At 40.8% G+C, this 72,089-nt stretch overlaps 1 protein-coding gene across 6 annotated transcripts; it reads right to left on the reverse strand.

Moving 5' to 3' along the window:
• Nucleotides 1-2,174: 2,174 nt before the first annotated feature.
• Znf800 (zinc finger protein 800) lies at nucleotides 2,175-51,267 on the reverse strand. Of its 6 annotated transcripts, none has more exons than XM_075953872.1 (6): nucleotides 51,139-51,267; nucleotides 50,121-50,241; nucleotides 44,562-44,657; nucleotides 34,418-34,561; nucleotides 29,421-31,113; nucleotides 2,175-2,482 (listed from the first exon to the last, which is right to left on the reverse strand). In XM_075953872.1, exons 2-6 carry the CDS (start codon nucleotides 50,179-50,181, stop codon nucleotides 2,323-2,325), a joined length of 2,154 nt encoding a protein of 717 aa, XP_075809987.1. In that variant the 5' UTR covers nucleotides 50,182-50,241; nucleotides 51,139-51,267; the 3' UTR covers nucleotides 2,175-2,322. The 6 variants fall into 6 exon arrangements, with proteins under 6 accessions (XP_075809987.1, XP_075809990.1, XP_075809988.1 ...); XM_075953875.1 differs by lacking the exon at nucleotides 51,139-51,267 and adding an exon at nucleotides 50,874-51,005; XM_075953873.1 differs by lacking the exon at nucleotides 51,139-51,267 and adding an exon at nucleotides 50,696-50,826.
• Nucleotides 51,268-72,089: the final 20,822 nt, after the last annotated feature.

Below are 72,089 nucleotides of genomic sequence, written 5' to 3' on the forward strand. Positions count from 1 at the left end.
AACTCTTGCACCCATCCTGAGGCTACACTGTGACGGCCGAGAGGGAGGCCATGAAGGGCAGCTTAGAGAGTGGTATTTACCAACCCCCTGAGGTACGGAAAAAATCTCGCTTGGCCAGTTGGCCGAACTAGCATGGCCACACATGGTAAACAGTAGGAGAACAGAAGATGTTGAAGAAATAAGAGAGGGTCGGATGGTGCAGGCTTTGTAAGCTATGGTACGGAGTTTCCATTTTATCCTATAACCAACAGTTTATTCAATTGATGAAAAGCTCACTACCACCAGGCTCAAAAAGGTAGTGAGGTAGGGCAAGAATGCTAGCTGAGAAGCCATGCAGGACTAGCCGACATAGAGGTCATGAGAAGAAAGTGCTGGCCAGGACGAAGTGATGATGGTACTGAATCCGGGAGGGGGCAGATTAAAGATGACTTTAAGTCAGGCAGGATTGTGCCACCTATAATTCCGGGCCTTCGAAGAAAGAAGCAGGGAGATCATTACAAATTCAAAGCTGACCTGCTCTACACAGTGAGTTCCGGGCAAACTATGTAGAGGGATCCTTTCTCAGAAAAAAACGAAAAGGCATATTTGGGTGATAAAACTGGTGGATGAGATAGATGGTCTGCTTTGTAAGGAGCAGGTCAAAGAGAAGCAAAGGGGCCCTCCGGGGTTCTGACTAGAGAAACTGGATGAGATGTGCCATTTGTTGCAACTAAACAACTGACTGAGGAGGGGAGATGATGGTAACAAGAGAGAGGAAGAGGAGAACCTCAAGTTCCTCAGAAGGCAAGAGAGCCAGATCCACAGTGCTGAGACTTCGAAGGGACTGGCCTGCGAGCTTTTTCAGTCACAAAACGGAAGGCCATTTCCGGGCACTGTAGCAGGAAGATGCGGGTGCCTATGTGCAACTCTTACTTCTCAGGGAAGTATGAACCAAAAGGGGCACTCTGAGGAGACGCATGCGCAGAAACGGTCGGTCTAGATGTGGGGGACTGAGATGATCATAGGAAAAACACCAATTTCAGATCTGCAATAAAGTATTGAAAGGAGAACAGGTCAGTTGGGTCGTGAGTTTTTCTTGCAGGAAATGATCAGTTGCACCAGTCAGGCCCGTCCGTGCAAGACAGAGGTTATCTTATGTAGGTTGCATTTTGTTTTTCTAGGAAATAACTCGGAAGAAACTGAGGTTTGAGAGTGCTGAGAGAATCGCATTTCAAGGCATGATTATAATGGACTATGGAGTCTGGGCTAGTCAAGGAAATATATCCAAGGCATGGCCTGCCCAACAGTAGAAAAAATGAGGTCAATGGACAAAGAGCTCCGGATAGGAAGAAGGTGATCAGAGAGTGGAATGTCTGGTGTGTCAGTTCAGGTCCTAGCAGCAGACACCAAGACAAAGGTCACTGTGCAGCAGTTGTGTTAAGGGGACACCTGAGAAAGACAAAGGAAAAGGAGAGGAAAGAGCCTTCGTGCCTTAAGGCAGAGGTCTGACTCACCTATGAAAGGCAAGAGGGCTACAGACTGAAGCCAGCGCTCCTAAGAAAGTTCAGCCAAGAGTTGGGGGGCCCCCACCCCAAAATAGTTCACTGAGGGACCATGTATGTCCCATGAATGTCACAGCTACCTTGGCTGTGACCACTGGGAATAGCCCAGGAGAAGCATGACCTCCATGAGGGGCTCAGCCAACAAGCTTTCCCAGAGCACCTTTGGGAGGCGCATTCCTGTGATCACCACGGGACAATATTCTAGAGAGGATCCAGTTTCTAAAGACGACAAGTAGATCCTTGGAAACACGGACAGATTCCAAAGAGAGGAAGGGTAATTGGAGCTGGAGTTACAGGGAGGGGAAAGCCTAATGTTCGAGTTCAACTAGAGTTTGTGCCTGATACAACTCTGGTTTGTTAGCCACCCCAGAGCCACGAGAATTTGGACAAACAGGAATCCTCTTGGAGATGGGAGTGGGAGGTGGAGCTTAATGAGGCCTGAAGGTGAAGAAAACGAGGCTGGCTTCGAAGGGCTAATAATGAGAAGAATCTGTGTGGGAACAGGGAGTCCGTACAAGAAATACGGAAAAGGAATTGTGTGCGGTGAGAGGTTCAAAGAAGCCGGGATTTCGCAGGCGGCCTGGAGGAACGCGTGTCACGCAGCAGTCAGCGGCCCAGCGTCCCGAGGGGCAGGCAGGGGAGGCGGGCGCAGGAGCTCGGGCTGGCAACGACGACGCCGCCGCCGGGGCTGCCGTGGACGCGGCGTCTGCAGAGGAGACCCGGGCCCTGGCCGGAGGTTCGGCGGGGCGCGCGGCCGCGGGAGCGGGAGCGCGCGGCGGCGTCACGGGGCGGCCGACTTGCCGAGGGCGCGCGCCGGGTGCTGGCGCTCCCTGGCGGCGCCGCGGAGCTTGGCGCGGCAGCTGGAGGCGGCCTGGCGCGTGGTGACGGCGCCCGCGGGCGGACGCAGGATGGCGGCGCTGCGGGGCGACGGCTTCGCCAGGCTTCGGCCCCCACGGGCGCAGCGGACCCCAGGGAGGAAAGACAAAGACACGCCGGTTAGCAACGAGCGGGAACCGCGCGGCCCGGGACCGAGGCGCCGCGTCCCCCGCACCCACCAGGTAAAGCTGCGTGCAGGAGCCCGGCACCCACCGCACCCCGCGACGGGCAAGGGATGCAGTCACCAAACCCTGGTGTGAGCTTGACCCAGAAATTCTTTTTTAAATGGACCCCTCAAAGAATAGCAATGAATGCAAATACAATTTCAAAGAGTGTTCAGTGCAACATCCGTAATAGAAAATGGAGAAAAGGGAGGAAGGAAAATCGGAAATTTTTCATATCCAACAATAAAGTATTATAATCTTATACTGCGAACTAACTTGCTAATAAAATAATGCTGTGAGACAATACCTAACAATGCGAGAAAGTGATCAATGAAGAAATCTATTTCATTGGCATTTGTAGAGCTGGGCATATGTACCTGTGTATTCAGACAACACAAATTCATAAAATGATGAAGAAAAGCCACAATCGTGTGTTGTTCTCTTCAAGTAGTAGACTGCAGGTAGTTTTTATTTTCATTTTATTTGTGACTTCCAAAATTATACAATAAGTATATTTCACTTTTAAAATAAAAGTTAATGATTTTTAAATTTTATCCCACTTACGATTATAGAGGATAGCAAAGTGGTAGGCATAAAGAGATTTTTAAACACTGGATTCACGGAGATGGTTTCTCTTCTCCCTAAGCTCTGTCTTAATCACAATACTACAGGGTAGTTTATCCTTTAAACTTTCCGCAGTTAATCAAAACCACGGTCTCTTATAGACTTACTAGACTTTTATTCTAGTCATTTCTACTTGGGAAAAAAAAAAAGTTTCCTGGGCTTTTCACGGGCTAATTTCAACTTGTAATTTCCTCAGACTTCAGAACATGGTATGCCAAAAACAGAAAAACGTGTCATACTTTTGAAACAAGCATTTTAGATAATACCAGTGTTTCAGTTTCAGTAATGTTCCCGGTATCTGAAAGCATTCAATCGGAGAAAGAGTAAAATATTACATGAACTACGGGCTATCGTCCCGCGGGGAACTGTCTTGCTACGACAGGAATAACAGACGCATGCCAGGGCTTTGCTATTAGACAATCCATTGTAACATGAGCGTCAGAACGACTTCAGACTAAAGCGGCCTCAGCGTTGTCAGATGGGTTTTATGTGGTTTTCAGCAAATCAAAGGTTGGGTGTTTATGGGAATGCGCTTTGTTGCTTAAGTTGATGACATAATTAATCATACTCCCCTGCAAGTTTCCTGCCTCGGAAGGCTTTGGATAGAATTATCATGTCCAGAGGCACAACTTTAATAAAAAAAAAAAAAATCACATACCAGAAATAAAATTTACAAAGAGAACAAATCCTAAGAAGCCAAACATGGGTGTTAACTAACTTCCTGAGCAAAAGGAAGGCTGTAAGAACTTTTGAAGAAAGCATTAGCTCTTAAAAATTTAATTAATTTCCCATCACCAAATGATTCAAAGTGAGTTATTTTTTAATTTTTAAAAACTATTCACTTTGTGTATGTATTCCAGGGCATGTGACGGTCTAATAACAACTCCTGGGGGTTGGTTCTGCACTGCCACCAGCGGGTTCCAAAGATGGAAGTCAGGTTGTCAGGCTTGGTAGCAAGCAACTATATCCACTGAGCTATCTCGCCAGCCCTGATTTCAATGGAATTTAACATTTTGGAATGTGTGGTATGTCTCAGGAGCTTTTCTAAGACAGTAACAACAAATAAATGTCATTAGGTTCCCATTTTTCTGAGGATTACCTGGAAAACTAGTTTCTCGTTATTAGGATGCGTCAGACGCCAAGGCTAACCTGAACCTCTGCAGACCTGCCAAGGCTTTTCTTCTCACACTCTCCAGATGGCCTTCTCGTTTCCTGCCATTCATTCCTTTGCTCAGATTCATAACAGCATCCCACTGTCTCCACACTAGGTGAATCAATAGCTGTTAACCTTTGAGAGAGCCAGAGATCAGTCTCAGGCTCTGCCTAAAAATGTCATCCTGCAGCAGCTTCAACAGAAACGCCTAGAGACTGACTTCCCGAATGCAAACATTTGACAACAGCTGCTTCCCTCACAAGGCTACTTTTCAGAATGCTTCCTGCGGCGGGAGTGGGGGACTCCTGTAATGTGAAAGGTTTTAGCTGATCAGTACTAAGTCCTGATGAGATTTGGTTTACTAGTTAAATCTGAGGTCTGGCCTGTATTACAGCAAAATGTCCTTCATCTTGACAGTCAATTGACCCATTCCCCCCGAGGCGACAAGTACTAAAAACCTTGACTCACCAAGGTTTGTAAAGCCCAAACAGGATTTCAGTGTTCTTGCCAAAATAAGTTAGTCTGTATAAAGGGGACAACCAAATTCCCCCAAGACTCTTGTTAGAATGAACACACATTAAATCCTCTCCCATCAAATTCAAACAAGTGCTCTGCTAAGTCAGAAAATGTTTCTGTGGTACAGAGAAAATATATTCTGCTCCTATTTGTTGGCTGCTGCTGAACAATAATGTGTGTCAGTCCTTGGCTCGGCAACCCGGAAAGCCATCGCAGGTGCCCCGTCTGACCTGTGCCCCTTTTCCTTCCATTGTAGTATTGACTTCAGCGGGAGTGAAAGCTGGAGCAATGGTGTTTGAGGGTGCTGGCAGACTTCCGACTTACACAGTTCTGAAACGAATGTATTTGCTGACCCTAAAACAGACACGGAACCAACATGGATGCACCGAGTGGCATCAAGTTCCACTCCAGTCTGTGCTAAAGAAGAACAGCACCGCTGCCTGCCTTTTCCACGGTATGTGAAAAACATGCATCGGTTTTCTGTTATGGACCGTTATTTTAGAAAATTTGAGTCCAAATATTTTATTCGTATTCCCTTAAAAATGTTTCCCATTTGCGTGCTCATCTTGTCATTAAGAGGGGCCTCTCCTACTATCCAAGTTCTCATTTTCTCTCTCCCTCCTACTCTCTCTCTCTCTCTCTCTCTCTCTCTCTCTCTCTCTCTCTCTCTCTCACACACACACACACACACACACACACACACACACATCAAGTTTTCTGAGGGCTGTAGTCTGAAATGATCAGCTCCTCTTCCATCTCTGACTGTTCCTAATTCTTGCTGTGAGACCATTATTAGCACAGTGGTCTGTATTTTCACAACACTAGGGCAGTCTATAATGATTACCATTTCCCACTGTTATTTTGCTTCTCAAAAAAAAAAAGTCCATCCTCCCGATGGGTGGAGCAGGAAACTAGCACCATTTACATGGATAGGGTGACTGGCTGGTCCTCTGAACCATCTTTCCTGTATCCACATCCATACAGAAGGTTTTGATTGGCCTACTGTGTGCGTGCCAGATCAGCGATGTCGTTGTGGTCTGCTAAATTAACCAACCTTCTGTCTCTACTCCTAGATTGTCAATCATTATCTCCCAACACTATGGCCAGCGCCCTACATTAAGACACTGCCTCCATCTTAAAAATAATTCTCGACTATGTAAGAGAGAATTAAATCACAGCTTGAAATGAAAATGAGCGTGATTAGATGGAAGAAGTCATAACCAACATCTACTCAAATAAAACACAAAGTCAAATATATTATGAAGCCAAGCAGTAACATTAAGACCACACATCCCAACAAATTAATATTGTAGATGGAAGAAACATGGATAATATAGTATTTGGGTGCAAGAAATTAAAATTTTAAAGTAATAAACATCTTAAGTACAAAATAGTTGTAAAAAATGCAGAGTGAAATGATATTGCCCTAATTGGTTCAGAGGGCCGACAGTAAGGAAGCAAATGAAAAGAAAGAATTGGAAAAATGAAAATAATTAGAATTCTTTGGTTGAAACTCCTGCTCCCCCTTGCACAAGCTAGGAAACCCTGTCTGCCCTACTTTCCCCAACCCTGCCCATGCAGAGAAAACCCTGACCAAAAGAATGGCCCCCAAGTGCCAGGACTCTTGACCACACCTGGACACGTCCCAGTTCCTAAGTTCTATAAACCTCCCTGCCTTAGCATGGGCATGCGACTTCTCTGGGACTGGTGAACCTGCCCAGGAGCCACACCCAATAAACCTGCATATATCAGTTTTTAATCTAGTCTGATCTAGCCTTTTGCATTGGCAGAAACATATCAAAGATATATAAGATAAAACAGAATAGCTATCTAACAAGGCGAGGTAGACCCCAAAGCACTTGTGCTTACTAATAGTTACCGTTCACCTGCTGCGTGCCAGACGCTAAACTAAGCTAATAGACATTTTCTCAAACTGTTTTTATTGAAGTCAGTTTTATGAAGCTATAGTCTGAGAAATGTGCTCAGGGAGATAATCTATACCTCCTTAAGTAAAGAAATCAGGAAAGCAAAAATTGTCCGTGTGCCTGGCCCAATATGAGAGGACACTACAAAATTAAACTGTCTGGTCTGAGTAGCAACTGTGTTCCTAAGAGAAAGATGTCACACTAAGCTGACTCAGAGCTTATCAAGAAACTAAGCTTACACTAGCAAAGGAGAAACATAAACACCAACCCAGCCTCAAATGTTTTGATCTACAACAGTGTCCTGCCTGCAGGATGTGCTAAGTGCAATGGTGGCACAAAGGTTATGGGAAGGAACCAATACCTGATTTGACATAAAGACCACTCCATGAGATGGAACCCATACCCCCAACTTGCTTCTGTGATTAAGAACCTGAGACTAGATAGCCGAGGGACGTAGGGTAAAAGAAAATACTTCTGTACTAAAACAACAAAAATGTGTAGTACTAAAATGACTCCTAATGACATTCTGCTGTACTCATAGATCAGTGTCTTGCTCATCCGTCATCAGAGAAGCTTCCTCCTGAAGCAGGCGGGAGCAAATACAGAGATACACAGCCAGGCATTGTGCAGAGAATAAAACTCTGCAGCACTCAGCCCTAACTGACACGTCCCCTTCAAATCCTTCCCCTCGGGCTCAGGGAACCCTGTGCAAGAAGAGCTGGAAAGAGCCAGAAGAGATGGAGGATACCAAGGAACCAGGTCCTCTAATCAACAGGATGGACGCACATGTGAGTTCACAGAGACAGAGGTTTTGCACAGCACAGAGCCTGCATGGGTCAGGATGGACGCACATGTGAGTTCACAGAGGCAGCGTGCACAGGGTCTGCAGGGGTCAGGATGGATGGACATGTGAGTTCACAGAGACAGAGGCAGCGTGCACAGCACAGGGTCTGCATGGGTCAGGATGGACGCACATGTGAGTTCACAGAGACAGAGGATTTGCACAGCACAGGGCCTGCATGGGTCAGGATGGACGCACATGTGAGTTCACAGAGGCAGCGTGCACAGGGTTTGCAGGGGTCAGGATGGACGCACATGTGAGTTCACAGAGACAGACACAGCGTGCACAGGCTTTGCAGGGGTCAGGATGGACGCACATGTGAGTTCACAGAGGCAGCGTGCACAGGGTTTGCAGGGGTCAGGATGGACGCACATGTGAGTTCACAGAGACAGACACAGCGTGCACAGGCTTTGCAGGGGTCAGGATGGACGCACATGTGAGTTCACAGAGGCAGCGTGCACAGGGTTTGCAGGGGTTAGGATGGACGCACATGTGAGTTCACAGAGACAGACACAGCGTGCACAGGCTTTGCAGGGGTCAGGATGGACGCACATGTGAGTTCACAGAGGCAGCGTGCACAGGGTCTGCAGGGGTCAGGATAGATGCACATGTGAGTTCACAGAGACAGACACAGCGTGCACAGGGTTTGCATGGGTCAGGATGGACGCACATGTGAGTTCACAGAGGCAGCGTGCACAGGGCCTGCAGGGATCAGGATGGATGCACATGTGAGTTCACAGAGACAGAGGCAGCGTGCACAGGGCCTGCAGGGGTCTACACCAGATGGGGTCCTAGAACTGAAAGAAGTGGGCACATACACCATCCATAACCCAGAAGCAATCTTCAACTGATAACCAGTTGCATATGAAAACTTAGTTTTCTCCAAGAAGTCTCACTGGGGAAACAAATCCCAAGGGTAGGCTGCATGCCCAGCAGTAGATGGCCAACAAATTCAGTATCTTTGGAGGTTCCCTCCATGTCATGGCAGAGCTTTCTCTTTTCAGTTTTAGCTTTTTGTTTTGTTTTTTGTTTTTTTGATGAATAGGTCTTATATATATATTGGCTTCCAGATTTGTGTATTCTTGGGACTGAGTACATAAATAAGAGGGTCTCTGTGTCTGAGTCTGTTTCTTGTGCCTTTTCTTGAGCTCTTTTCCTTCTGTCTCTTTCTTCTGACCTATCCCACTTTGTTTTGTTTTTTATTTTTTATTTATTCATTTGTTTTGGTTTTTCAAGACAGGGTTCCTCTGAAGCTTTGGAGTCTGTCCTGGAACTAGCAATTGTAGACCAGGCTGGCCTCAAACTCACAGAGATCTGCCTGCCTCTGCCTCCTGAGTGCTGGGATTAAAGGCGTGCGCCACCACTGCCTGGCTCGTGTTTGTTTTATCTTATTTTATTATATCTTGGTTTGTTATTATCCCTTATAAGCCTATTTGTTTTTCAGTAAGAAACAGAGAGGGGGTGGATCTGGATGGGGGAGGAGTTGGGCGGCGGGGGCGGGGAGGACTGGGAGGAATAGAGAAACCATAATCACAATACATTATATGAAAAATCTGTTTCCAGTAAAATAAAAATATAAAAAGAAAAAAAGAAACCGATTGTAATTTGCTTTCCCGATACTTCCTAGTGTAAACTGAAGAACTGGCACGGTGGCATCCGCACACCAGGACCGGTGAGGCTGGGTGCAGTAATCTGGTACTATGTCCTCTAGCATCAGTCACTCTGTAGATGAGCCAGAAAACAGTGACTTGTGGAGACTGAGTATGGATGCCCAGAACCCATGCAAAAGTCAGGGCATCTAGAATGCCAGCCATGGGTAGTTGGAAACAGAACAGTCCCGGGAGCTCACCAGCCAGCCAGCCCAGTCAATGATGAACTCAGGGCGTTCATTCACGGAGGAAGCAATGGAAAAACAGGCAGTGCCAACCTGCAGCCTGCACATGCGCACCCACATGAACGTGTCCACACAAGTGCATACATGTGCCATCCACACACAGACAGCTTGGTGGTGACAGCAGTGTTGCTTCTCACTGGCCCTAAGATTAACTATTTGCACATTACCATACATATTTTTATATAAATCTAAAGGCAAATTAATTTTCTAAAACTTCCCACCATTTCCTTCTTAGATTTTGGCTTTGTTGTTACTTTGTTTTATACTGGGGACTGAACCAAGAGCTTCACTTACGTTAAGCAAGTGCTCTATCACTAAGCTACATCCTCAGTCTTCTGCCATTTTTTTTCCTTTTTTAAACAGAAAAGTAAATATTCAAATTTCTATTTTTGGTAACTAGCAGTAATAACTGCTGTATAAATTTCTCTAAATATTTTAACAAAAGCATGATTCATTATAAAATAAATCAACAACCATGATTTCTTTCTCTCTAAAAGAAATGTGAATAGTACATTATATTAAAACAAAGATGATTCAATAGAATAGAAATAACTCATTAAAGTCTATTCACTTGGGTTAGCAAACACCAGTTGCCTAAGTGATACGTAAGTGGAAAGTTCATGAACCAAAAAATAAAAATACCTGGATTCTACAATTTCCAGATATACTTTTGAACATGCCTTTAAAAAAGATACCACAACTGTGAATGATATGTACCATTTGCATTACGATGATATATACATGTGTATGGTAGCACATGCATGAGACAGCTCGTAAAAGCCCAGGACCCTGGTAACTGCCTGCCTCTGGGGAAGGAAAAATAAGAGAATGGATGTGGTAGAGAGAAAACTTATCTTCTCGGCACCCTTTCTGCGGTGTGCTCTTTCAGATATACACAGGACCTAACACACCAAGCCTTACAAGATGGCTCCTTTCTGTTCTTCAGTAACTACACGCGGCCTGGGCAATCAATTTTCTCCATTTTAAAATGAAGTTACACTAAGTCTTTACATCTCCATCTACATTTAACAGAATTATGGTTAAACAAGTGCATATAAAATGCCAGCTGGCAAAAGCAAACCGTAAGCCTTACTTTGTGGCAGCTTACATCATGTGATTATTTACACTCTGCCCGCAGTCTCCATGAAGGCTGTACAAACAGCAGAGTACTCAAGAGTCTGGAAGAAAATTCAAATTTGCAAACTTGACAGTGTTTCCCTTCTTTCTACCCTGTACCAAGTGCACATCTAAACTATAGCCTCCAATATACACATCTGAATAATGAAGAAATAATAGATGCACATACTTGGTAGACTTTCATGATACTTTAAAAATAAACCTTAAAATAAGAAGATGCTGAAGCTCACCCTTTTATTTTCATACCCCAAGAATCTCCCAAAACCATTTATAATCTTCTTAAACCAAGATATGGCAGAAGAGATAGCAAGCGTAGACGGGTGGAAAGACAGAAGCAGGAAGAGCAGTGCATAGGAAGGCACTATGAGGAGACCAACACGCAGCTGCTTCCTTGCAAGGCAAGGAGAATGAGAACAGGCCTGGTGGTTGTTCATTTATAACCATGTATACCACGACCTTAACTGATGGATAGTCTCGGCCTCCAAGGGCTGCATTAATATGAATGCAATAGCACAAAGAGGAGAAGTGAAGCTAGGAAGGCAGATGTGGGAAGCTCAGTGGAGGAAGACAGGCTTTGGAGTGTGTGTGACCAGCAAAGGGCTGGTGGTACCACAGACAGTGTGAGGCAGTCACCAGCAGGAAGCTCTTCTATGGTGATGCTGGTGACTGAAGCAGTAGGAAGGTGACGATTCAGCTTCTCATGGCCTGCTTCTTAGAAGTAAGTTCATTAAAAATGTCCAAAATTATTTCTTCACATTTTCTTTAGAGAATGAATAGCCCCAACTAGGGGCTGAAGAAACGGCTCGGTGAGTAAGAGCACTTGCTGCTCTTCCCAGAAGATGAGTTCGGGTACCAGTGCTGCACACAATTGCTCACAGCCACCTGTATCCCCGGCTTGAGGCGACTCAACACCCATTACGCAGCCTCTGCAGGTATATACACGTCTGTTTACATATAAACATATACACATAAATACAGATAAGATCATCTTTTTAAAGAAACTGACTGAGTAGGCTCAACTATAAGTCAGCACGCACCTAGATCCAACTCTTTAGTAGGGCAGAACCCAAGACATGAGGAAACTGAACTTACGCAGAATGCCTGGCAGCCCTTCCCAGTGTTTTCTTGTAGGTACCTCATATTATTTCCTGTCATAACCTTCATACACAGAAATCAGCTCCACCCAAACAACACAAAACCAGGAAACCGAGAGGTGCCGGTTTTCCATTAAAATTATGCACTGGACCTGCTGAATGAAATAACTCTGGGTTTTTACTACATGAGAAAAGAAAGTCATCTAAATTAAAACAACTACAACAAATAAACCTTCTATTTTTGTAACCTACTAATCTTAAAAAGGTAAAGAAAGAAACAAAGTATAGGCAAAATACACAGTACACAAGGATGGTGCTCACTGTTGGAGGGACCAAGAGCGCGTGTGTTGTTACCGATTACACACTGAAGTGTGCGGTTACTGATTACACACTGATAAACCTTGCAAAATATTTCCAAACAAAATTTCTCTCTAGAATATTGGCATATAGGCAAGAAACAAACAACACATATAAAAATGCCGTGAAACAAGCGAGGTCAGGAAATGTGCTCTGAGCTTCCACTCTATGGTTTTCGTTACTCTTTGAATACCTGAGCGTACTATTATATTTATAATTGTCTCATAATCATACTCCAGTGCTTTGCTGGAGCAGGGGATGGTATAGGGAAGCCTGCTTTGAGGGACAGGGTCAGTGTTCACAAAATTAAAATTAAATGTGTAAAACTCTAGTAAAAGGTTATAGCTATAATACAGATCAGTGCTACAGCAGTCTGCTTTGTGCTATTGATGGGGTATCAGGCCTTTATGCTAATATTCAGTGATTAATTCAAAGTTAAAACATAAACCATTTTCAAGGCATAAGAACAGAAAATTATAAGCCCCTACCCGCATTTGTTTTTGTAAATCTTATAGCTTTACTCTGTCTTTTTAAAATTCGTATCTGTTAGCATTCTATTGTTAAGCCTAAGTTTTAGGGTCACAACTCACCCATAAAACTTACTCTACTGAAACTTCATACACACAGTCTCCTGGGAATCCTTCCCTTTAAAATCGGCTGTTTAAAGTCAGTCCCCAAAAGTGGATAGGCCAGCAGGTGTCCTGTGTTAGATGAGTGGAGTTCGGGACAGGGGCTGTGACTTCTGAAAAGCCATCCACTGTCCCTTCCTGAGGACCTGAGCTTAGGGTAAACAAGCTCCTTCACGTCTTGGGACAAAACTACCCATCTGAACTGTTGTATGGCTCAGATCCAAGACCAAGGCAGGTTTTATTGCTAGGTCCTCCCTTGAGAAAGATGAAGCAAGGAAAGCATAGTGAAGTCCAAAGGAATGGATATGACAATGCATGCCCTGTGTTCTAACATCTGAGAACTCATCAGCCCAAAAGGTGCAGCTCTGGAAATAAAACTTGCATATTTCAATGTTCAGTCTTTAAATATAGAGCATCTTTTTTCGGTTATACTCTGGCTATGGATACTAGTTAGTTAATCATATAGATTTTACCCTACTTTAAAGTATGTACATATGGTGCGTGTTGTACATGAACGTGAGTGTGTAGGAGCATGTGCCCAGGTCTCTTCCTCTGCTTCTGTCCAGAAGCCTGCAATTTCAGCGAGGCTGGCTAGCAGCTACTAGAACCAATCCAGCCATCTCCACCTCACAATACTGGGGTTACAGGTACATCCAGCTACTCCTGGCTTGTTCAGCATGGGTGCGTGGGATCCAGATTTAGGTCCCTGTGCCATGCCCATACTTTATGTTGCCTAAACTGAATCGCAGGCCATTTCTGTCTGGTCAGAGACATAGAGACTGTTCATGGAAAACACCACAACAGCAACAAAAATCTACTCATTCCAAGAACTTTAACATACTGTTTTATTTTAAAAATAAAATATTTCTCTTTAAATTTTAAGAATAAAATTTTCTCTTTAAAGGGGTGGTCTTTTAAAGTAAGTATCAGAGATTTACTTCAAAAGCTCTCTGAATAAAACACATCAATTAACCTACATTTCCTCACACTACTACAACCTATGTACCAATTTCTGAGGTAATATCAATGCACTGTTACATAAAGCAGACATAGAGATACCTGGTTCTCATCAGACACCATTTCTCAAATGAACCACCAAAATAGAAACATAGAAGCTAGGTGTCGTCTAATTACCAAATAAACCAAAAGAATGTAAGAGGTAGCAGATACACTGACTCTATTATTCTATCTGGTAATTTCTTCAAAGCCTACGGCTTCCACATCTTCATGAACATTAACAGACCCTAAATGTCTACCTTGGACAGTCTCTCCTGACCACTAACCCAGATGTTCTGGGGAAGAACCTCAAACTCAACACATCAAAAAGTTAACCCATTCTCTCTCCACCTCCTGAATTCCCTACTTTAGAGAATTCTGCCCAACCAGAATGCCTGAAACTGGAAACCATCAGGGTTCATTTCTTATCTCCATTGTCTCGCAAATTCCACCCCTGAAATTGTGCTAGCTGTACATCTATCTAAATTCTGCCATTTACATGAATTTAAGTTCCATCACGTTTACGGGGCTGAAGCTGGTTCATAATTGATTTTCTCACTCCACTCCACATCTCTCCTGAGAAGACCCCATTTAAAATCTTTTAATGGCTACTCCTAATCGTGAAAACATAATTCCAAGTACTTCCTGGGTCTATAACATCTTAATTTGGCCACTGTCTAGTCTCACATTCCTCCACTTAATCCAAGTGTAGCTTCTAGTCTCTTCATCTAAATCTGGCTGAATTCAGGAATTAGGAGTGACTTTGCCAACCCCAGTGTGCCTTGAGATTACACCTCTGTGTCCTCACAGTTCACTCCTCTCTCACAGTACCTGGAAGGAACCCTAGCAAAGCTCTGTGTCCCAAGCACAGAAAGCTGAGCTCGCGATGTTTTCAGAATGGATGATACAGAACAGCGAAAGTTGTAGAATACAGTCCATGAAATTCTTTGGCTTTGATAACAACTGCTAAGGAGGAGAGGCCGTGTTAAGCAAGGCACATACCTATACCAGCATGTGAAAGACTCAGGCAGGAGGATCTGAGTTCAAGTCCTGCCTAGACTACATAGTATGGTCCATACTATATAGCTATAACAAGATCCTGTCTAAAAATCAAAACAAAAAAAAATACAATTCACTAATTACTGTAATACTAACTTCACTTGATATTTTAAAGTTTCTTTCATCTTTTACTCATTAAGGTTTAAACAAATTTAATCTCTAAAAGGGAAATTAATACCAAACTCCAGACACAACTTGTCTGACAAGTAACCAACCCTTCCATTGCCGTGAAGCCAGCGTGTTCATCAGTCAGGAATCTGGGTTACCTGGGCCTAGCAAACAACTGCTCCACTGTGTGCCTAGGACATCGCATCAGTAGCAGGGAAACAGCTTCCTCCCCCCCCCCATACATGCAGTCATACTGGTGACCTTCTTGTCCTTTATCATAGCCCCCAAACGAAACTAATTTTCTTTTTGTGCTTCCAAGTTCTTCTGATGTGTAGTTATTTACCTCTATATCTTTGCTGATGAGAATTTACAAGATCCCAGCCAGGCAGTAGTGATGTACGCCTAGATTCCTAGCACTCCCCAGATTCCTAGCACTCAGGTGGAGGCTGGCAAACTTTTGTGAGTTCAAGGTTAGCCTGGGTTACAAAATGAGTTTCAGGACAGCCAGGACTACACAGAGAAACCCTGTCTCAAAACAAACAAAACAAAAAACAAAAGAGAGGAATTTCAAAGAACCCAATTTCATGGGAGCCGATGATAGGAAGCTAAAAGGGTCTGGGCCGATGATTAATGACAGGAGGTTTACAAACAACATCTTTTATCTTTTCTTTTGGTTTTTTGTTTGTTTGTTTTTTGGTTTTCGACAGGGTTTCTCTGTGTAGCTCTGGCTGTGCTGAAACTTGCTCTGTAGACCAGGCTGGCCTCTTAACTCACAGAGATCCACCTGCCTCTGCCTCCTGGGATTAAATCTCTGCTGGGATTAAAGGTGTGCGCCACCACCACCCGTCTTCAACATTTTTAAAAACACAACAGGCATATTAATCCAAAAATTAAAGTCAGAAATTGTTTGAGTGCCAATGACAACACAAATAGAAAATTTCAAACCTGGCCACAATCAAAATGTAACTAAATTAAAAATACTAAGCAAATAACTTCAGCTTATATGTACAGTGTCTATAAAACCCAAATAAACTTCATTTTTGATGTTAGATCCCATTCTTAAGGTATCCTGTTGTTTAATATGCAAACATCCAAAATCCAGAAGCATCCCAAATCTGAGATTCTTCTGGCCCCATGCATGTGAGACAAGACATAACTTGTGCATACCATCAGCTGTCACCACCAGAAACTACGGTATATAAACAAGAAAGGCCAGGGTATATGTTGTTTTCAGTTTCAGTTTTTCATAGGAAATTCAGATTCATATCCTGGTTAAACAACCACCCACTAACATAACCCAAGAAACTGGCTTTACAGAATTCCTTAAAATACCAAATTCCTCTTCTACTTTGAAAATAAGATATGTATTCACAGTATTATAAGCATTCTACAGTGTAAGATAGGGCAAATGGTGATTTGTGTTTTTATATAAACTCCTTTACATGAGATGAATAACTTCCCTCTACAGAGGTTGAGGTCAACCAAGAAGGATGCCAGTCTCTAAAGCAGCAATTCTCACGACCCTTTCAGAGGGATCACCTAAGACCATTGGAGAACACAAATATTACATAACAACTCATAAGAGTACCAAATTAAGAAGTTATGACACAATTTTATGGTCGGGGTCACCACAACATGAGGAACTGTATTAAAAGGTTGCAGCATTAGGAAGGTTGAAAACCACTGGTCTAAAGAGTTCCATCCACAATGACTCTTTGTTGGAAAAAAAAATACATTCTAAATCACAAGGTCCCACTAGCACAAATTTGTGAGATTTTTTTAACAACATGGCAAGAATCATCCAATAGTGAAATATTATTCATACTACTCAACCAAAATATGAGAAAACAGTTTCGCAAACTGTCAATGGTGTCATGCAATCTGAGTATGAAAATGTATGTAGAATCTAAATTAAGTCATAAAGATACAACTTAGCAATGCCTCTCTCAATAATAAATGGTCATGGGATATTTCTGGAGCAGTTTTGCAGATCACTAAACTGTCTCCATCCAAAACTTACTTCCTGCACAAATACTACCTGTTGGTCACATATTGTGTAGCAGATGCTATACTGGGCACCTAAGACATGGGACAAATGGATGTGGCCCCCTTAAATGGCTTTTTCAGTAGTTAGGGAGACCTCACCACACACATAAGTATAAAGCACTACAGTAATTGCTATAAAGGAAAAATTAGAAAATGGGTTTGATGCACTGAAGGGACATCTACTACGACAGGGAAGGCAAGTCCTCAAAGAGGAGATGGGGAGGTAATACAAGGGAAACTAAACAAGAGGCCGCAGTGTCTTGCAGAAAGAGTGTGGCTCAGAGCTTCCTACTTTAGAAAACCTCTGGCTCCAGGCTGAGGTGGCCACCATGTGAGCACAAAACAGTCCGTTAGAGCAGTTCTGTCGCCTTAGTCATTATGCTAGTGCACGAAGGTGACCCAAATCAGCAAAGGACAGAGGTCAGGAAAGGAAGGGCAGAACCGGATGGTAAGGGGGTAGAGCAGGTGGAGAACTGAAATGCTGGTCTGCAGGTAGGAAGAGGTCAGGCAAGTCATTTCTAACGTGAATAATCAGGAAGGATATCTTTGTAACAAAGGATATAAAATTAATAAAGTTTTAAAGGGAAGTTAATTCAAACTTTATATGATTAAGAAATATAATATGAAAATATCCTTTAGAATGCACAGCCCAAATCAAAGCCATGAAAAAGTCTACATTTAAACTTGTGAATAACAAGATGGTGTCATTTTTTGGCCCCTAAAATGCTTGGCACAGTCCTCTTGGCACAAAGTGCCACTCAAGTGTACTGAGAAGAATAGAGGAGGAACTGGAGAGATGGCTCTGTGGTTAAGAGCACTGATTGCTCTTCCAGGGGGCCCAGGTCTGAATCCCAGCTAACAACTGTTAGCTTCAGTTTCAAGGGATCCAAGACCCTCTTCTGACCTCTGCAGCTACCAGGCATGGACATGGTACATAAACATACTTACAGAAAAAACACCCATATACATTTTATAAAAATAAATAAATCTAGGAAACGAATTTTTAATGAAAGTCCACATAGATTTAATCATTGAAGTGAACGCATGCACTCACTGACACTGATTTACTCTGTATGTTCTAAGCTTCACCTACTCGCAATGATCCTGGAAGAACACAGCTTATAAAGAAGTGCACCTCTGAAAAGGTCACCATTCAGTCCTTTTCACCGTTAGCCCTAGAACCTGAGGGAGAGCTGCTGTCATCAGAAATAACAAACTAAATGGATTATCTCCTAAGATGCTAAATAAATTGAAGGTACACATGCGTGCCCTGTGTAAGTTCTTTGACCTTAGGGAGTACAGAATTCCTATACAGACACGAGTATTCCAAGCCCCATCTTCAAAACTACCTATCCCAGAAAGAGTTCTGGAGAAAATGCATAGGAAGAGTATCTAATGACCTGCTACCTGCCTGGGTTTCCTCAGAAATGAGAATTACCTGAATGAAACAAAGGTGACTCTAGAGCTGCCTTGGCTGGGTCATGACCTATGGTTAGGAAAGGGTCCATATTATATCAGAAAGGGCAGCATTAAGCCAACGTCTACAAGATGTTACAAAGTTTAGGATCCTGTAATACTCTTGTCCTAAGTTCTCATCCACCCACTTTTTAAAGCACTGCCATGTCCCAACTACTGTGCTAAACATGGAAGTGTACATCTAACTTACATCAGTCTTTTCAGTGGAAAGATAAACAATAAACAAATCAATCCATAATATAAGCTGATTACAAACTCTATATTAGAGGACACTAGGACGAGGAGAGGATACTGGACTTCAGGGAGAGGCATTTTATTGAGAAGCGACATTTAAGCTGATACTTAAAGGATGAGTAAGTTAGTCAAGCAGTGGACAGGCATACAGCACAGAGGAACCTTTGCTTTAGAAAATCAGCTCTGGCAACAGCACAGAAGTGAGAAAAGAGGTTGGCTAAAAGACTATTACTAAAGAGAATGTAAGAGACAAGGTCTGCACTACACTAATAGGAGAGCTAGCAGGAGTCAAATGTTTTTGTTTTTTTTTTTTTATTTGAGACAGGTTTCTCTGTGGTTTTGGAGCCTGTCCTGGAACTAGCTCTTGTAGACCAGGCTGGTCTCGAACTCACAGAGATCCGCCTGCCTCTGCCTCCCAAGTGCTGGGATTAAAGGCGTGCACCAGGAGTCAAATGTGAAGCTTTCGGGAGTAGGAGAGAGAGACACGGATCAGTGATGGCATCAAGAGTTTAAGGAAGAAATGTCCAAATACTTTCGAGGATTCTGATTAGCCAGGTAACGGGAAGAACAGATATGAAAACTATTCAACAGAGATGGTAAGTTTCATTTATTGCAAAAGTGAGCTGTATTTTATAAAACTCAATAGGTATAAATTATCAAAAAAAATTATTAAAAGCATCCTCACAGTTTGCAATTAATTACAAGATCAGCAGTCAACGTGCCCTTCTCTCTGTTTGTACTTGTGATCATTACTTGATAGCAATGGCATAAACTGGGAGGCGCACACAAAGAATGCAGGTGCAAGTCCAGTAGCAGACCTGATAGCAACTCATGGTTAGAAGATTGTGAATTAGATGGTGGCGTGAAAGCCAAGATAGACTGTGGACTACCGGTAAGCCAGAAATTAATGATGTCCTGTTCCTTTCGTCCTTCAACCATCTCAACACCTGTTATGTGCCAGGTACAGCACACAACATTGGTCACACAAAGACAAGGCAATACTTGTCTGTAAATATATTCATACACCCACAGCCTGATGTCTATCAAGAAAAAGGAGTGGGAATGTCAAGTGGAGAAAGGAAGGGACAAAGAAAGGAAAGGCGGGACCAAGGGATGAAGTGAGATCATAACTTAGAAAGATATATTGTTGAATAAGATAACAGTCAAGAACCAAACTAACTCCTGAGTAAATTGGGAGCATGAAGACTTTAGGGGAGGGTTGAAGGGGGAGGGGAGATGCAGGGAGGGGAGCAGAGAGAAATGTAGAGCTCAATAAAAGTCAATAAAAAAAGAACCAAATTAACAAATGGTTCTGCCAAATATGTCATCAAATTCCAGCACTCCACCACACTCCACCCCATGAAATAATGGTTTGCTCTAACCTAATAAACTGCTCTGTATCTTGGCTTTACCACAGATATTACCTCTGACTTTTCACAGTTAAGAGTAATGCCCCCTCAAAAGGCAACGAACAACAAACGGCCAGGAAAGATAACACAGAAACTGGTGCTAGAGAGCACTTCAGCAGATAGCAACTTCAGGGGCACGACAAGAGTCACAACTGTTTCTGCCGATTAAATGAGGCAAAGAAAACCAAGTATACTAAATGCAATATAATGTCAAGTCTTTAGATATACTGTATCGTTAATTTATAAAATTCCTACATCAGACCTATGTAGAAGACAGTTTCTAATATTTTTGTTTTATAAATAACATAAATGCTGCTATAGGAAACACAAGTGCTCTTTTTCCATAAAAATACCAGGATTTCCGTGACACTACAAAGTCAAAGATGGAAATGCATCAAACACTTTAGAAGGAACTGCCAGTGTTGATCAAAGGACCATCTTCTACATTTTCTTAGTATGGCTAGGACTATTAATGTAACAGTCAAGGACATGGGCTGCCCTTAAACTAATTAGTCTTTATAAACATTACAATTCTTATTATAGTCTAGCACAATACCCTCAGCAAAAGCTTCCTTCTGTGGGGCTCAGGACCATGTTTTATGCTACTGACTTGTCCAAAATGATCACATGGCAAGACCAGCAGAGAAAAATCTGTCCAAAGAATACTACATTATAGACTAGCTAGCAGCCTATGAAGAACCCTAACATTACATAAAAATTTGCTAACTATACCCAATTTAACTAATCACACTTTCCCTTACAAGCCTGACAAGCTACCAGCTAAAAGGTACAGAAAGGGCAGGAAGCAGACATACTGGCAGCTACAACTATATTGAGAAGACAGGAAGTGAGGTAAGTGTTTCAAGTGAGTCTTAGAGGGGCTACAGGAGGAGAAGCAACACCCAGTCGCTAGGTTGCACTGATTTTCCCCATTTTTGTCTCACCTACCTAATGGAGATCTAATGGAGGCAATCTGACTGGATTTCCATGAGGCCCGGTCACTTCCTTCTCCCTTATACTCCCCACATAAAACTTTCAGAAGAACCTCCTCTCCTTACTAGATGCAAGTCAAACAAAATTATGTGCTTGCAACTAAAAAGGAAGGAGAGAGCCTGACTTTAACGAGTGCACACGCACTCGCACACCAGCCCTTAGACAATGGCACGCTGGACGGTAGCTGGCCATCCACGCCTTCTGATTCCCACACCTACTTGCAGCATCTGTAGTTGAGATACTGTTACTGACCCCTATGACTAGTCTCAGATCTCAAAAAGAATGCTAAACCTTAAAAACTAACAACAGAGAGCTGAGGAAAAGGTAAAGCGTCTGCTGTGCAAGCATGAAGACCTGACTTCAGATCCCAGCACGCAACTCCATAAAGTCAAGCATGACAGCCCGTGTTTGGAACAGGGCAGGAATGTGGGGAAACTGGTAGAATCCCCTAAGCTTGCCAGATTCAGTGAGAGGCCCTGTCTAAAAACAGTCATGGAAGACACCTGCTATCAACCTCAGGCCTGCATATGTACATGCACAAACAGACACACCAGCATGCACACGTGCACACACACAAAAGATAAAACCTCTTCGTCATAAATTCTACACTTCAATATTAACAAGAAAGAAACCATCTCCTTTAAAAGCTCCCTGCTGTGTGCACAGTGCATGTGTGAAGACTGTGTGCTAAGTGAACTGGCGTTCTTAGAATCACACTGAATAAGCACAGGTTAGTCAAGGCAGTCGAGCACAGAAACGATAACTGGCAGATATGAAGATATCCTGTGGAAAGTGAGACCTCCTGGCCTACCTCATACCCTGGACCCTGTCACACAACAGATCATGCTCAGGTATTCTCAACATGATGTCCACAGATACCCAGTAGGCAGCATGCCATGGAACTCAATATATTTAATAAACAAAAACTATGAAAATAACTCCCCTACAGAAACTTCTATTTCCCTAACTACCTCTATGTAAAAAAATTAGAGGACGCTCCTTTCCCTAACCATCCCCACCTCACCCTGCAATCCAGTTACCTGTGCACATAGTGCCTACTGCTTCAGTTCTTTTTCCCTTAGAGATACTCCATTCATAATCCAAGTTACCAGTCACAACTAGCACACACTTTGAGTTCAAGACTAAGGCACCTTAATACTGAACAAGAATCTCAATTATTTCTAAAAGACATTTGCAGAGCTGAGAATGTCTGGCTAAACGATACAGTTCTATTGCTCAGAGCTAATTTATTTTCAGTATATTTCCAGATAGAAAGTAACAAAGTTCCATATTCAAAACCCCAATTATAATGAAAACTACATGCACTTTAAAGTTCATTCTTACATAATATCTCATCTGGACATAACATTATTAGATACTCTGAAAGCGTTGACAGATTATATGAACACTCAAGGTAGAAGGCTGGTTATTAGTGCTAAGCATCCAAAACAGGGCTTTTGTATTTTGAGAGGTGGCTAATTTAACCATATCATTCTGTACTTAAACATTATTTCATTTGCCATAAATATTCCTCACATACTAGACAAGTTTTGATACCAGCATTTGAGTACCAGAATCGTCATGAAGGGCTGAGGAGGAGAAGATTCAGGCCAGCCTAAGATACAGAGTGAGACCCTATCTCAAAACAGAAAGGGCTAAAAAGAAAGTTCAGTGGCGGAACACCTATGTCACATTAATAAGGCCCTGGGCTCAATTCCCAGCACCACTACAAAAATAACAAAAACAGCCATATTTCTTAAGTTTAAGATCAAAGATCACCCAGGTCCACAGAGGTGCAAATTGTAACAAGGAAAGCTCCAATGTCAAAAACAAGATCAAGCTGGTCAGGTTTGTGAGTAAGTTCTTTCAGCAGGTCACTTTAACGGCAGAGCCTTAACTGAAGTTTGCAGTGCTGCCATCAATGACTGCCACTGGGTGGGCTTGTTCCTTATCTCCTCATAGCCGTAACCAGACATTGCTGACTCAGACAGTGTGCCCTGAAAACTATTCCTTCAGTAAGTGAATGACTTCTTTCAAACAGTACAAAATATCTATAAGGCTTTATTTTTAAAAATCCAACAATTTAGCTAATATTTGTTCCCAGTCGGTATTTTGCACATGATCAGAAATACGTGTGACAGAACAGATGGCAATGAGATGTTGGAAACAGATGGATGGTTACAGGGTAAGGCCATAAAAACAAAGCTTGGTTTATAATGAACATGCTTTTGAATACTCCCTAACATCTTTTCAAGAGACGTGAAAAAAACTGTAAGAAAGATAAGCTCCTAATATCTGATTATTCAGTACAAACGCAACAGATGTGGTGTGTAACAAAGTTCTCTCCCAATGCATAAGTTCCCATCTAAACTTAATTTAGTAGTAATGATAAAGTTCCCAGATGACTCTGCCTTTCAAGCCTTTTCTAGAAATAACATCTAACACCTATAGTAACATGCCAGGCACCGTTCTCAGAATTTTGCATGTAGCTTCCATCTCTTCTGAAAAACTCATCCAGTAAAGCACACCAGTGCTGTTTTATAGGTGAAATGACAAAGGCAGAGGACATCAGAGTAGATCTAAAAAGGCCACAAGGGAAAGAATTTGTGGATCCAAAATGCTACCAACTAGTCTAGCTCCGGCTTATTGCCATAAGCTACCAGAAGATAACCATGTATTGAATCGCTCTGTATTTGGTAAGATGGACAGATGTTAAGGTGTGTTGACTAATGGTGCACACTGTTTCCTAGTGGCTATGGGGCATTAATGTTACTGAACTTCTCCAAGCTTCAGTTTTCTTTCTGTATAATGGGGAATAATGAAGAAACAGGTCTTATGTCATAGGTCTATTAGTAGTTTAGAGACATTACACATGTAAAGTGTTAGCCAAGTGTGTGGTACACAAGTATGCCATAAATATTAGTTATCAGTAAGACTTATCTTCATTCTCAGAAACTCTTCATAGAGGTAGTATTTTCTAAAGCAAAACTCACCAATATTGAGATAATGAAGAGAGCTAGATGCAAACATGGTAACACACACCTCAACTCCCAGCACTAGAAGGCTAAGGTAGAGAGTTGTGAATGTGAGGCCAGCACCAGTTACAAGGTAAAAACCAAAAATGTGTTAGGTATTGCAGGAACTTGAACAAATCAGGCCTGTGACATCAAAAATATACAAATACCAAATACTCTCTCTGGGCTTTTTCCTTAACCAGATGCACCTATGATTTGAAGTTCTCCTTTGCTTCTGAAGGTATGGTATCAAAAACAGGTAGAGAAGGCTGAAGACACTCCTCCTCCCAAATTCAGTGTGAAACACTGACGCTTCAGAAGAAAATGAACTGCATGCTCTTATCCTTACCTCCCCCAAAATGGTTTAGCTATCTGGGACTAATGATCTCCTTTAAATCAAACCGAAGGGGAAAAGCAAGGTAAAAGCTAGAAGCTCAGAAGATAAAGACGCAAATTAGAGAGGAAAGATGAATTAGAATGGGAAAATATTGATTAGTAAGTTTAAGAAGACGTGTTTTCATTGTGCATCTTAGCATGCGCTTCAGAAACCAACTGACTGCTTCTAAGATTGCCTATCCTACATATTTAGCGCACAAAACCAGAGTGCAAAGAAAAGCACAGAGCACAAGAGGGCTTTTGTCTAAGAGCAGAGACAACATTATACTATGTATCCTACAGCTTAGCTTAGGATCAACTCTCAGAACCAAGGCTAAATCATAATCCTGATAAACTATGGAGTCCATTAGAGAAATAACTTCCACAACTCCAAAAGAAAAGGATCTGAAGTACTCCTGCGGGCCACAGTAAGAAACCTAGGGACCTAATTTCTAACTCCTAGGGACATTCCAATGTCGTTGTCAGTAGTGATGCTATCTGAAGATCATTTGCAGTGTCTCAACAGGGAATGATACTGTCTGTTTCCATACATATCTGCCATAGACCTAGAGGATAGCTCCATGTTCTCACAACATAGTCACAGCAAACTGCACAGCCCTCCACGGCTGCATCCTGCCTACAAAGCAATGTAATAAATAATTTCTTTAAAAAATGTGGAAGTACTTTCAGCAGTAAAAAGCAGCCTGTGCAAACCAAAAGCTCAGTTCATACAAACAAAACTATATTAAAAATTAATAATTTATGTTTTCCAGGGGGTTCTTCTTCTTGAAGAACAACAAATCCACCTGTCAGTCTGTCCATTCCGATGAACGCCTGCCTACTACTGTCAGCCAGACCTCATCCAGTTCTCACTGCACTGGTCAATCCAAACAAGGTGAAGTATAACTGTGTGGCTGTTTCTGTTCTTGCCCACCCTCAAGGAGAGAAGGTGTCTTTAGGAAGGAAGATAAACTCTTGAGAAAAATTCCTTTAAATTATCATAAAAAGAGATCTGGTTTTTTCCTAAAATCTTGATCACAAAAGATGGACAAGAATTCATCATTTTCAGCCGGGCGGTGGTGGCGCACGCCTTTAATCCCAGCACTTGGGAGGCAGAGGCAGGCGGATCTCTGTGAGTTCGAGACCAGCCTGGTCTACAAGAGCTAGTTCCAGGACAGGCTCCAAAACCACAGAGAAACCCTGTCTCGAAAAATCAAAAAAAAAAAAAAAAAAAAAAAAGAATTCATCATTTTCAATTTTACAGTAAGAATCAAATGTTATCTAAAGCGGTCATTTAAATTTCCCCTGCCTCTGTTTCCTAATTGCTGGGTTATAGACATGCGCCATCTGGTTTAGAAAAAACTCTTGATCAAATAGCAGCTAAAGTAGATATAATTTTATAACCAGAGACAGGTGTAAATATAAATGACCAGTTTTGGATGACTACTAACTCACTTCAAAGTGCACTAACAAAGTCATATCAACATTTGTTCGTCCAGACTATGCAGAAAAGCTTTGGACACAATAAATCCAAAAGGTAGATGCACAGGTCAAAAAGGAACAGGCAAAACAAATACTTTCAAATACCTTATTTGATCTAAACTGGCTCCAGTTTAGCCTGTTGTCTACTATTACAAAACGCCCCCACCGAGGTCCTCCCACTTTAGGCAAGGTTTTTCCATAATGGCCTGAGGAATTCTGTGGAAGGCACATGTGTTTTCTTCTTCTAAGGTCTTCTTCTGTGGCACAAGAACTATTAAGGGGGAAACATACTTTGAACAGGGGGTCATAAGTAAAGAACTTCCAGTGTGTCTTCCCTCCTCCAACATCAAGCTATTTTTCTTTTCTTCCTACAATAATTACAAGTAAAACAGGCTAGAAAAGGTCAACAGAGTATGTATTGTGTGTAGGAATGCACAAAAAAATAACACCTTGCAAATGTCAAAAATACAGGTTTAATAATGTGCAACTAATGAAGATGGTTTATAAATTAAATGCCACCTACTACACATTTGGTCCCTAAATATATTATGCTATTAGTCATTAAAGTTAGACCTCTAAGTACAAATTTTCCATCTGTGAAAAAGTTATCTGCTTTTAAATTAAAGAGAAATCATTACTTCTTAAAATAAAACTATCAGGATATAATTCAAGTGTAGCTGCTCATCGTCTCTGAGTAGGTTTGATAATCAAACATTTAAGTTTCAACCAATGTACCCATGTCGAAGCACATTTAGCTGAAATAACTTTTCGTCTGGTTTATTTTCATCACATATAGTACATTTTCCAACAAAAACATGTACATTCAATATAGAACATTTCCAGCAACAATTACAGTCTTTCTAGTTTCCTTTCACAGTATATTTTAGTGCAGAGCACTGAGAAGGGTAATGTTCTGCTAACTATAGAAGCATTTTATTATGACCTTCTAGATATTTGACATTTAAAAATTTATACAAAAAGTATACAGATGGACAGGGTCCATTCTAAGTACAGCTGTGAACCTACATAAAAACACGGTATATTTTCTGCAGTACCTTTTAAAATAATTTGACACAAATTACTAAAAAATAAAATATTCCCTAAAATTACAAAATATTGATACACAAAAACCTGCCCAAAATTTCCTAAAGATAGATGTATTTCTTTTTTCCTAAAATCTTGATTACAAAAGATGGACAAGAATTCATTATTTTCAATTTTACAGTAGGAATCAAATATTACCTAAAGTGGTCATTTAAAATTTTTCCTTGGGAGAAAAAAATTAGGAAGGACACCCCTATCTTCCTTTTACAGCAACATTTAAAGAACTAAACTAGAAACATAAGAAGTGGTTGCACATGGATTGTCTGCATCTATAAAATATCAGTAAGCTATTTATTACCTTCATATAAACATTAGTAAATGTGTTCTTTAAAAAAATAGGAACTGAGAAATAAGATAGCATCTACCATTAAAGTGCTTTATATAAAATTTAAGGAAAAATAGGGGAATGTTTCATTTTCATAAAAACTTCTGATGTTTTTACAAATGATAAATGTAATAATGATCTATGCATAAAATGAACTGGAACTTTCTTTGTAGTATATATTTTAGAATAAAACTTTCAAACATTTAAGTGCTAAAGAAAAACTCAAATATAAATGGATGCAAAATAATTATAAATATTCAGTAGGCTACTAAATATTCATAATATATTGATACTAATTTGTCTTTTGATCCCAACATACTTCCTACAAAAATCATATTTACCTATATAATCTAGATAAAATTTGCATGTAAAGTGAAATAAACCACTAGAAATACAAAGTTTCAATCAATTAAAAACTATTATTTTCTTCAGGTTGTTGATCACTTTAATCAACAAATTTGGAAAGCAAAATTCCCAACATTTTTGTAGAAATTGTAGACCATATGTACAAGGTCTATGAAGACAAAATATAATATCACAGCTACTCAAAAGTGCTGGAATGGGCATTGCCTTTAGAAACTGGTTAGATGGTTATTGTTTTAGTCAGAAATCAGCAGTTACAGTTGAAAATTTATGAAAATGTTCTTTTTTTCCTCATAGTACCATGTGAAGACGTTTAGTGGTTCTAACAACTTAAAGTCTTTCCACAAAAATGAACTCCAAACCTTTTCGTACATCACTTGAAGTTATCTGAGGAGAAATAGGAATAAATGAACACTTTTGAGTTTACCAATAAAACCTTGGTCTTAAAATTGCACAACAGTAAAATGACTTCTAAAAGATGGTTTTACCTCAAGTTTCCACACAAAGACAATGTGACAATCAAACCACATGGCATGCTAATCAGCACTCAACTAAGGCCTTTGCATTAGAGCCCATATCTCAAGCTTATTTAATACTAAGTGCATAGCCGTCTAATTGCGAGGGCAAAGGCTGCTAGCAAACTTTAAAAATACAGACTTACGAAAACAAGTACTGGGAGTCTACTTCTTATCTTCTTAAAATATTTAATTGTTCCAAAACTTTCTTTAAAAAGTAGAATTGTTCTTTCTTCCAAATAGGGATTTTGCTTTCCTTTTGGTCACAATCTCTCTCTCTTTCTCTCTCTCTCTCTCTCTCTCTCTCTCTCTCTCTCTCTCTCTCTCTCTCTCTCTCTCACACACACACACACACACACACACACACACACACACACACACACACCACACACATCACTTCTGAATAATACTAACTACGTTGAAATGGTCACTTACAAGTTTATTAAACAGAAAGGGAAACAAGAGTATACGTATCTAAGGAAAAAAATCTATCCCCTATAGATCAAACCTTCCAAACTCCCTAACATATACTCCCAAGGAGAAGAAACAATTCACTGTGTTTACTAACTTTCCCCGTCCCCGGGAAGCGGTGGGCTAAAAGTAAATAGCCAGTATTAATCCTTCTATATTCCAACTGGGGGTTTCTTCTCTAAGTGCTACACTTTATTTAACCTACAAATTTTTACAATAATTACAGTGCCTTAAAATGTTTTTTCTATAATTATCTCCTTCATAAACTCATTCTGATCTATTTAACTTTCCTGCAATGCATTAGGATTAGTAGATTGAATAAAATTAATAGACTGAGTCAAATTAAACCTGTGCGAGTTAGTTAAACACCAGATTTCTATGTAAACATAGACCAAAATAAATGTATGTATTTTACAACATTAAAACAGAAGCACTGGCCCGTGTCATCTACCTGCAGCTACAGTGCATTGTCCTGTGGGAGGCACGTCCTGAAATTAGCTTTTGTTCCCATGCTACTGGAATAAAGGTCACTGGGAGAGAAAAGCAATAACCATCCATCCCTCTTGCAGTTCCTACTGCTCTATGATTTATGAAAGAAAATATGTTAAAATGGAACCAGCTATAAATTATGGCCAAATGATTTTTTTTTTTAGTTCGATGAGGGGGAGGGGGGAACAAAACTCTGTAACTGTTCCTCACCAGACAAGAGCCTTAGATCTTGTACTTCGGCCTTTGGTTTTGTTTCCTTCAGGTGAATTGGTAGCATTTGCCTTATGAGTTTTCTTATGATGTTCAAGATAAGTCTTTTTGGCAAATGCCTTTCCACATTTATTGCATCTGTGAAGAGAAAAGTTTTTTGTGACTTTCACTTCAATACCGACGTCAGCTACTTCATACTTTTTACTAGGAGAATTGGAAGTGGCGTCATGTTTGGAATCATTATGTCTCGCTTCATCCCTTGAAGGGCCTCTTTTTGCCACTTTGTTTAGAACAAAATCAATAGGCTTTTTTATAGCTCTGATCTCTAAGCTGGCTGTTATCTTCCCAAGGTAGCGAGATGACTTTTTATGAACCACAGTTATATGTCTTATCACATCACGTTTCCGACGAGTTTCGTAAGTGCAGAGAGGACACTTGTAGAATTTAACATAAATGTTATTCCCATCTGTGTGCAGCTCAATGTGTTTAGTCAAGTTCTGCTTGGAAGTAAACTGGCGTTTACAGAGTTTACAGTAAAGTTGCTTAAAGTCAAAGCCAGCTGAAAGTTTTGGCTTCCTGGCTTTTGGCTGACCACCTGCAGCCGAAGGACTAGCTGGTTTAGGGCTTTCAGAGTCCTGTTTAACTTTATTTTTCTGTGTTGTTGGTGTGTTCTTCTTCTCATTTGAATGATTTGTTCCCTTTAATCCATTCTGTGGAGAATGGCTAATAGAAGGAGGTGAAGACCCTGCAGTGTCTGCTGGTTCAACTTTAACTTTTATTTCTGAACTGCTGGCAGTATTATTCGGCCCTTTCTCTCTTTTAGAATTTGCTCCAGAAAGAGTTATCTTGTGGACAATTTGCATATGTCTCTTCAGCATTATCTGTGAACTGTATTTCCTCTTGCAAAGGAGGCATTTACATGTAGTTAAATTGTACTCAGCCTTTGAAGACTTTTGTTTTCGAGTCTTAAAAGATTTTTTAGGAGAAGCGGAATCCAAGAACAAAGGTTGCCCAGGCTTTGTTGCTATATCAGGAGTAATTGAGTCCCTCCTCAGTCCTCTATGAACTTCATCAAAATGCCTCCTTACGTTCGCTTTTGTAGCAAAGGATTTACAACAAACTGGACAACTCCTACTTAAGGAGACCAGAACACTCTTACTGCGTCCTTTTAAAGACTGGTTTGGAGTCTTCCGCGTCTCAATGTACTTTTTTAGTTCTTCCATCTTTTTCTTGTGTACTTTTCGAATGTGACGACGGACACCTCGTCTAGAATTGAATTCTTTCCTACAAAGACAACATATCAACTGGTGACCAAGGTCAGAACTATCAGACATTTCCAAGTCAGCCTGTGATTCCTGGGGCTGCTCCTCAGAGGGAGGCACAGCTTCATCTACAACAGTCTCTTCAGGAGGAGGCTCCATGACTTCCACCACGTCAGCATCTGTGTCTGGGACAGCTTTTGGCTGTTCTGTGCTTGTCTCCTGTATTTGGACTTCAGTCTGCTCAGGGGTACTGCTTGATTCTGTGACTTCAGCAGGATTATCAGTTCTTGAAATATATTGAAACACTGCATTCTGATTGGTTTCTATGGGTTCTAGCTTAATAATATACTCTCTCTTGTCCACTCTTGGATATATGGCTTCTAGGAGATCATTTATGGCTTGGCTTTGCTTATCATTTACATCAGGAAGGTCTGTTAAAGGAAAAAAACAACTGTTTTTAAGCTGAAATAATTAACTTGTTCTAACCCTTGAATATTTTAAAATATATAAGGAAGCTTATGTTTTAGTAGTGCATGTATCTTTTTACAGCACTTTTTTCAGCATTTTATGAATATAAAATCTAGTTATTAACTAAATTAAAACTTTGCTGTAATTTACCATCAGATGAGAAAAGTAAATCTGAAGAGCTCCTTCTAAGTTCCCTTATTATAAAATACATAAGCATATGGATGGTAAGTCCTAAACGATAAAAATACTATTATTTATTTTTAGTCTAAAAATTTTAGAGTACCAAAGACAACTCAAGTTCTTACAACCCAGGATGGATATAATATCAGGCAGGATATGATATATATAAATGATTTTTAATGTGATATAATAGTATTTTAGCTAATATAAGTCTAATAAACAATGTAACTTAATTCCACTGAGACACTTGGAACATCTCACAGAAATAAAAAATGTCTGCAAGTCAACATAAAAGGCTAAAAAGAAAAAAAAAGCAGTCTTAAGCAATTTTCTCAACATGACAAAACTTTACTGAAAAAACTGGTTAAAAACTATTAGTTTACAAATAAATCTAGTTTTATTTATTTGTACAATAACTACCCCCTCTACAGGCAACCAAAAGGTCTGCTGCAACAAAGCTGGCTGGCATCAGTTATATTTCCACATGTAATTCTAAAATCTAGTTACAAATACTGAATCTAATAACTATTTAGAAATCACAACACAATCCATTATAGTTCTAATCCTCTTTCCCTTTTCCCTCATTTTTCATGGGTGTGAGTATGTTTACATATGTGGGTGCTTGTGTGGGGATGTATGTGTATATGTATGCTATGGAGGCCCGAGGCTGTGTTCACATAGGCTTGTGGAGGGGTCTATGGCTTGTGTGGGGGTCTATGTATGCTATGGAGGCCCGAAGCTGTGTTCACATAGGCTTGTGTGGGGGTCTATGTATGCTATGGAGGCCCGAGGCTGTGTTCACATAGGCTTGTGTGGGGATGTATGTGTATATGTATGCTATGGAGGCCCGAGGCTGTGTTCACATAGGCTTGTGGAGGGGTCTATGTATGCTATGGAGGCCCGAGGCTGTGTTCACATAGGCTTGTGGAGGGGTCTATGTATGCTATGGAGGCCCGAAGCTGTGTTCACATAGGCTTGTGTGGGGGTCTATGTATGCTATGGAGGCCCGAAGCTGTGTTCACATAGGCTTGTGGAGGGGTCTATGTATGCTATGGAGGCCCGAGGCTGTGTTCACATAGGCTTGTGTGGGGATGTATGTGTATATGTATGCTATGGAGGCCCGAGGCTGTGTTCACATAGGCTTGTGGAGGGGTCTATGTATGCTATGGAGGCCCGAGGCTGTGTTCACATAGGCTTGTGGAGGGGTCTATGTATGCTATGGAGGCCCGAGGCTAATGCTGGGAGTCAGCCTCCATCACTCTCACCTTTTCCATTCAGGCAGCTTCTCTGAAGCAAACCTAGAACTCCCTAATGTGTCTTGCTAGTCTGCTTGCTTTAGGGATTCCCGTTTCCACTTTCTGAGGCTGGAGTTATAGGCAGGCTACCATGCCCACCCTGTATGCATGTGGGTTCTGGAGACATGAACTCTGATCCTCAAGTGTGACAAGAGCCATTTTCCCAGCCTTTTTTCCTTTTGTAAATAGTAAAGCTTTACTATTATTATGTACCTTCATAAAAGTACATTGCAGAACTGCCAAGAAGAATGCACAATAATCTGGCAGAACCATCTATCACTTGCACTACATAAAAACCTCTACAATCTAAATACAATGAAGAACACGAAGAATAAAATACTACTTTAATTAAAATGTTAGATTTTTAACTGATGCCTCTAAACTACTTTTTAATTTATAGCTCAATAATAAAAAGTCCAATAAGCTCAAATACAAGCACATAAATTGTCTGAAACAATAAAAAATGACCAGGCGGTGGTGGCCTACACCATTAATCCCAGCACTTGAGAGGCAGAGGCTGGTGGATATCTGTGCTTGAGGCCAGCCTGGTCTACAGAGCAAATTCCAAGAAAGTCAGGGCTACACAAAGTAATCCTGTCTTGAAACACCAAAAAAGAAAAAAGAAGAAAGAAAAACATTTAAACATGAAAGTGTTATTATTTTTAGTCTCAAAGTTTTAGACTGGCAAAACCAATCCAAGTTCCCATAACCCAGAATGAATAAAACATCATTAAGAATTATCTTATGAATGTCCATAAGTATAACTATATTCTTCATGTAAAAAATTCTAGACAAATATGAAATATTTATTTTATCTATCCCCTATAATATACTTAACATAGTTTGATAATAATTAAAGAAATATTTTGCTCTTCAGTTTTTGCATTCTATCTCCCTACCAAAACCTTTTTTAAAAATTGAGTTTGAAAATGCAAAAAGATCTACAAAATATCTATGGTATCAGGCTAATAAGTGTCTCATTTTTTTAAGTCCACCAAGTTTAAATCCCTGAACAAGAAATAATGAAGTTACCTTGTATTATTATGTTTTAAAGAACTTATATTCTTTAAAGCAAGAAAATAATAATACTATACATGTTTATTATTTATTCATACAAAAAAGTACATAAATTCAGACATTTAGTGCCACAAAGACTATTAGCATGCTACCTGCCTTAATCACAAGAAGTACTGATGCTGTTAGTTTACATACACTCTAACACTATGTGACATCTAAACACATTCTGCTAAGAACAAATCTGATCTTCAAATTAAGATCCAGAAAACACTAGAAAAATTAATAAATATTTCAATTGTTCTCTGCCATTCCCAAAATATCAAGTAATTTACTCATTCTTTGCTATTTATTGGATGCATTCTCATTTACTTAAAGAGAATCTAAGTAAGTAATCAAACATATTTAGCAATAAGTTGTCAAATTGAAAGAAATATACTATGAAATTGCTCCCTTAAAGACAGCATTAATATTGTAACTTTCAAATACTAACTAAACTATATGAACTGCATAAATATTCAAAAACAATCCTCATTACTTCAATACAAATAAATACATTCACAGATTAAAACTCATAAATTAGGAAAATCCAAGTGGAAAGCACTGATATCAAAGTACTATCCAGGAAACTGAATATAACAATGTCAAGTGTTTCATTTTATTCTCCATCACTAAATTATCTATAACTGATATCAATACCACTTTAAAAATACATAGAAGCAGTAAAAAAAAAAACACTTAACTCTAAAATGTATAACAATATAGGACTAGAACTTACTGTCATCCATTTGGAGACTTGGTGGGCAGTAAAATTTCTTATGGGTAATTAAATTTGGTAATCCTCTAAAGAGACTACGGCATAATTTACATTCAAAAATAGTATCCACATCTTTTAACAAAATATGTTTAAGCTGTTTGGTTCCTAGAAGGAAAAGAAATATATAAAAGTTAACTCTGACCTGCACTTTTCAATCAAATGCCAACTGTTGATAATCCAAAAACAGTTACTCTGAAAACAAAATACAGAGACAATGTCAATTTCTACCACAGAGTGTTTATTAACTAAGTAAACTAAGCAAATATTTTATGATTTGGCAAGTTAAGACAGACAAAAATGATGTCCTTTTTCTATCAGTAGCCAATCAATTCACAGACAAACTAAGGCAGTGGTTTTGACATCCGAGAAAGCATTCAAGTGAGTTGAGAATAAAGGTATACATGACTCTTCCCTAGAGAGCCTGAGTTGGTAGGTCTAGGATAGGAGGGGGAATGCTTCCCATCACTCCTGCAAACTTTCTGCTGGTTCTGCCAGCTCTTTTCTAAATATGGAAGTGAAAAATAAGAGGTTTGGATTTTCGTTTTGAACATATTTCCCAATCCATTAAAGGTCTAAATTCTTATCACAGGATTATTTATGAACAGCCTTTTAAAATTCAGTTTATATTACTTCAGGCTCTGGGCCAACGTGGAGTTATGCTATTTTGTGATAAAGCAAAATTTTGCTCAGGCTTTTTGATAGCACCATCAATTTAAATATCTCAAGCCTTTATTCATGAGAACTTGCTGAAGGATGATCCTTCTGTAAGTGCTGTGAATATGTAGTATGTTAATTGGTTAGCAATAAAGGTGTTTGGCCTATAGCAAGGCAGGATAAAGTTAGGTGGGACAATCAAACGGAGGACTGGGATGAAGAAGGGCAGAGTTGACAGAAACTTGAGTCAGCTGCCCAAGAAGCAAGATAGCAGAGGACGGGTAAAGCCATAGGTCACATGGATTAACTGAAAAGTAAGAGCTAGTTAATAATAAGTCTGAGCTATTATATTGGCTGAGCATTTTGTAATTATTATAAACTTTGGTGTGTTTGTTTGGGACTAAGTGGTCAGGACAGAAAAATTACACCTCCATTTACAAGAACTCTTACCCCAATTCCAACTACTTATCAATATATTTACTATAATCCAGTATCTGTCTTATCCATTGATTAAAAATCCTTAAAGTAACCAAAACCAAGCTTACCATATTTATAATCACAAGGTGTTCAATTCTAGTCATAAAGAAATGCTACTGATCTAGGACTACTAAGCATTTTGGTGGGAGATAAAAAGGCAGAATAATTGGCAAAAATCATCAAATCTTTAGAGCATCCACAAGGAACAAAGCACAAACAAGACTTTTTGTTGTTACCTCCTACAGGTCTTTGCTATAGTAACTTACTAATTAATATAAATACCTTAATTATGTTACTTTCATTGACAAGGTATCCTAAATAATACCGTTAAGAAAACATAAGTACTGAATATTCTGTCATTTAACATGCATTTTACTGTCTATAAAGCTCTGGTACTACAGATACAGATACAGTGAAATTAAAACTGTAGGGTCTACCACACCCAAACATTAGATGGAGCTGAGAGAACCTCTCGAAAGAGGAGGAAGCATTGTGGGAACCAGAGGTGTGGAGACACCAGGAGAACATGGCCCACAGAATCAACTAAGCAGGGTCCACGGACTCACAGAGACTGAAATGACAATCACAGGTCCTGTATGGGTTTACGGTAGGTCTTCTGCATACACGCTGTGGTTGCTTAATTTCTAACAATTGGAGTGGGATGTCTTGGACTCTTTTGCATGGGACCCTTTCCATCCTCCTGGATTGCCTCACCCAATCTTGATGTAGGGGTTTGTGCCTAGTCTTACTGCATTTTGCCATACCATGTTAAGTTGATATCACTGGGAAGCCTGCTCTTTTCTGAAGGGAAACGGAGAACCCATGCAGTGGATCTGGATGAGAGGGAAGTGAGAGGGGAGAAATGGGAGGAGAGGAGAAAGGGGAAGCTACGGTCTAGATGTATTATATGAAGGAAGAATAAATAAAAAGAAAACAAACTGTAGCAGCTATAAAAGGTCATTGTTTCTAACCCAATCTTTAATAATCTATTTTTAATTTACTATTAACTTTTGAGAGTATATTTTATCATCATTTTAAAAATAGGCCATCCCTCAAAATTCTATTGCAAAATATTGCTTGACAGGTTATTAGAACATTACTAAGTGTTTAGAGATAACAAATCTTATCTTATCTAGTTATATTATCTTAAAGAGCTATATAATATCTGCATTTTTGGTTTAACCACCTTGTATCATACTGAAGCAAACCAAAACTAGTAATTTCACATTACAAAAGAATTTCATGACAGACAGCTCTCTTTGATTCCTAGCTAGCCCCAGAGTGATTAACAAACTATGTGAGGTGAAACGGGTATTGAAATACGTGGGTTAAGCCTCTATAACAGGTACATATTTAGTTTCACAAAATGCAGCTGAATATAAGCGTAGCGGGAAGAAAAAAGTGGAAATTTTACACACTGATTCTAAATTAAAAGATGCACTATATGCAAAACGGAGATTGAATCTTGCCTTTAAAAATAGTCGACAGAGCTGAGCAGTGGGGGCCATGCCTTTAATCCCAGCACTTGGGAGACAGGGACAGGAGATCTCTGTCAGTTCAAAGACAGTCTGGTCTACAGCTAGGACTGTTATACAGAGAAACCCTGTCTCAATCAATCAATCAATCAATCAATAAAAATAAATAAATCAAAAAAGAGTCACTAGAGCCCACTGTGGTGAATACACCAGCAGGGGGATATACTGTGGAGGCAGAAGCAAGAGGATTATGACCAAGGCCAGTCTAAGCTGTACCTTTGAGGCTCGAGAGATGGCTCAGCAGTTAAAAGAACCTACTGCACTTGCAGACCTGGGTTTGATTCCCACCACCCATGTAGAAGCTCACAACCACCCACATATTTGGTTCCAAGGGATCCAACAACCTCTTTGGCTTCTATGGGTGCCAGGCATGCACATGGTACACAAACATTCGTGCACACAAAACACCTGTACACAAAAAATACAAGTAAATAAATCTTCCTAAAAAGTAGTCAGAACACTGAGGGAAAACAGCTGAAGAAAAACAAGAAATCTATTTAACTAAAATTCAACTAAAGGGGTTAGAAAGATGGTTCAGTGGCTAAAAAGCATGTTGTGCTCTTGCAGAGGACCCAAGTTTGGTTCTTAGCACCCTCATCTCAGCTCACAGGTGCTTACAACTCCAGTTCCAGAAGGTTCAACATCTCTGACCTATGCAGGTACCTACACTCATTTGTATACTCCCTCACACATACACACACATATATACATACAGACGTGATTTAAAAAATAAAAAATTAAGAATTTTTTAAAATTCAACTTTAAATTTAAATAAGCAAATAGCAACAATTTAAAGTATTACCAATCTTATATAAACATGGTTATAATTAATAAAAACAGTGAAGTGTAAAAGTAAAACCTTAAACTAGGTAACCAGCTTGTTCACTGGGATCTTTCCATCATATCAATCAAAGAAAAAGAAAGATATCATTTCTTAATTAACTCTAGTTACACAGTTATATTCAATAGCAAGTATATTACTTATACCCAAAAGGCATCAAAAAAGGTTATCTCCTCTAACCTATCAGTTATATAAAAACACTTTCCTCAAAATGCAAACACAAACACACACACACACACACACACACACACACACACACACACACCACTTACTGTTGACTCAGGCACACCAATTTCTTTTGGGTCAGAAATACAACAAATGTTCTCTTGCTCCTCTGTCCTTTGTATGCCATCGCCCATGTTATTCTTACTGTAACATGTCCTTCCCTAGCTGACTCACTTTGATCCAGGGAAGAGGTCTCTTCTGCCAGGATGCCTTCTCTGACATTCCTATTACGACGCTACCATGCGCAGTCAGTGCCCCAGCTTCCCCCACTATCTCACACTCAGTTACTGTTCTATGTATCTATTATGCTAAGATACCTAAGAGAAAAGTTATCTGTGATGCTCACCACGGTACTCCTATTCTCAGGACAATGCCTAATGACTTTCATTAACAACTTTCTATATATTTATGAATATCATTGTTTTTAATCTATGTGTACTTGACTTAATAATCAAAAATGGTTTTCTAATTCCACATACAAGACATTTTACAAACATGAAAAGTAAGATGTGTCTTGTTGCACAAACAGATATTAAAAGATTTCCTCTAGTTTTCGCCATCATTTAGGGTGTTATATGTGTTATACTTTTCCCAGAACAGAAAGAATTTATTCAAAATGAGCTACCATTTTTCTGATTGCTTTGTCACAATAAACACAGCCTCTGTCATACTACAGCTCCTCCTCACCTGAGACAAAGGCGTGGTCATCTAGACAGAACATAAAATTTGTCTCACTCTCAATTCTGAGAAACAATCATGCTGATTTTCTCCAAACCATTCCTTTAACAAAAAATTGCTCTCTTTTTACTTAGGTTCTTAAATCACCTGAGAAGTCACTGCTAATTGCTTAATAGATCATCAACCAGAATCTTAAAAAAAAAAAACAACAACAACAAACAAACAAAACACCATAGGGTAAGATTTTTGTTAATGGAATAATGGCACATACAATAATAAATTTATAAGAAGGATAAAATTGCTTTAAGACTATGCCTACTTGATGAATCTTTCACTTTACCCTAATAAACACTTAATAGAGCTTTTATTAAATATCACATACAATATTATTCAATTCATAGAAACATAAAAGAGAAGGATGTGGTTCCACGATATTGACAGCTTCAGACTAGAAGAACTTTCTGCTTTCTAGGAACATAATCCTAGAGGACGTACTTGGAAGATGCATGCTAAAAATAATAAACCCAAAAGATATCTAGTCCCGTTTAAATTTCCTATAATTGCTAACAATCAGAAAAATTCCCTCAGAGGCTGCAGAGATAGTTTCAGGCTTGAGAGCACTTGCAGCTCTTCAAATGACTACTTCCAGTGCCCAGAATCCATGTCAGGTGGCTCACAACAGCCTCTAATTCCAGCTCCAGGGGATCTGATGCCCTCTTCTGGCTTCCTCAGACACTGCACACTGCATTCATATACACATGTACACCCACGTATGTATATACACACAGACACAAAATAATTAAAGAAAGATTCCCCTCAAAGAACAGAGCAGTCTCTGTTATATCTCTCACAGACCTTACTTCCATGCCAAGCTTATCTAGAATTAAAAGTAAGAATCATAATTCAGTCATGGTTTACACTAACTTCAATGAAAGTTACTTCAATCAGAAAAAAAGTAACTTCAAGATGGTAAAATCTAGGAAGACAACCACAAGAGTCATTACACAAAATAGTTATTATTTTTCACCAGCATACTTCAAATTAACAATTTATTCTTTCCTGGGAAGGAGAGGATGAAGTTCCTTGTGTATAGTTGTATAGTATATTACATATGTATAGAACCTTTTCTCTATAATTATATATATTATAATTTAACATTTGAATTTTAATATATCAATTTCATATTAAAGATTAGTTTTAAATGATGGACACCTTCCCTCATTTTCCTGTTTTAGCTTTAGGGCATTCTAAAGTTTCTTTGCCTCTGTAAAATGACTAAGAGACTCATATTCTCAAATAAATCAATGTAATAAATACCTAACAGATATTTAGTAAACCTCTAAAGTTATTGTGTGTTTTTTCTTCAAAATTGTGTTTTGAAGAAAGTGAGAAAGGAGGAAGATCAACTAAAAGTGTTAAGGAAAAGGAGGAAAGCCTGAGGACATCGCATCCCAGGTGTGATCCTGCAGGTATCTACTCGGGCATGAAGACTCCAGGAAAGCACAGGGCATGGCGGAGGTAGTACCAGAAGCCGGTACTGGGAGCAAACATCAGGTTTCAAGTCATCCATCAGGGCTCAGTGCAGAAAATCTATAGCCACATCTAACTCTACAGTAATTTCAACAAACAAATCTACCCACAAAGCAAAACTACCCAAGAATGCATGTCCACTACCATTTCTACTGGGAGGAAACAAAGAATATATTTATGCATGGATAAAAGAAAGAGGACACACTATGCAGCAGTTGTCACTGTGCAAAGAGTTAGAAGCCGGGTGGTGGTGGTGATGGTGCACGCCTTTAATCCCAGCACTCGGGAGGCAGAGGCAGGCGGATCTCTGTGAGTTCAAGACCAGCCTGGTCTACAAGAGCTAGTTCCAGGACAGGCTCCAAAACCACAGAGAAACCCTGTCTTGAAAAACCAAAAAAAAAAAAGATTTAGGAGAAACTTACTTTTTGCTCTATAAACTGTTATATCCACAATGTCATTTCTTCTCCCCCACAAAAAAATCTACTTAAATTGTTTTACAAATCAAGCAATTAGAAATAAATAACAGAGGTAAGAAAGAATTTTTAACTTAAAGCCAGGAAAATAGTGCAAAGCCAACACAAACACTTAACTCTGAGACAGTAAGAATGGATTAAAACTGTCCTGCAGTCAATGTAGCACACTTGAGCTGGTGAAATGAGTCAACTTCTCCTCCAGACACAGAGGCCTTTATGGGTTTCCAGCTTGGGTAGGAATTAGTATCGGCTTGCAGACAGTCCAGTGTAGGAGGAAGAAAGTAAGAAATTCAAAGATGGCACAGCAGTTGAAGACAGTGTCTGACTTGAAGTTGAAGGCAGATCCTACAGCACTGCAATCCCTCTGACTGCCTCCGCCATTCACTAAGCAGGCCCACGGACTTCACAGTTGTACTGTCAAGCACCAATCAGATACACAGCGCTACCAGGATAGTTTGCTCAATGCAAAGTGTGTGACCCAGATACAGTGGAAAGAGGCTGGAAAGGCATGAGTCACTGAGGGTGTGCTTATAGAAGACTGGGTCAGGGAGGAACTCAATCTCACGTTAGAATGGACGTTAAACCCCAAGTCATGTGGCCCATTTTACCTTACCCTTTACCACCTTTGGACTACAAAGAGCTACTTCAGTAGACTTTAGATTGGCTATATATGTAAGAGATTATTGTCTTGAGGAAATTCAAATTTCTGATTCATGGGACACAATAACCAAAAATTAATTTCTCTGAACAACTGCACATTTCTAAATCATCTCTAATTTAAATTATAGTATTTTCATAATTTTTCTATATTAAAAAATAACAAGGCTGGTGTGTTGGGGATATTTTTTAAAAGAGACGTCTGGATAGTTTTATGTAAACTTTATGTTTATATCAAGTTAGAGTCATTTGGAAAAAGAAAACTTCAACTGAAAAAAATACCCCCACTGGATTGGTCTGTAGGCCTGTCTGTGGGGCACTGTCTTGATTGGTGATTGATGCAAAAGGGCTCAGCCTGCTGTAGGTGGTGCCATCCCTGAGCAGAGGGGGCCTGGGTGCTGTAAGAAAGAAGCTGAGTAAGCCATGAGGAGCAAGCCAGTAAGCAGCACCCCTCCATGTCCTCTGAATCGGTTTCTGTCCCCAGGTTCCTGCTCTGACTTCTTTCAATGAAGGACTGTGATGTGAAAGTATAAGATGAAATAAACCCTTTTCTGACCAAGTTGCTTTTGGTCATGTATTTTATCACAGCTATAAAATCCCTAACTAAAACAAGCACATTTCAACAGACAAACAGCTGTGGGATGACACCAATTCAGATTACCTATCTCCCTGCCCCATTCTTTAGCCGCCGACACAGCCAAGAACTGGCAAACACAGAGACTCGATGACTACAGTGCAGTAAAAAACTCTCACTTCATATTTAAATATTTGCCTTGTGTAGTGGTTTAGATGAGAATGGCCCAGGTAGGTTCATATACTTGGATGCTTAGTCACTAACTGAAAGGATTAGAAGGATTAGGAGGTGTCCTCTTGGAGAAAATGTGGCCATGTTGAAAACACGTTGTTGCTGGGGGTAGACTTTGAAGTTTCAAAAGCCCAGCTCAGGTCCAGTGTATGTGTCTCTCTTTGTCTTTCTGTCTGTCGGTATGTCTGTCTCTCTGCCTGTGGACCAGGGTGTACCTCTCAGCTACTGCTCCAGTGCCATGCACAGTTCAATGCTCTCTGCCACGACGACAATGGACCAAACCTCTGAAACCGTAAGTGAGCCCTGATAAAGTCTTTCTTTTCTAAGAGTTGCCATGGTCACGATGTCTCAGTATAGCAACAAAATGCCTTCCAAAATTTAAACACACACACACACATAATATATATTCTAAAAAGACTTTTATAGATAAATCATTTATGAAGTACTCAATTTCAACTTAATAAAATAATATGGTAATAAACTATGGTAGTAAAAGATAACCTAACAGGTTATACTACTTAATGGAAAAAAACATTATTCTCATTTTCATTACAAAGAACAAAAGAATATTTATCTTTGTTGCTAAAACAAATAAAAATGAATTGTTATTCTCTTATGTAAGAAATATAAACCACTCCTAACAAGTTAAAGTTGTATATTCATCATAGGCAACTTTGATTTACAGATAATCCTGTTAATCAAGGTTGGGTATCAAAAGTAAAATCAATAAATATTCAAAATCAGGTAGACACTAGCATAAAGATAGGCATATAACAGCCATTATAATACTTAAGACAACAGACATAAAAGCCATGTCTGAGTCTACAAATGGGTCTCAGAGATAGAGAAAAAAAATTAATCTGAGGATACTCTACTTCTTTGAATCATAAAGTAAAGCAAATGTTTATTTCACCCCACTACAATTTTTTCTTTAAAAAACAATGTATTTTAATTGTGTGTGACTGTGTGTATGTGTGTATATACATATATACAGACCACATGCATGCAATCACCTGTGAACATTAGAAGAGAGTGTTGGGTTGCCTGGAGCTGGAGTTACAGGCGGCTAAAAGCTGCTATGTGGATGCAGAGAACTGACCTCGGGTTAGAAGCACTCTGCATCACTGAAACAACTCTCCCACCCTCACCTGTACTACTTTAAAACAAGGAATTCAAAAACCTTCATTCACACAGTTACACCATAATCATGCTTTGCTTTGAACCTCAAAAAAATTTTCCATTAAGACAGTAGCTTTAAAATAATGTTGAGATCCAAATATCCATAGATTAGGTGCCAATTCATTGTATTCATCTGCTTATTGATATTTGACTGAACAGAGATGTCAGAACATAAATCTACGAAAAATGAGTAAGGGAGCTGTAAGAATCATAGCAGCCTATGACCTCAATGATAATACAGAAGTCCTCACTTCTCAATGGCTTATATGTAATGAGTAACAGCTATTTTAAAGCATTGACCTGTAACTGCACAAACATAACGCAGCTAATTCTTATAATACTCTACAATAAACAAGCGTGGGTTTGGACAAGTAAGTGATCGGCTCAGGTTTACATCCCCCACTGCTCCTCCAGAGAACCCAGGTTTAAATCCCAAGCACCCACATGGCAGCTCATAACTGTTATAACTACACTCCAAGGAATCCAATGCCCTCTTCTGGCTTCTATGGGCATCAGGCACACATGTGGTACACAGACATACAGGCAGTCAAAACATTCATACATGTAAAATAAAATTTAAAAAAAAAAGAAACAAAAGCTTATTAAATGTATCTGAAGATATCGGGGCTAGAACATGTCTTTTTTTCTTTTCTATCCTGTGCTCAACTAAAGATACTGAAAACTTCAGAGTTTAGCAGGAGGTAAGCCCCACAAGCCAGAAATAATAATAAATTAATCTAGAATGATATTCCACATATCTTAATATAATTTACACCCAACTTTATAAAGAACCAGAATAACTGACTGCCTTAAGAAGTAACAGCATTTTATCTTAAAATATACCAGATTCCTCTAAACTATAGTAAAAATTTTAATTACTATTTAGTAGGTAGTATTGAAAAATAATTTCCAGACCAGGCCAATGTTTATTCATTCATCTGAAAAATATGACAACTCAAAGTATACTATAAAGAAAATCAATAGGCAGGCCTTCTAGATAGTTTTTAATTACTGTGTGATGTCTGAAAAAAAATAACTAAAATGTTCATACCTGATCGAAAGCACTCAATTATTTGCTGAATACCAGATTTGGATGTCTGTAGTGGTTGCTGTAATAAAGGTGGATCTCCAGGCTCCAGGATATAAACTACATGGGAGACAAACACACACCCAATCCACAAAAAAAAAAAAAAAAAATTAAAAAGGTTATTTAAATCACTTCCTAATGAATCAAACAATAGTTTGTCACAATCATGTTAATAAAGAAAATACATCATATATATTCATATATATAAAATTCACCATCATCTTTATAAGACAAATGAAGCAATGGAAGGAAAACCTCAATCATTCTCAGTATTGAAGACTCAATCAAGACTAGTTATTAGGTCTAACAGCAAATGCTTACTGCTTTGGCATCATTCAGTATCTACTGTTTGCCTTTTTATTCCCCTTAGAAAAGACCTTCATTTAACAAAAACCCTTAAGGCTATGGTGGTTTACCATATCCAGTAAATCCTTCCAAAAGCCTTAAAAAAATCACTTGATTAAGCAACCTGGACAATACTGAAACCCACCTGCCTAAGAAAGCAATAGACAAGTATACAATTAGAGGCATATAAGACTTTCATTGAAGTACTCTGTAGCACTGTACTCAACTGAGAGATGTAGTACAAATTCTAATTGTTATTAATAAAAACCCAGAGTCAGACATTGAGGGATGAAAGCTGAGAGATCAGAGAAGCAGTGCAGCCAATCACTAAAGAGACTGTACCTCTACCGAATCCTCAGACCAAAAGGGCAATCCTGTCCTCAGACTGCATCCTCAGACTACAACTGTCTCCACCAAACCTCAGACTGCACTGAGCTCCTGTCTCCTCCTGCCTCATGTTCCTCCTCCTCTTCCTCCTCCTCCTCCTCCTCCTCCTCCTCCTCCTCCTCCTCTTCCTCCTCCTCCTCCTCCTCCGCCCAGCCATATCACTCCTGTCTCCACCTCTATAGTGCTGGGATTAAAGGCGTGAGATCCCAAGTGCTGGGATCCAATCTCGTGTAGCCCAGGGTGGCCTTGAACTCACAGAGATCTGTCAGCCTCTGTCTCCTGAATGATGGATTTAAATGTGTGTGCCACCACTGCCTGGCCTCTAGTAGCTTAACTCTACACTCTAGTCTTCAGGCAACCTTTATTTGTTAAAACAAAACAAAATATTACTACAGAGAGACTTCAAATTTCAAAGTCTCTTTACAGGGACCAAACTAAAAGCTGTGAAGATGCCACATAACAGCTGAAAAGCACCAGCCAGTCCACTGTCCTGACAACGCAGGATGTCAGTATTGTTAAATAATAAAAACAGGGTATAGACTATGACCTATTTACATTAGTACATATTTATGCAGATGCAGAAATACATAAATGTAGTTGCTATAGGTATGAGTCTAGATAAGAGAAAGCTACCTTGGAAAGACACCCGAGTTTAGCAAAGGCTCTGTCGGGGTGGGTCAGAGGATGATGCTCACTTTCCGCCTCACAGTCCTATTACTTCAGAGCACACAAGTCAGGCGTTTACAAGTGAAGTAAGTAACTTTCCCATCTGAAAACTAAAAATTTTCACTTCTGTATCTAGTAGTCATTATTGCCCACTCCCCTTTGCAAAATTCTCTGATGAGTGGAAAAATGAGATCATGTGACACAGTAGCTGACAAGGACACCTGTTTCTATCGCTGTCAGACAGCAGGCTGTAGTGAAGAAAAACGGGCCATTCAGTTTTCATAATGTCCTACCCACTAATAACAAAATGTCAACCATAACCCAAGGACCATTCCCTCAGTGTGAGTGGGATCCAAGTTCCCTTCAGCTGGATGTGTGCTGCTACTGCTTTGCACCTTAGACCTGGAGAGCAACCCCATTTTTAATACAGAGTAGCTGAGGCTACAGGGTTATGTATACAGATGCCTTAGACTCTCTTTCATATTTCAAGTACTCAAGTAAAAGGAACCCCGTCTCAGGACTACATCATTTCACCAACTATAGGTACATAAAAAGAATAGACACAGACAACTAACTCAGTTTGAGAACACTGACAATAACTGCAGTGATAAAGAATTTAAGACTCCAGAAGATACTCCTGCATGTTAATTGTGTATAACTGAGGTATAATTAAAACAACTAAACACTCCGATCCCTTCTCCTCTTCTCTAACATGGTGCTAACAAAATTATCAAAAAAAGGAACTTTGTAATTATTAAATAAGATATAGCAAACTAATCAGAACCCACCCTGGGATATGGCAGCACCCACATTATCACATACAAACAACTGCTTTCCTTGCATCAGAAACAATCTTCTCACAAAACCTAAGTCAAACCAGTCTTTAAGAGAACCAACAGCAGAGGTTCATTAGCAGTCCGTTAGTGCTGAGTTAGGTAGAGGGATCTCTTTCCAGTAGTTGTGGATGACAGCAATTGATAACTAGAAGACATAATGAGCTACAAAGAGAAAATCTACCAACTGTAGAGAACTAAGGTCTGGCTTTATAAGGGGCAAGAAGCAGAGAATTAAAGAATAGAAAAAAATAAATAACAGAAACAGTAAAAGAGCTCTGGGCAGAAACAGACTTTGTCAGTTCCTCATTTGGGAGTATGCTCCAGAAGCTTTCTGTAACACACCACTTCCACTGCCATGTGACAATACTTAGCTTCAGAGTTAGAGCAAAGTTCTTACCAACCACCCTCAGGACACTTCCACTAGAGCACATACACACCCTGAGACAATATTCTAAGTAAGCCTGATGTCTTGGCTCTGCACGGACACATTTACTTAGTAGACTTGCAAGTGTAGCTCCCACTGTTAAAACAGACTTTTTCATTTAAAATGTATTTACAAATGGATATGTGTGTGTATACATATTGGTATATCAATATGTATACATACACATATAGCATAGTTACATATATGTGTGTACATATTGATATACATATACATATATCATGATGTACACACACATACAAATATGTAACTTTCTAAAATGTTCTCTTATATATCCTGTTGTCTGTTCCAAGATCAGATGATGAGACCCACCCAGGTCATAAACATGTAAAAAAATTATCTCCCTCAACAAAAATCACCCAAACCCTCAGAACATTTTGCTTTACACTCTTCCAAGAGTGCATATCTGTTTTTGTAGTTCTCTCCGGCCTTAAAACAGCTCCTTAAAGATCTTTCTGATGATGATATCTAGGATTTGCTTACCAAAAACGAGAAGTTGAGGGAGTAGCTGGAGAGTAGCAAAGGGGATTGTAGGGAGGTAAAGACAGCAGAAAAGATTTTCCATGTACTGATAAATGACTAACTGCATGGTGGCTACATCAGAGTCCTTCTACCACTGTGCTTTTAACTTCTGAAAACTTCTATTTAAAAAAATTTCTAAGAATATGCATATCCTGACAAACTTCTAATGCCACCTCTCACTATAAACTGACCCATTCCGACAAAGCATATGGTCTCTGCAGCAGCATTCTCATCTAAAGTTGCGCTCTCTGCTCCTAATCCAAATGAAGGCAGCCCACTCCTGAAAGCCCATTAGGGATGTCTCAACCATCACATGAGCATCCTCCACCTGAGGACATCTTGATCACTGCCATGTGATACTTCCTTCAGACCTGGAAACCTCCTCCTCACTCGGCACACACCTTCCTTGAAATACTGACAATGAACTAACCTAAAAATCAGCAAATGCCTAGCTTTCCACTGAAATAAACATCCCAAAGTATTTAGTTCTACCTCAGGAAGCAATATTAATAAGCAGTAACTTTTAGTTATTTTGATTAATGATATTTTAAAGGCATTACACCTTTTAAATACTTGATTACCAATGTGTACTGTAAGTCATGTTCAGGATTACCTTATTTGTTTCCATCTATCTCTTCCCACTCAAAAGCTATCTGAAGAAAGCACTGTCTTTCTCACAGTTTATACCCCATTGCCTTGGGTACTACCTGGCACCTAAGGCATGCTCAGCAATGACTTGCTAAAGAAATGAATGAGCAAACTAGTAAGCGCTATTCAGCTCCATACTATGCAGTACATCTTCACCTCAGATAATCAAGAGGGATAAAAACAAGGTCCCATCCTGGAGGCACCTGTTTTATTAGGTTATTACTGTTGTGAACACAACAGACAGGAGGCTGGAGTCAAATGGTTACTGTCATGTTCAGCAACATTTTCTTTTTAATTTATTGTTTTTTAATGATCTTTTCTCATTTTACATACCTATCCCAGTTCCCACTCCCACCCCTCTTCCCACTCTCCCCACCTTCTCCCCATCTTATACCCCACCCACTCTTGAGAGAGAGTAAGGCAACTAAGTCTGACATCACTTTGAGGCAGGCCCAAGGCCTTCTCCCCTATATTTAGGATGAGCAAGGTGTCCCTCCAAAGAGAATGGGCTCCAAAAAGCCACTTCATGCACTAGGGATAAATCCTGGTCCTACCGCATGTCCCCACAGACTGCCCCATCCACACAACTGTCGCCCACATTCAGAGGGCCTAGTTTGGTCCTATGCAGGTCCTGTGTTCCCTCCCCCACCCCACACCCATCAGTCCGGGGTCAGCGAGCTCTCACTAGCTCAGGTCAGCTGCTTTGGTGGGTATCACCATCAAGGTCCTGACCCTTTCAGCAACGTTTTCTTAACAGGAGTTTCTTCCCCTTTACTACCACCATTTTCCCCTTCTCAAAAAATTATTTAAAATAAACTTATGATAAAAATCTAAATAAATAAATGTAATTAAAATATTTCAATTAAAAACAAGCCAAAGTAGAAAAAAGCATGCCAACTCTGGTAACTTTGAAGTAAAAAGTGGTAAACAGTTGTCTTTGAACTGGAATAGAATAGCCTTTATTTGTAGTGACAGTATGTTTTCCATGATGCCCTTTTAAGGGCAAAGTTCTAGAACCATCAATAGCTTACAAGTACAATGTCTATCAAATTAAAATTCACAAATGTTCTTCATGAGTCAAAAGTTTAACATCATAAATTTAACCAAATCGCTCCAACTTAAATACCTTAAATATGCTTAAGTACTTCAAGGAATTTACAATACAATAAATTCTATCCAAAACATTTTAAGATGGTTTTAAATGTAAAAAACCCGGTTTCCCTACAAGTGCAATCAACCTTCTTGATCCAAACTAAACTTTTGAAGGGATGGGGGGAGGCATCATGCTATGGTTTTTTAAAAAAAACTCCATGGGAAACTTATTTTAGTGATAAGCAATTTTCATGAAGATGAGTGCTGGTATTCAACCACCTATCTATCTTTGCCTTTTTCTTCCGTTTTAAACATTCGGAGCGTGGAGTAAACCACTAACTGAAGCCTGAAAAAGGAAAAGCAGCTGACTGATCTTGTGGAAATGATTGAGGGTGACATTTGCAGCACTTTCTCTGGGGGATCAAGCAAGGGAGATCTCTAGTCTGTCCAGGCTTTTAGCATTACAAGTGGATGTATGCCGGGGAGACAGACCCCCACCACCCACCCTCGAGTTAGTAAGGAAACGCTTCTTAGAGACAGCTCTGAAGGGGAGAGCAAAGACACCAGGCAGGAAAACGGACTTACCTGGTTCGCAGCATCCGTGATGATGGTGGTCAGTTTGACAGTATTTGTCCCTCAAAGGCATTTTTTTAATGGGTGCGATCTATTTTCTTTTCACTGTGAGAAGCTCTTCATCGCGGCTTGGCTGCGGACAGAAGCACAAACCCGTCACTGTCCCTGAACTTCCTGGGGAGGCTGTGGCTACAAGCACCATAGACCATCAACACCATGCGCCCTCAGCTCTCCCACCCCAAGGCCCGCACCTTCCGCTCGGCCACGAAACCGACGCCCGCCCGGCCTCCAGCCCCAAGTCCCCCCGCACAGGTTCATCGCCCTACCCGGAAACGCAGCGTCCGGCGCGCAGCGCAGCACAGCACAGCGCAGCGCACAGCCAAGGCCTGGCCGGCTGCGCAGGCGACTGCGGCCTCGCCGGCCGGGGCGGGCGGACGGACAAGCGAGCGGGCGAGCGCGCGGAGAGCCGGGCGCGACGAGGCCCCGGCGCGGCCGAGAAGAAGCTCGCGCCCTCCCGCCACGCACGTGCGTCGCGGGGGTCTCCCTGGCGCAGGTCGGGTCCGCGCCGCCAAGTGCGCCCAACTTACTCAACTCCCGGAACGGGCGGGCGGGCGAGCGGGCCGCGGCACCAGCCGGGCGCACGACGCGGCGGAGGGCCCCACCTGGCGCAGCCCCGGCGCACGGCGCGGAACCGAACGGGGCTGCGGCCCGGCGCGCTCCCCAAAGAGTCCCCGGCGGCGCGGACGCGGAAGCGCCACAGCTCACCACGTCCCCGGGCCGCGGTGGCGGCTCAAGGCGGCCCTCCTCGGCGCTCCGGGCCGGCGAGCTGGCGGGCGCGCGGGCGCAGGCAGTTGACAGGAGGAACCGCCGGGCGCAGCAGCCGAAGGAGCTGGAACCGGAGCGGGCAGGACCGAGGCGCCCCTCGCCAGGGCAACGGCCGCGCCGAGCCCGGGCTCCCCCTCAGCGCCGCTCCACCTGCAACGGTCCCCCGGGCTTTGGAGAGGGGCGGGGAGCTGCGCGGGGCCCCCACCTGGGGCCTGGCGGGTAGCAGATGCTTCGGGAAACTTTCGGGAAGTCAGTCCCGCTCTCTCTCGGCCGTCCCCCCTCCCCGGTCAGCCCGAGCGACCGCCGTGGAGAGGGTAGGAAGGGGGAAGCAGACAAGTCTCCGGCTGCGACAGGGAGCGACTGACTGACCCCGGACGGAGATGGGGCGAGGGCAGGAAGTGACAAGCTCACGGAGTGGGTGGGGGGAGTGTGGCCGGCACGCCCGGCAGCGCGGCGCGCATGCGCTGGCCGGGCAGCCCCGGTGGGGAGGCGACGCGCGGGGCCGGCCTCGGGGGGAGACCGCGGGGCCGGCGGCGGATGGCGGGCCTCGCTGGCGCGCGCCCGTGCGTCCTCCCGCCGACCCGGCGGCTGCGGAGTCCCGGGCCCCGAGCCGCGTGCGCGTCCTCCTCCGGGCACGCGCCGCTCGCTCGCTAGCTCGCTCGGGCACCAAACTGTTGCTCGCGCGCTGCGCTTCGGCCCGCCAGAACCAGGCAAGATTGGGAAGGCGACGGAGAGAAAGTAGGGTAGACTCGGTCCGAAAAGGCTGGCAGGTGTTGGCTAGCCAGCAGTTGACTGTGGTGCCTTCTAGAACTTGGGAGACCAGAGTCGTCTTCGGGCTCTGAGGAGGAAAACGATTGGGCGGAGATGGGTACTCCTGCAGCGTTCTGATGGTGCCAACCCGAAAGTGAAGTTGGTTCACATGGCTAGCACACACTCTCCTTCTTTAGCCCCAGCATCCTGCTTGGAAAAATCCCCGAAGATTGAAGATGACCATGACCGTCTTCTGTCAAATCTGCAACCCTCTGGCTGCTTCTCATGGCGAGTAGCTGCTGCGCCCACCTTGTTCCCAACCCTTGCCCTTGCCAACTTCAAGTATGTGTCGCTATTGATCAGGATAGTTTGAGAGCGCCCCTTTGCCCTTATTTATCTTAAGATTAATGAAAACCACAATTATCTAACTTGAGCTCCCAGTTTGCGAGCTTCTCTGTGTTTGGGATTTTGTTTTTTGGGGATGGTCTTGCTAAGTCACTCAGGCTGCCTGGAATTCCCTTGAGTAATCCAGGTTGACCTTCACCTCAGGAGTCTCCTGCCTTTGCACTGTGCTTCTCAAAGCCCGGGTTATAGGCTAGCCCCCATTCTCAGATCTGTGCTTGTGAAGAAAATCGCCAAAATCCATTTTGAAAATCCCCACGAAAGTTTGTAAACAAATGGAGTTTGTAGGCAAACAGTAGGACTGTTAAATAGACCGCTTGCATAGGTAGGTCCTGGCCAATTGGAGCAGAATAGAATAGAAAAACGATCTGCAGCTACATAGTATATATTCCGATCTTGTCTTCTGCCCCACTGTCAAGAAACGATGCAGATTATAGGTCAATATGCTACTTCTATCTGATGGTATTATGCAACCACTAAAAACCGTATTGGGATGGGAAGATGACATTGTCAGTGAAGTGCAAGCAAGCAAGAAAACCTGAGTTTGATCTCAGAACCCATGTTAGAAAAAATACTACAAGGGTGGAGAGCGGATATGGAAGGACTGGGAAATGTGGGGGATCGGGATGCATGATGTGAAATTCACAAAGAGTCAATAAAAAATGATGTGGGGGAAAATACTAAGTTCGTGGTGGCAGTGCACCTGCAGTCCCATGCTAAGGAGACCAATGGAATCCCTAGGCTTGCTGACCAGTTGGCCTGACCAAACCGATGAAGTCCAGGTTCAGTACGAGACCCAAGAGCAATTGAAGACATACAACATGGACCTTTATCCTGTTCACACACAATCCGTATATCCATATATGCACAAAAATTTTCTTCCGTAATATTAGCTGTATGAAACATACTTTAACCAAAATGTATTTTTGAAATGTAATAGATGTTATAGATGCTTTTGTCTGAATGAAGCATACACGATTTAATAAGAGTTAATAGTCAATAGGAAAACTATAAGTTTTCTTCCAGTGTTCCGTAAATAGTTAAAATTCCACTCTTAAATGGCTATAATTATGTGAAATGGAATAAAACAGTAAAGCACAAAAATATACATACCATTCAAAATGCACTGAAAATACTGAGAGACAACACTGTCAACCTTGGAGATAGTGTATGGTAAAATTTGAAATAAAATACTTTTGTTTCAAAGGACATTTTTCCTAATTTTGCATGATTATATTCATCCCATGTATAGAGATAAATACTAAACTTTTTATAAGCCAGGGAAGTATTATGTATGGGAATTTAAGTGCTTGCCAGGTATTAGTTTTAAACCATGTTTTGTGGAGGCTGGAGAGATGGCTCAGTACTACAGAGCACCTGTCGCTCTTGCAGAGGATCTGGGTTTGGTCCCCAGCACCCTCGTGGTCTCACAACTGTAACTCCAGGTCCAGATGACTGTAAGTGCAGTGGTACAAATAACTGGCCATTAGTAGAAGGGCCACAGAATTGCTAAGAGAAATTTTTTTAAAAAATCTGGAAAGTACAGACAAAATTGAGATGTGAGTAAAACAGATACTCAACACCAAGTCACAGAATTTTAAAGATGAAAATAAGCCATGGGAAATACCTAGTAAACCTTACTTTGTACCCGGGAAAACAGAGAACCCAAAAATAACAAGTGACCAGTAATAACTGCTTTCCAGACCTAGGAGGCTCCTCCCTACTGTAATGACAGGAGTAATATCTAAGATGCGTTTACTTTTTAACATGTTTTCATTTCAAGTACTGACCCTTTTAATTCCGTCAGCAAACCAATGGCGTTTCCCTTGTCTTCCATTCTACAGTGAAACAGCAAACTTTGCAGCTGACAGGCAGTTGAGCCAGCATCTGAAACAATTTGACATAGGAACTCCGAATTTAGCCTCTAGTTTTGTACTGATTCACTATATCATAGCTGTTTGGGGTCAATCACATGGTATGTGAAAGATGATCTTTCACATACCTGCCAGCTGGGAAGAAAGGTCTGATATGTCAAGATACTGTGAACACGGTGGCAGAGTGATCCCAGGAGACAAGGGTAGAAGAGTTCAAGGCCATTCTTGTCCACATAGCAATTTGATACCAGCCTGAGCTACATGAGACCCTGTATCAATAAAACAAAACTAGTTTGTACATATATGAAGTCAGATGGAGCTGCTAACTCACAAGAACTTCACTGAAATTGCATGGTGCTCTAAAACTTAAATTTTAGATACCAAGAATTTTCACTCTACAGAGCATGTTCACAAACCACCCCAGGTATGAATGTGAACTATACCCCACAGGTCCAGATGTTGAACATTTCCTCTCAAGTTGGTGACCCTGTTTTGGGAGGCATAAAAACTTGGGGATTCAAGATCTGTCTGGAGGAAGATCTTTGGGGGCATGACAGTGAAGGTTCTATCTGGTCTCAAGTACGTTTCTCAGTTTGTCCTTCCTGCCTACCATGAGATGAACGATTCTGCCATGTGATTTTGCTACCGTGATGTTTTGAGTCTCAGAGCCAATGAAGCCGGGAAGTGTGAACTGAGACCTCTGAAAACCTCCTACTGTTTGCTATATCAGATATTTGGTCACAGCAATGAATGGTCTAGACAATAAATTATTACAGCCTCCATTTTTTTTTTGAGACAGAATCTCACTGGCTCAAACTGGTTCTCCTTAAAAGTCGAGAAATCCATCCTATAGAGTAACCCAACTTCTATTTTTTATTGATTTTTTTTATTGAGCTATACACTTTTCTCTGCTCCCCTCCCTGTCTCTCCCCTCCCCGCTTCAAGCCTCCCCCAAGGTCCCCATGCTCCCAATTTACTCAGGAGATCTTGTCTTTTTCTACTTCCCATGTAGATTAGACCTATGCAAGTCTCTCTCAGTGTCCTCACTATTGTCTGAGTTCTCTAGGATTGTGGTTTGTAGGGTGTCTTTCTTTGCTTTATGTTTAAAAACCACCTATGAGTGAGTACATGTGATAATTGTCTTTCTGTGTCTGGGTTACCCACTTAAAATAATGTTTTCTAGTTCCATCCATTTTCCTGCAAAATTCAAGATGTCATTATTTTTTCTGCTGTGTAGTACTCCATTGTGTAAATGTACATTTTCTTTATCCATTCTTCAGTCTAGGGGCATTTAGGTTGTTTCCAGGTTCTGGCTATGACAAACAATGCTTCTATAGTTAAGCACATGTCCTTGTGGCACAATTGAACATCCTTTGGATCTATACCCAACAGTGGTATTTCTGAGTCTTGAGGAAGGTTGCTTCCTAATTTCCTGAGAAATCACCACACTGACATCCAAAGGGGTTGTACCAGCTTGCATTCCCACCAGCAATGCAGAAGTGTTCCCTTTACCCCATAACCTCTCCAGCATAAGTTGTCATCAGTGTTTTTCATCTTGTCTATTCTTACAGGTATAAGATGGAATCTCAGAGTTGTTTTGATTTGCATTTCTCTGATGACTAAGGATGTTGAACATTTCCAAGACCCAACTTATATTTTATGATTTAAAGTTACTCTTATCCTCAGTGTTAGAGGCTGAGGCACATTCACACATGTAATTACTGCATACCAAGCCGCCACTGGCGCATCAAGCCATTGTATATGCTCTCAATTTGTAGAGCAGTAATTTGGGTTAGCCTTGTCTGAGTCACCAAGCCTCATCTGGAGGCTTGACCGAGTGTGTCATCTAGCTGGCTGTTAGTGCTGTCTGGTGACTGGAATCCCCACAGTGGAGCCTTTCATCCTCAAGGTGAGTAGCTTGGACTTCCTCATGCAGTAGCAGCATGCCAGGCCAGTCCAGTGAGAGCTGTAGGACCTCAGGAGTTACGAAATATCATATCCACCACAAACTTTTAGTCAAAAGCCCAGCATCCTCCAGCGCATTCCCACAAGCAATGTGTAAGGTTCCTGTTTCCCACATCCTCGACGGCATGTGCTCTTATTTTTAATGATACTCATTCTGATGGGTGAGAGAAAACCTTGGTGGTTTGTATTTGTATTTCCATGGTGACTGGATGTTTAGCATTCATGTATGGATTGGCCATCTTATCTGTATTCTGAGAAGTATATTCATTCTGTTTGTCAATTCATTAACTGGCTTATTTGAGTTTGGGCTTTTGGGGTTTCGTTGGCTGGCTGTTGTTTGTATATTCTAAACTTCAGTCCCTGTCCGATGTGTAGCGGGAAAAGATTTTTCTTCAGTTCCACAGCTGTGTCTTCACGCTGTTCATTGTTTCCTTTGTTATACAGAGCTTTTTTAATGCAATTCTATTGTAATTATTTCCTCAAGTAGTTTGATAATTTCAGATTTCTTATTCTTTCATTTACTTTTGTACATCATGAGAAATAGGAATTTAGTTTCATTCTTATATACATGGATTCCAGTTTCCCAGGACCATCTATTAAAATCACTATGGAAATTCCACAACAACTACATATTGAACTATCTTGGGATCCACTTATACCACTCCTAGAAATATATTCAAAGGAATCTAAGCATATTGTAGAGACATCTGTTCATCACGTTTCTCATGATACTGTGCATTGTGGCTAAGTTATGGAATCAGCCTAGATGTCCAACAGATGGATGAAGAAAATGTACATATTGCAATGGGAATGTGTTTTAGCTGTAAAGGATGAAATGGCAGTTGTAGACTAGACTGGAACTGGGGATCATTGCATGAAACAGCTGGCACATGTTTTCTCATGTGTAGAATATAGATATAAATACATGCACACATAGGGATAGGTATGGAGAGGGGGGGGATAAAAATGAAATCTGAAAGGAAGGGGACTACAAAGTGAGAGGATAAGATAGGATATGTGACCCAAAAGCCAAACAGGGAAATATGATGAGCTAGGCAGTAGGGATGAACCAGAGTAGAATTTAATAATACATATTTATGATATGCCATAGTGAAACATGTTTCTATGACAACTTAAAAAGTTTACAGAATATTAAATGCACATCCTCCAGGTAATGACTCTCACACCACTGTGATCCTTATCTGCCACCTGAGGACCCCAGGTAGTCACCCCCGCCTCTGTTGCAAGTCCACCCACACATACCTCCCCTGGGTAATACCACTCACTCCCACTTGGAGCCACCTGTAAAACACTGTGAACCTTCTACAGACTTCTGAGGATCGGCAACAGAAATCTTCTACACCTTCAGAAAGTTTGCTCTTGTGCTCTCAAGTCCACCTGACCCTAGCTGAGCAAGGACCACTTCTGATACCATATTTGCACATCTTTGAGTGGCCCCAAGACCAAACTCAACCACCACTCTCAGCTGTCCCGTTGCCTGACAAGTTGTCCTAACAGGCAAAATATCAATCCAACAAAGGTAGAACAGACAAAAACCACAACCAGTGACCTAACTCCAGATGCCTAAGTCTCAGCACAAAACACAATGCGAATAACTAAGGTGTCATGTCTGCTCTTAAATAAATAGTACTCCATAGTAATGTCCCTAAGCAAAGCAAACTACATGTCTGCTCTTAAATAAATAGTACTCCATAGTAATGTCCCTAAGCAAAGCAAACTACATGACTCACAAGACACTGATTTCAAAATGCAATTATAAATGTATTCAGAGAACTCAGAGTGTATGATGCTGAAGTGGACACAAAAGTTAGGAAAATGAAATATAAATATAAATAAAGTGCAAACTAAAAACTGGAAAAAATCAGTAAGTCAAATGAAAAGCTCAGTGGAGAAATTCACCATCAGAGTGATCCAGGTGGTCAGCAGAATATCAGGACTTGAAGAAAGAAGAAAAAGTAGAGGACCTGGATCACTCATTCAAAGAAAATGTAAAAAAAAAATTTAAAAAAATGAATGGAACATGCAGAAACCCTGGGATACTACTTTAAAAACTAACTAACTATATGTATATATGGAAAAGAAACCCAGATTAGGTCAAAGGCACAAAATATTTTCAACAAAGTCATAGAAGAGAAGTTCCTGAGTTCTAAAGTGATGCATGTCAATATTCAAAAAGTATATTTTACACCAAATAAAAACTCCACGTGTAAAATACTTGAAGAATTAAGTGTACAAAACAGAAAGATATTCAAACCACAAGAGCTAAAGACCAAGTCACATGTAAAGGAAAACCATCAATAGAACAGCTGGGTTTTTTATTTTATTTTTTTAAAAGAAAGCAAACTATCTTCTTTCATTTTACATACCAATCCCAGTTCCCACTCCCTCCCCTCCTCCCAGTCCCTCCACCTCCCCCTAGCCACTGCACAGAGAGGGTAAGGTGCATTGCTTGAGGAAGTACTAAGTCCATCCCTACTATATCTAGGCTAAGCAAGGTATCCATCAAAAGAGAATAGATTCCAAAACGCCAGTACAAGCAGTAAAGATAAATGCTGGTGGCATACAACTGTCAACCACATTCACAGGGTCTAGTTTAGTCCTGTGCTGGTTCCTTCCTGTCCAGCGTCCATTAGCTCAGGTGTCCCCATCATCCTTTTAACATCATTGCTCATATTCTCACTCCTTCCACTCTTAAACTGGACTTTGGGAGCTCAGTCCAGTGATCCACTGGGGTCTCTGCCTCTGTTTCCATCAATTTCTGGATAAGGTTCTATGGTGACATTTAATATAGTCATCAGTCTGACTACAGAACAAGGCCAGTTCAAGCACCCTCTCCAGTACTGCTTAGAGTCTTAGCTGGGGTCATCATTGTGGATCCCAGGGAATTTCTCTAGTTCCAGGTTTCTTGCTAGCCCCATATTGACTCTTTCAATCAAAATATCTCTTTCCTTGCTCTTATCTCTGTCCTCCCATCTTGACTATCATGTTCCCTCGAGGTCTCCTGCCTTCCCTTCTCCTCTCCTCCTCCCCTTCTGTCCTCCCTTCTCTCCCCATTCCCATGCTCCCAATTTTGTCAGGAGATCTTGTCTATTTCCCCTTCCCAGGGGGATCTATATATGTTTTGCTTAGGGTTCTCCTTGTTACTTAGCTTCTCTAGGGTCGTAGACAATAGGCTCATTATTCTTTTGTGTACCTAGTATCCACTTATGAAAGAGTACATACCATGTTCATCTCTCTGGGTCTGCGTTACCTCACTCAGGATGGTGTTTTCTAGTTTCACCTATTTGCATGCAAAAATCAAGATGTAATTTTTTTTTACTGCTAAGTAGTACTCTAATGTATAAATGAGCTACATTTTCTTTATCCATTCTTCAGCTGAGGGGCATCTAGGTTATTTCCAGGTTCTGGCTATTACAAATAATGCTGTTATGAACATAGTTGAACAAACGTCCTTGTAGTGTGATTGAGCACCCTTTGGGTATACGCCCAAGAGTGGTATTGCTGGTTCCTGAGGCAGGTTGATTCCCAAATTTCTAAGAAAACACAATACTGATTTCCAGAGTGGTTTGTACAAGTTTGCATTCCCACCAGCAATAGAGGAGTGTTTCCCTTACTCCATATCCTCTCCAGCATAAATTATCATTGGTGGTTTTATTCTTAGCCATTCTGACAGGTGTAAGGTGGTATCTCAGAGTTGTTTTGATTTGCATTCCCCTGATCACTAAGGATGTTGAACATTTCTTTAAGTGTCTTTTGGCCATTTGAGATTCTTCTGTTGAGAATTCTCTGTTTAGATCAGTACCCCGTTTTTTAATTGAATTATTTGGAATTTTGATGTCTAATTTCTTGAGTTCTTTATATATTTTGGAGATCAGTCCTCTGTTTGATGTGGGGTTGGTGAATATCTTTTGCTATTCATTAGGCTGCCTTTTTGTCTTATTGACTGTGTCCTTTGCTTTATAGACGCTTCTCAGTTTTAGGAGGTCCCATTTATTAATTGTTGCTCTCAGTGTCTGTGCTACTGGTATTATAGTTAGGAAGTGGTCTCCTGTGCCAATGCATTAAAGGCTACTTCCCACTTTCTCTTCAGTCAGGTTCAGTGTGGATTTATATTGGATTTTTATTGAGGATGTTGATCCTTTCAAACTTGAGTTGGGGATAGATATGGATCTATTTTTATTCTTCTACATGTTGATGTCCAGTTATGCCAGCACCATTTGTTGAAGATGCTTTTATTTCCATTATAGAGGGACCCAGCCAATCACCTTGCTTGTAGGGTGGGGTCCCCCGAGGATATTTTTTATTTATAAAGATTATGGACGTGCTCCCCACCTTCCCTTCTGCTTTCCTGTTCTCCGTTGGAACTTCTGGTTCTGTAAGTCTATTTCCCAATTAAAGCTGTATATATTATTACAATTTCTGTCTGACTTCATTTAAGCCGCTACATTCCATTGTATAATTTTAGCTTCTTTGTCAAAAATCAGGTGTTCACTGGTGTGTGGATTAATATCTGGGTCTTCTATTTGATTCCATTGGTCAACCTCTCTGTTTTTATACCAATACCAATGTTTTCATTACTGTAGCTCTGTAATAGAGCTTGATGTTAGGGATGATGATGCCTCTGGAAGGAAGCTCCTTTATTGTATGGGATTGTTTTGGCTATCCTGGGTTTTTTTTTAATTTTTCTATATGAAGTTGAGTATTGTTCTTTCAAGGTCTGTGAAGAATTATGTTGGGATTTTGATGTGAATTGCAATGAATCTATAGTTTGCTTTTGGTAGGATTGCCATTTTTATTATATGGATCCTACCTATCCAAGAGAATAGGAGATATTTCCATTTTCTGGTATCTTCTTCAATTTCTTTCTTCAAAGACTTAAAGTTCTTGCCAAACAGGTCTTTTACTTCTTTGGTTAGTGTTATCCCAAGATATTTTATGTTATTTGTCACTATTGTGAAAGGTGATGTTTCCTTGATTTCTTTCTCAGCTTCTTTATCATTTGTGTATAGGGGGGGCTTACTGATTTTTTTGAGTTGATTTTGTATCCTGCCATGTTACTGAAGGTATTTATCAGCTGTAGAAGTCCCATGGTAGAGTTTTGGTGTCATTTATATATATTATCATATCATGTGCAAATAACAAAAATTTGACCTCTTCCTTTCCAATTTGACTCCCCTTGATCTCGTTTTGTTGTTTAATTGCTATAGCCTGAACTTCAATAACTATGCTGAAGAGATATGGAGAGAGTGGTCAGCCTTGTCTTCTTCCTCTGTGTATATATTATGACTTCCAGTTTGGTGTTTTTATGGAATTTCTGAGCTTGTGTGAGTGGGCCTTTGAGTAGATATCTGTTTCTTGGGTCTTTTCTTCGATTCTTTTCCTTCTTTTTGTTTTTGTCCTATTGCAGTGTGTCAGGTTTTATTTTATCTTATTACATGTTATTTTATTATTATCCTTAGAAACTTATTTGTTTTCTAATGAGAGACATAAGAGGGTGAAAGGAGATGGGGAGTAACTGGGAATATAGAAGAAAGGAAACCGTAAGGATATTTTATGTGAGAAAAAAACATCCATTTTCAATGGAAAAATAAATAAATAAATAAATAAATAAATACACTTTGAGATTTCATTTAACCCCAGTCAGGATATCTAAAATTAAAAGAAGAAAATGACAACAAAGCTGCTATCGATAGGGAAAGGGGTGCTATACACTGTTGGTGGGAGTGTAAATTGTTGCCGCAGCTATAGAACACAATGTGGGTGATCCTCAAAAAGCAAGAAAATCTACCAAATGATTCCGCTCAAACACTCTTGCATATATACCCAAAGGACTCTGATTCCTACTACAGAGACAGTTGTTCGTCCATGTTCATTGTTGCTCTATTCGCAGTAGCCAGGCGATGGAAAGAGCCTCAGTATCCATCAACTTAGGAGTGCATACAAAAGTGGGCCTATTGACACAGTGGAATGTTACTTAGCTGTTAAGAAACGTGAAATATGCTGGTAAATTTAGAGCTAGACATAATTCTTAGTGGAATAACCCGGACCAGAAGGACAAATACGTTCCCTCTCTTATGTGTATACCCGCTTTGAATCTTTAGATGTATATGTTTGAATTGGAGTACCCGTAGGATTCAGGAAAATAGGGAGCATTGGGATGGTCTAAGGGAGGGGAGATAGAACACAAGAGGAAATACGTGGGGGATGGGAGTACAGGGTAAAGAAAGGAATATGAGAATCGGTAGCTAACACTAAAGACCTTTGAAATACCGTATAGAATTCCACTACTGTAGAGGATTCCTAAAATAGAAACATATACGTATATGAAAAGAATTTTTTTTCAGATGCTTCTTTGAGAGAGAGAGAGAGAGAGAGAGAGAGAGAGAGAGAGAGAGAGAGAGAGAGAGAGCATGAGCACATGGTGAGTTTTCTACGTAGTGAGTTTGAAGCCAACCTAGGCAGCATGAGACTCTGTCTCAAAGAATCTAACAAAATCTACCAGGGACTGGACAGATGGCTCAGTGGTTCAGAGCACTGGATGCTCTTCCAGAGGACCCAGATTTGGTTCCCAGCATCTATATGGTGGCTCAAAACTGTTGATAACCCCAGTTCCAAAAGATCGAGCATTGTCTTCCAGCCTCCAGGCACTGCATTCACATATAGACATGCAGGCAAAATACCCATGCAGCAAAACAAAAATAAATAAATCTTTACCCCCCCCCCAAAAAAAGAATTTAAATGGCATTACACTATAACAAAGAGCATACTAGCCCTCCTAGATACTGTAAGTTATCAAATTAAAAGTTCAGTGCCAGCAATGAGTTACTTCTTTTGTAGTTGTTGGTCTGAGGGGTCTATAACTCGTGCATTAAGGGTCATTGCTCTTGGTTGCCCTCCAGAATTTGACAGTAAGGCCACGTTGCTGAAGATGCCACATACTTGGGTCACACAGCATGGAGAAATCAAGCCGGTACTGGCCTAGAAGCTTTATGTCTGCTAATAGCTCTCAGTGGCAGAAGATGTTGTGCATGTTACCAGGGGAGAAAAGGAATCGTCGCTCTTATATGTTGGTCAACTGTGAAAGCTAAGCAACAGCATCCCTGGCAAAAGAGTCCCTCAGATGCAATAGTGGCATGAATGCCCTGGGCACAGCTAGCTGCTTTCAGATAGAACTGGAGGCCCACTCCACAGAACAGTAGTTACTCCTGGTGCTGTCAGTGGGGACAAGAACCTGTAACTAGGCGAGCTACATTCCCAAAGGGAGAACCTGCTGCTTTTATCCTGCTAAGTGGACACAGTCTTGAACCAACTTCTAAGGTTTATTATATCCATAAATTCATGTACCTCTCCACCTCATCAGAGAAGCTTCTTTTTGCAGTGGAGAACAGTTGACATGGAATCCCAGACAGGTCAACATGCAGAGAATAAGATACTGTGGAATGTGTAGCCATAAATGGGACACCATACCATCTCTACCCAAGGCTCAGAGATTATTACAGAAAAGGAGAATCAAAAATCATAATGGACAGAGGAACAGATGACTACAGCAGAACAGTATTTTCTGGACCCAGCAGGGCTGTTGCACAGATGAACTAGGATGGTTGTGATGATCTGCGCAAGATTGAGCAAACCAAAACCCCAGCAGAGGATAGGGCTCATGAAGTCCCACGTCCTAGCTGAAGAGCTATTGGCAGTTGACGGCTTCTGGACAAGGGAGAGAAGCTTTTCTTCCAGGATGGGACCCCTGAGAAGCTACCCATGGTCCAGCCGATGGCCGTACATCCCTATACATACTGGCAGCATTAAGTCTACTTAGTGCATTCTGAAAATATATACATCAAATTAGTAGGGAAATCGTGGTTGGGAGTTGAGAGGAGGCAAAGGGGAGAGAATACACTTGATCAAAATGCATTATATTCATGTAAGAAACTCACAAAATTGAAAAAATTGAAAACTGTTATAGTGGAATTTTTCATTAGTACCTCTATTATAATCTAATCATAATAATAGCAAATTCATCACTAAATTCAGACAATATATTTTTCTCCCTGAACCCTCATAAAGATACTGAGTTATATAGTATCCTCTTACAAATAAGGAAACACCATGTCTGAGCTAGCATTAAATCCCAAGTTTAGAGGTTGTACTTCAAGTTACCTGTATCTGATGGTTCCTAAAATTTTAGCTACCACTCAGACTTCCGTTGGAGCCAATGAGCTGTGTTTCTAACTACCCACGAAAAAGTCGATGTGAACTTCCCCAGGCATCTCAAAATAAACACTACCAAAACTAAGTTTACCCTCTCACCAGACCTGTTCTTCCCCTTCCATAGTTTAATAACAGCGTTGCTATCCACTCAGCCACGGCAAGGCAGAATTCTGACTCCAGGGAACATTGAAAGCTGTAAAGCAACAAAAATTACTGGTACAAGATCTCTCTCCTACTAACCCCTGACATCTCACCTACCAAGCTCTTGGTTATAAAAATAAAATTTTCTGCCCAAATATGCACCGTCATTTTTTTTACCCAAAACTTCATTTCTAGGCCACTGAAATAATCACCACTTTGGTCCTGCTAACCACCAATCACTTTAATATTCTTCCACCATTCGACACACACAGTTATGGCCCAAGGAACTCTAATGATACTACCCGAATTTTTTTTTTTTGAGAGGATCTCACAATATATCCCAGACTGGCCTTCAACTCACAATCCTCTTGCCTTGGGCTCCCAAGTATAATTATGCCTGGCTTCAAAGTCCCTCTTGACTGCCAACTACACACATATTTAAGATAGACACTGACAAGAAGCACTAGTTTAAAATACTGATTGTTTTGGGGGCAGTAAAACTTGGGAGTTCTATCTCCAAGGTTTTGTTTTATTTCTGGTTTTGGTTTCGGTTTTCAATCCTAAGCAGGCGAGAACTTTTCTCAAGGTTCAGTGACCTCCGCTAATTTTAGGGTTATGAAAATCAGTTGATAAAGAAAACCCCCCACAGAGCTGGACCACAGTGCACACTATATGATGCTGTACCTTGTACTCCCGCAACTGCACACGCTCTGTCCTCCAAACACAGTGAATTTCTCATCCTTTGGAGAACTTGAAGCAAAGAGTAGGAGAGGAATGTAGGACACAGAACTTCAGAGGAAGAAATAGGACAGAGGTATTAGCTGTGTGAGTGTTTCTGATCACATTCTACCAAGGTGTGCACACTTAAACAGGAAATAAGTGGACCCTCATGGAACTGAAAAGCTGCATGGCAAAGAACACCGTCGTTCAAACAAAATGGTAGGCTACAGAATGAAAAAAAAAGATTTTTTTTTTACTAACTACCAATCTGATAGAGGGATAATATCCAAAATATATAAAGAACTCAAAAAAAAAAAACAGACATTAAGAAAACAGACAACCCAATTTAAAAAAAATAAGGCACTGATCTAAATACAATTCTCAAAGGGGGAAATACAAATGAATGAAAAGTACTTAAAGAAATGTTTCATATCCATAGTCATTCGGGAAATGCAAATCAAAACTACTCCAAGATTTCATCTTAGACTAGTCAGGATAACCAAGATCAATAACACAAATTACAGCTCATGCTGAGAGGCTCTGGAGTAAGGGAATTCTCATCCATTGCTGTTAGGAGTACCACCTGTACAGTCACTGCTGAAGTCAATGTGGCAGTTCCGCAGGAAGCTAAGAAAAAAAAAAACTACCTAAAGATTCAGCTATACCACTCTGGCTTATGGCCAAAGAACACTTTGTCCTACCACAGAGACATTTGCTTAACCATGTTCATTGCTGCTCTGTTCATAACAGCCAGAAAGAGGAAACAGCCTAGATACCCATCAATAGATGAATAATAAAGAAAAATGGTACATTTAAAAAGTGGAGCATTACAGGTCTGTTGAAAAAAGGTGGTATGGTGGTGCACACCTTTAGTCCCAGCACTCAGGAGGCAGAGGCAGGTGTGTCTCCGTGAGTTCGAGGCCAGCCTGGTCTACAAAGCGAGTTGTTCCAGGACAACCAGAGCTACACAGAGAAACCTTGGCTTGGCCTAGGCAGTTTGGATGCTCACCTTACTAGACCTGGATGGAGGTGGGTGGTCCTTGGACTTCCCACAGGTCAGGGAACCCTGACTGCTCTTTGAGCTGATGAAGGAGGGGGACTTGGTGGGGGGAGGGGGAGGGAAATGGGAGGCGGTGGCGGGGAGGAGGCAGAAATCTTTAATAAATAAATAAATAAATTTAAAAAAAAAAACCTTGACTTGAAGAACAAAAAAAAAAAAAGAGGAGAACAAGTGTCAAGTGTAGTGGTATATTATTTGTATTTTGATAAATAAATCTTGCTTGAAAACCAGGGGCAAAGATAAAACCCCGAGTGGTCAGGCAATGGTGACATACACCTTTAATCCCTGGATTTGGGAGACAGAGTCAGCTGGATCTCTGTGAGTTCAAGGCCACCCTGGGCTATACAAGATCGATGCAGAAACAAATCCAGGTGGTGGCAGCCTACACTTTTAATCCCAGTCCTAGGGAGTCACATGCCTTTAATCCCAGCACTAGAGGGAATTTGCCCGACGTTGGTAGACGTAAGACGTCTCTAGTGCCTCGACTTTGTTCATCTGGTTTTCAGGCTGAACCCCAATTTCTGCCTCTGGGTTTTTATTATCCATGCTATGAATAATAAATAGAACTAGAAAAAATTATCCTGAATGAGATAACCCAGACCTAAAAGGACAAATATGGTATATATTTGCTTATATGCAGATGTTAGCTATTAGAGTCTTCAATAAATGAGTTATAATCCATATAGCCACAGAGGTTAAGTATAGAGTAAGAGAATATGGGGGAGGCATGGAGCTCCCTAGAAAGGGGAAATCAAATAGAAAGTTATGGGTGGACTGGGGTAGGAACAAGAGAATCAAACTGGAAGGAGGGGCAGAGAGGCAAGGGAGAAAACACAAGAAGAGACAGCTAAAACTAAGGGCCATTTTCTTGGGTTCACCTTCTTACTTAGCTTCTTTAGGTTCACCAATTGTAGACTCCGTGACCCTTATTTATGGCTAGAAACCAATTATGAGTGAGTACATCCCATGTTCATCTTTTTGGGTCTGGGTTACCTCACTCAGGATAGTGTTTTCTATTTCCATCCATTTGCATGCCAAATTTGAGAAGTCATTGTTTGTTACCGCAGCGTAGTACTTGATCCTACTTCATGTTCTGGCTTTGTGGGAGCCTAGCCAGCTTGGATGTTCACCTTCCTAGACATGGACGGAGGGGGGAGGACCTTGGACTTTCCACAGGGCAGGGAACCCTGACTGCTCTTTGGACTGGAGAGGGAGGGGGAGAGGAGTGGGGGGAGGGGGAGAAGGGTGGGAGGAGGGGGAGGGAAATGGGAGGCTGGGAGGAGACGGAAACCTTTTTTTCCTTTTCTCAATAAAAAAAAAAAAAAACTAAGGGCCATTGGAGGGTTATATGGAAATCTAATACAGTAGAATCTTTCCGAAATATACACATGTATGAAGGTGATCTAAATGACATTGCCAAATAATGGGCCAGAACCCCAACTGGAAATCTCTTACCACCAAATGAAGCTTCCAGTGCTGGGAATGGGTTACATCTACTCAAGTTGTAGGCCAAAGGGTTCCCATGGAAACCCCAAACGATCCAGGCTATTGCCAGCGCTATTGGTTGCTCTCCGCAGATTTACAGTAAGGCCTGAAGACAACACCCACACCACCCATTGAGCACAAAGAAGTCGAGCTCATGCCTACCTAGAGCCTTCACCCCTATGTCCTAGTGTTCATGCTAAGGCAAGGTCCTCAGCATGCAACTAAAGGAGAAAGGTAAACACCAGCCCAGCTACAAACCCTCCAATTTACAATGATGACTTGCCTTGAAATTTCGCTATTGTAATAGGAGCCCAAGGCTTATGAGAGTGCCACTATCCGGTTGAATTTGAGACCCACTAAGGTGGAACCCATCCATAACACTGCTAAGGTGGCTAAGAATCTGAGAGCAGATAGGCCAGGGACCTGGGAGAACAAAGACAACTGTTCTCCTAGAGAAATGTAGCCATGAAATGACTACAAATGGCAGTCTACTAGACTCATAGATCGGTGCCTTGATCAGCCATCATCAACAAGGCTTCCTCCTTCAGTAGATGGGAACAAATACAGAGACCTACTGCCAGACAATGTGCAGGGTGAGTCACACTCAGTCCCAAATGAGCTATCTCCATCAAATGCCTCCCCTCAAGTCTCAAACTACTAAAGAGGAGGCAGAAAGAGTGTAAGAGTCAGAGGGGATGGAGGATACCGAGGAAGCAAGGCCTTCTAAGCACAGCAGAACCCATGTTCATGCGAACTCACAGAGACTTAGGCAGCGTGCATGTGGCTTTCAAGAGTTTATGCCAGATGGGTCGAGTACTGAGAGGGGACACAAGCCCACATCCCTAATCCAGAGATATCTCCAATTTAAAAAATAAAACATTGGGTTTCTTCAACAGAGTCTCACTGTATGCAAACCGCTTTTAAGGCCGGGTTCCATGCCCAGCAGTAAATGCCAGCACAAAAGGAGCCCATAAAACATCTCTGGTGTGCTTTGTCTCTTGATGTTTTGTCAGGACATGTTTATTTTTACCTTGCAGATCTTTTGCATATATATTTTGAGTTCCAGTTCTGCGTTTTTCTGGGATTTCTGTGTGTACAAAAGTGTGTCTATGTGTTTCTTGTTTTTTTTTTCCCCTTTGGCTTTTTCCCTGTTTGTTTGTTCGTTTGCCCTATTCTGTTTTTCTTTTATCTTTTATTTTATTATTATTCTTTAGATACCTGTTTATTTTCTAGTGAGAGAAAGAAAGGGTATGGATTAAGATGGGAATGGAGGTAGGTAGAATCTTGGGGGATTTGGGTGAGGTGAAACCATAATCAGAATAAATTTCATTTAAAAAAAAAAACTATTTTCAATGAAAGCAAAGTAGAAGCTTTAGAAGGTTGGGCCTCGCTGAAGGAAACCAGTGGCTGGGAGCATACTTTTGAGGACTGTAATTGGTTCCTTTTTCTCTTCCATGAGATAAATATTCTCATTGCTACAGTGTTCTGTCTCAGCATCCCTGGGGCCAAGGGCTATGATCTGTCAACCACAGTGACAATAGAGCCCTCGCTACACACCTCCCACTGAGCCTTCAAACACAAAGCTCTTCCCCAGTCCTGTCAAATAGGCCGCATTCCATCACTTTTTGCCAGGAGTCTTTATTGAGAGAAGGATGCCATTTGCTCTTATGTAACAGCATGACCAACAAATTTAGAAAACTTAACATTGATGTAGAGCTGTTATTCCACCTACAGTCTGTATCATAAATATGATAATGCCTCATCATTTTCCAGGCTTTGCTGTCATCCCTGTAGTTCTCTTGATGGAAGGCCCAATGTGGACGTCTTGTCATTGCATCTAATGTCCTTTAACCCATAACAGTTCTTTGGCCTTTCTTGGCCTTCATGACATTTGAAAAAAAACTTTTGAAGCAAACTGTCTTATAGAATGAGTCACTTTGGATTGATCTAATGGTTCTTCATGACTAGATTGAGTTCATGCACTTTTTAAAAAGCGGAAGATAGATCTTTCTCAGGTTGTCACATGTAAGAACAACATGGTATCTATTTGATATTAATCTTGATCACTGGCTCTAAGAGAATGTTTCTCAACTTTTCTAATGCTGCAACCCTTTAATACAGTTCCTCTTTTTGTGGTGACCCCCAACCACAAAATTATTTTGTTACTACTTCATAACTGTAATTTTGCTACTGTTATGAATCATAATGTAAATATCTGATATTCAGTATATCTAATATGCAACCCGAGTAGGGGCCATGTGTTGTGGAATATTCCTTTACACTGGGTGAAGATATGTCTCTGTGATTGGTTTAAACAGAAATCTAAATGGCCAATAGCTAGGCAGGATTTTCAGGGCAGAGAGAACGCTGGGAAAAAGAAGATGGAGTTGCAAGCTGGAGGGAGAAGATACATAGAGAGTACAGAGTAAAGGCAATCAAACCACATGAAAGAACATAGATTAAAATAGATGGGTTAGACTTGTTCCTAACTAGGTCTTAGAACTTGTTGGTCAGCACCAAATCATCCAGTGACCGCTGAGGGCAGCAGGGGTGGTGGGGTTGGCAGCAGTACCACCGTTCCACTACTGCTCAGAAACTCTTCTGGCACCTGGTAGGGAATGCCTCCATGTAGTACCCAGCTTTCTAAAGTTAATGCCTTTGCCTGGAACAAATTGCTTAGATAGTCAGTGATTTTTTTTTTTATGATCTTATTCTTGGAAAAGCTGTCAAAGCTCTGGATAACCAGGTTTCATTTATACAACAGGAACAAAGTCGCTCAGAAATGAACCAAGTACTGGAAGATGTTCAAAAATCCCCCACAACATTGGTTCTCTTTTCCTATTCTCATGTTAGACTAAGAACTATCTATCGCTGTAGCTGAGAGAAAACGCATCTTGGAAGCCTTCAAATCTCGCTCTTCCTCATTTAAGACACACAACCCAGCCAGACACACAAAGAACAGTGGTGCATATGTAGGCTGTATCTAATATGTAAGATGCAGGAGTAGACTTGGTTAAACTTGGATGCTCTATCTGAAAATATGAGAAGCCTTTCTTTCTTAGCATTTGTTCTAGCTGGTTCTTAGGATTTTGTTCAAAGACAAAGAAGAAATCCTATCTTCTGGGAAGTAAAGGAGAGCCAGCAATTTACCACCTGCTGATTCATCCCCAAATTCCCTTTGTGCTAATAAGAGACAGAAAAAAAAATTTAAAAAAATGCAAAGAGGAAAAGAAACTGACTAAGACATAATGAATCATTTTTATGCCAGACAGCAGGCTGGAGAGGTGAGATTCAGAACCCACTTGCAAGCAAACAGAAAACCATTGCCAGGCTTTATTTCAACTTTTGTATGACCTCTGAGCATGTGAGAAACAGAAATGTGTACTCTCTTCCATAGTTTGCTCCGAACTCTAGCAAAGCATCATTTTCCCCAACCTGAACTACTCTCACTCTGAGACTTCTATGAGTCAAAGTCAGAGATTGGTAGGAACTGTCATTGCACTGTGAGGGAAAGAGAAATTGGACACTCATGGCAGACACACAATAGTTACACACAACACAAACCACGCCCAAATTCCCACAACTGCCTGGGTGCCATACACTTTTTAAAAGGTATAAACAGGAACACAATCCCCAGAGGGAGCTCTGAAAAAGGAAGACTGGAAACCACGCTCTACTTGCAACATAAAAATGGAAAGATGTTATTAACTTCAAATACACATGGGGGTGTTGGATGGAAAAGGGAAATGGGTATATTTTAAACACATAGTCTTGCTGTAGTGTGAGAAGCCTAGAAAATAATCGCTGAACCAAACTGAAATAAAATTGAGTGGACTTTCGTGGGAGGTAGTAAATTCCCCTCTACTTGAAATTTTGGACTATGCCCTTGACAAACTATTGTAAAGATTACATGGGAGGTTGTGGTGGAGGGGCAATAACTTGAAGTTTGTCTAGCCCTGGAATTATGTAAAACTGGAAGGGGTACACTGATACCAAATCTTAATCCAAATTTCAAGACTCTGTACTCAAAAGTAGAAATACAGTGAATGTGAACAATCTTGTCTCACACAAACTGTGCAATAAGAAGTGAGATTTATACTTTCCTCCCCTTTCTAGTTCAAAGTTGTATATTTTTTCCTTGCTGGTCTCTTCTGTAAACTGAGACACACACCAATAATTTCACCTATTGATAGGATCAGGCATTGTTATTGTATTGTCTATGACTATCAAACATACCATTTAAGCATCATCATTTATTTGGGTTACTTACTTATTGAACACCTGCTATATTCCAGTCATAGGACTACACATTCCATGAAGGATGGGGGCTCCACCTCCCGGAATTTATATTCTATGTCAAATAGATTCTTGCTGTCTGCAATTCCTGTTGTCACTCCATACGTTATATTGAGGCTGCTGTTTTCATGCATGCATTTGTGCTTTTGTTTTCTTACTTTCTGATTAGAAGGACCAAAGTAATTTGTTTATAATCAGAAAAAGCAACAACCTTCCATGCAATTCAGTCAAAAA

This window comes from Microtus pennsylvanicus, chromosome 19 (assembly GCF_037038515.1).
Source record: "Microtus pennsylvanicus isolate mMicPen1 chromosome 19, mMicPen1.hap1, whole genome shotgun sequence".
In the NCBI taxonomy this organism is placed as follows: Eukaryota; Metazoa; Chordata; class Mammalia; order Rodentia; family Cricetidae; genus Microtus; species Microtus pennsylvanicus.

What these genes read in the sequence shown, in the direction of transcription:
- Znf800 (XM_075953872.1), bottom strand. Translation starts at nt 50,181, where the DNA reads ATGCCTTTGAGGGACAAATACTGTCAAACTGACCACCATCATCACGGA. An exon ending in AATTGAGTGCTTTCGATCAG is followed by an intron (nt 34,562 to 44,561) that starts GTATGAACATTT and finishes TTTTCCTTCTAG; the next exon opens with GAACCAAACAGCTTAAACAT. An exon ending in AGATCTAAGGCTCTTGTCTG is followed by an intron (nt 2,483 to 29,420) that starts GTGAGGAACAGT and finishes TGGGGGCCGAAG; the next exon opens with CCTGGCGAAGCCGTCGCCCC.